Raw genomic sequence first — 64279 nt, forward strand, 5'->3', positions numbered from 1 at the left:
ACGATATGAGACAGATACTGCGCAATTTCCTTTCCCCAAAAACCAATTATTATTATTATTATCGCATCTGAACTCACCTGTGTCTTGTGTTTTGCGGTACTTTACTATGTTTTTTTTAATTTCTAACCTATTTTGCACAAACTTCTGTATTTGACCCCCCTTACACAATGCCTCTCCGGAGGTCTGTAAGGTATCTGTAAATGAATAAATATAAGAAAAGTGGACCATTACCTTCAACATTTACAGAACAGTAACTTACAGTTTTTCAATATTGAATATTATTATCCCGTGAAAGTTGGACATGAAAAGTTCTTGTTGTGGTTTTTTGAGGGAACATGAAGAAAATCCAGGCATATGCAAAATGAGCCATTTAATGGAACCTTCGAAAACATGGAGGCGTTGTTGGTAAAATTAAATACACGTACATGTATATAATCAACTCATTTTAAAACACACGAGCACTCATGTCTCATCTCTTCTCCGAGTTCGTGTCTTTTCGCGCTGTTTTAAAATAAATTTCCATGAACTCACTTTTTTATTGGTTATATAATAATGCTTGATAGCATCGCTGCTGGGCAGTTAAGAAACGACTTTTGTATCGGCAGCGTGATAGTAAATAAAGACTGGCGCGAACACTACTGGTGACTACTGTCTCCATGCTGTGTCCGATTCCTATCGCGGATCTCACGTCTTGCACCTTTCGTCGCCTGTGGTGCTTTTGTGGCGTCTGCATAATGGTGGTATTTCCCTGTGAATGAAGTAAAAAACAAAAAATAGGTCACCGGTGAGAAAAGTGGCGGACACATTTACCCTGATCGGCTAAACAAAAAAAAAAAAAACTCTTAGGACGGTTAATACTATGTAACGCTAGGTTAAGCAATGGCGGTTAAGGCGTTTAGTTTTAAGGATGTTCTGAGATAGAAAAGATACAGTGACTTCATATCGTACTGGTGTAGTGGTCATGTGATGCACCACCTGTACTGGCAGGCGGCTGTTCTAAAACGAGCCACCCGTAGGCTTATGCGATCCAGGTGGACCGTCATATAATGCGAGTGCGTTAACGACATCCACCCGGTTGTCATTAACGCAGGCACTGGTTACGCCGACGGCGAAGACGACGTGAAAGCCATGGACAAGCGCTTAACAGCTATCGCTATGAAAACACATTATGTGTTCAGGAAATTGTCGCCGCCTTGCACGCGTAATTTCGGACTTTGTCTTCGAAATTTCGAAGCGAATATCTCTGAACATTGGAGGCTAGCAGCATTCCGCCAAAAAGAACAAACTAAAATGCGAATTGTAAAGTTCCAATCCATACACTCTAAATAATTTTGTTAGTGAAAGGTATCTTTATTGATTTCGGGTAATTAAGAGAATGAATAGTTTAAATTTGCTCACACTTTTGTCTTGTCTGGTCGTATTCTTAAAGCAATCCACTGTCATCTACTGCTCATCTAAGAAATAAAGAAAACCAAAATTTGAAAACCGTAATGCACGTCTGACAGCCGGTCACATAATAACTGTAACCGGTTGCATCAGGAGGGGGGATCGAGGCCAACTGTGCTCAAGCCTCCTGTGTTTGCTAACTTTGCAGGAGAACTCCTATGTGGGGCATTACATGTGTGGTTCTACAGGAAGCACATACGTACCTGCTGTTGTGGTGTTCTCGTATTTAGTTGTGGTGTTCTCGTATTTATGCTTAAATATTGTGCCTGCAGTAGCATCAGGATCATATACATTATCTCTCACTGCAAAAGCGAAAGGAAAAAGAAGCAAACAAATGGTATCAGCTGCTGTTAGCAGATAATCCCACAGACATGCGAGGACATGCAAGCGCGTTTTGAGGAAGAACCCGGCCGCAACTTGAAAGAGACGAGATCGATAAACAGAGAAGTAGAAAGTAGAGACTCACCAAATATGGCCATCTGTAATAACAGATCTGCAAAGGGGGCAGCGCCGTAGGAGGGAGGAAAATTTAGATCGACTTTCTTAAGTGCAAAAGTGCTTAAGTTTATTGCCCAGAAAAGTGCCTTTAAGGGGACCAAGAACAAGTTCTAGGCCGATTAAAAACAAGCAAAAAGCGATGAGGTGATTGGAGCGTTGTGTGCTGACTGCGCCTTTGACGCTTAGCAGCGCCCGAGGGAATCTACTTCTCCTTTAGGATTCCGAAGATTCAAAAGCACTGATGCTAAATTGCCCTTAAGCCACTTTTGGATCAAGGAAAAGAAACATTCTAACGTTCGGCACGCTCGGCACATCATATACGATGCTTCTTGTATCGCACAGTTCCCGTCGATTTTGCATGTGATTTCGTACAGTTACCTCCGAAATTAACTGGAGATGCTGACATGTTTGTTTCGCCATTTGATTTTTTCAGGCCTTTAAATGATCTGTTTTCGGCGAAAGTGGTTTGCTTGCCGTTAGAGCAGGGTAATAAATCGATACGTCCCAACGACATTTTGTCATCACTGTCCCATCAGGAATACGAAAACGTGCCGTCTGAACGAATTGTATAGTGTTTGGAACATTGAAAACACTCACCTTGTAAATGTTCTCGCGCGCATTCTTGACGGCATTGGAAATGGTTAATACCTCGCCATTGTGGTTTGCATCCTTTAAGTGAGACCGCAGTGGTATAATACCAGCGATACCACAACAAGCACACAAAGAAACTTTTATAAACATTGTTAAAAGCCACCACAGAACTTATTTACGGCTTGCAATGTCAGTATGATGTCTGTTACGGTTTTATTTATGAAGTTGGGGCTTCACTGACTTGCCAAGAGTTGTCAAAAAGTGACTGAAGAGCTTGGAAGTAAAGGGACACTCCAACGTATACCTGTCACTGTATGAGAAGGCAGTTACATTTCCGAAGTTGCACCCTCACCTTGGCGGAACATGAGAATATAGATGAAGCCTAGGAGCATCACGCCGAACCCTGCCTTGAGAGTGCATGTCCTGTAGTCCCATCCCAGGTACTTGGTGTGCATGGCCCTGAATATGGAGAATGGTGCAAACTGGAACCGCTGTTCTGTTCGTAATAAGAGTATAAGAGAGAATGGCACACTGCAAGGGTCGTTAAAACTCAGCACCACCGTTTTGGAACCTGCGCGTACAGGAAGACTAGCGACACTGCCATAGGCGCGGTCTTTTTTGGTAACTGTTGCCAATCTGACGATTGAGGTCATTCTAGAGAACGCCGTGGAGCCCGATCAGCAAAAACCAAAAGTGTTTGCGTAGAAGAACTGAGGATTGGGCGAGTTGGTGGTGATCCATCGTATTAAAAACCAGCGCTAAAAAACACAAAGGACGAGACTAGACACTATGTCTAGTCTCGTCTTTTGTCTGTGTTCTTTAGCGCTGCTTTTTAAAACGATGAATGTTTGTGTGTTACCTTAATGACTGCTTCTGTATTCTAAAAAACTCACAGGCATCTCAAATTGGTTGAGCCAGCGCTGCACATCAAAATATTATGAACAGAAGAAAACACCTTGCAGTTCGTTGCCGTAATGGTGAAAATACGAGAGGAACACCTGAAGCTTTGTCTGCAGAGCAGAGGGAACCGACACATACTGGCCACTACCTTAATTGGCACTGCTACCATCCAGCGAACCACTAGGCTTACATCGTGTGAACTATTTTATCAGATGCGAACACCATCTGCGCGATGAAAAGCAAGAGAAGTAAGGAATAAGCTGCCGCGGTTGCCGAGCATGAGGGTAACGGCGGAGTTTTGTCGAGAGCCTATCCCATCGTCAAGACCGGATGACGCAGAAACCAGCGACTAATGAAATGAAAATGCTTGCATCGTGGCGCGATACGGGAGGGGAGTCAGCGAAGTTTTCTCACGTCTTGTGTGCAAGCAAAACATCTGCGCTCCCCATAAACCCACGTCAATGCTATAAATAAGCTATGCCCAAACATAAGGGCCAGGATGTGGTTTATAAAATCCACTGCGCCGTATGCCTCACCTCGTAGATGTTGCAGTCTTTGCCAAAAGTTATCTAGCAATGAATTCTCTTTCTTATCCCCGTACCAGATCGCTTATGGCACCCCCTTTCTGCTCAAATTATTTGCAAGGTAAGAGCAACCATTTTCCTCACCTTTCAAGACCTTTCTGTGTTTAGGGGTATAGTAAGGGCGCCAGTATAATTCTGAGACCAAAACCGCGTTGCTTCTTTACTTGTGGCATAGATAATAATACGGTGAAACGTGAATTGCCTATATTACGTGACCACATAGAAGAAGCTAGGTCTGCTGCCTGCACCGTGCTGAAGATTTTGTCAGGCTTGAAGAAGAGAGCTGGGTCGTGACGAAATTTTAGTCTTTTTAACAACTTTAGGTTAATTCAAGCCACCTCTTTGTTACAGTTCTATGAAGACGAAGAAGAGCGCAGATAAATTTTTAATTCTGGCAGCATAGAGTGCACATGCTATTCACACTCAAGAACCGTGATGAAAAATTCGCAGAAAAAGTTTTCGACATTTGTTCATCATTGAGAAACAAACACTCGTGGCCTTGAATGAATGTTCTTAGGCTTGGTAATCGGGGTTTTCAAGCGTTTTAGGCAAGCACTTTGCTTCCCTTGCATTGATGAGCTCAGAAATGCAGAAATACCTGGTGGATAGGGGAATTTCTACTTTAAAAACTTTAATGGACACTTAAGGTCCGCCATAAGGGTATGACGCGATAGCGCAGTGGGTTAGGCTTCTTATTCAGAGCAGTTTAACACCTTTGGGCGCATTTTTATTTTCTTCAATTGTTTCAATTAAATATTTGATAAGTTACACAATAAAACTTTATTTAGCATAATAAAGTATCGGATTTTCATTCTAAGCATTTTGACACCTTTGTAGGGCCCCTTTTTTAATTTTTCGTTTTTCATTTGTTTAACATCTAAATACAATAATTTCGTTAACTCCTCATCTCCTATCGCACAAAAATCGATCATCAATTACTGGAAGCACAAATTGCCATGATACGATAGTTTTTACGCAGGCCCCGATTATTTCCTACACGCGGTACCAACTACTACTTACTACGCCGACGGCTTTTGAACAGAACGAGCTGCGCCCGCTTGGCATAAAAAAACAGGATATCTGCCATTTATAAGTTTTCGTCTTATATGATGAGCTCATTTTGTTGCTTATACTACTTGTATGTATCCTCCCCCCCCCCCCCCCCCCCTCTGCTGTCTGTAATTATGCCTTAACGGCCCTGTAGAAGATGTAAAAGATAAAATAAAAACAGCAAAATAGCCATTCATGTAACTTATCGGTAACACTTTTCGTACCAAAAATTTTGGTTTTCTACGTACCGGGTTCAAAAGGGTGGTTTTCAATAAAAGTCACGTTCTAAACTCGGTTCTCGAAAAGTTCAAGACCACTAAGGATATGGCGTTCTAAACTGATGTTTTCACAAATTATCTATGCTCTCATGCACTTTTCTTTCAGTATTTTCTAAGAAGAAATATTGGCTAATTGATCGGAGTCCCTTTTTAGCAAAAATATTAAAAATGAGTATTTTTCCTCCCCCCGCCGCGGTGGCTCAGTGGTTAGGGCGCTCGACTACTGATCCGGAGTTCCCGGATTCGAACCCGACCGCGGCGGCTGCGTTTTTATGCAGGAAAAACGCTAAGGCGCCCGTGTGCTGTGCGATGTCAGTGCACGTTAAAGATCCCCAGGTGGTCGAAATTAATCCGGAGCCCTCCACTACGGCACCTCTTCCTTCCTTTCTGCTTTCACTCCCTCCTTTATCCCTTCCCTTACGGCGCGGTTCAGGTGTCCAACGATATATGAGACAGATACGGCGCCATTTCCTTTCCCCCAAAACCAATTATTATTATTATTATTTTCCTCTCGCACGCTGACCGCAGCAGGCCCAGTTTAGCCTGTCCCGTTTTGGTCCAGCGTCGCAGGGCTTATTCCCTAAACAGGACCACACGCTTATCTGTGCCTAAAGCGTGCCTAATGCACCTATTGAAGAAGGGCGCCCCCACCTGAGCCAGCGGTTCTTCTCGCTTAGTCCCACGTACGTCCCATCTGGCATCAGGAGGACCCTTCTCTTGGGCTTCAGTTCTTCTTCGGGACCGATCGGCCTCAACGAACGCTTGGAAGAAGCGACGCTCACACGACTGCCAGCCAGCGACAACACCGAGGCCGCGCTGTGGTCGCGTTCGTCTCCCAGGTCGGCGCGCCTTGCACCGTGGTGTGACCGGCGATGGCGGCTACTCCCCTTGCTCACTCCGGACATGTGGCGAGCGCTCCTGGACGTGCGGCTGCGTCGACTCGCGGTGCTCGCTACGGATCGGCGGCTGGGACTGGCCACAATGGCCCTGCCGTCGTGATGCGTAGGGGCAGGTGCCTGCGACAAGGCGTAATCTTGGTGATAAATCCGCCTCTGGTGACTTACAATAAATATACTGGGCGAAACAGACTAGCGTAGTGGAACCATTAAGACGTCGTGCAAACGAAAGCGCCAAAAGCAAATGTTTTTGTTGCGATAGTGGACGAATTACCTGACTACTATAAAACAACCTACAGAGACGCCAGAAGGGAACGGACGCAGCAGTGACTCTGATGTGGCGGCCGCGTTTCGATGCAGATGAAACGCAAAAGGCTCCCGTGTGCTGAGCGGATCAACACTGAGGACATCCTCGGTAGCGACCACTCCATACTGAACACTGTAATTTTCACTCGACTCTTGCGTCGCCCCCTTGCGCAAGAAAAACTTCCAGTCTGGAATGATTTCCGCCAGGCGCTCCCAGTAATTTCTCTGTTGGAGCAAAACTACTCAACTCGGGAACACGGACTCATGCAAACACTCCGTTCACACGAAAAGCACATCCAGCTTACGGAGGTGCATAAACACCTGATGCACCTCTGGGAAGCTCGCCGCAGCCTCACTAAACGATGGCGGCGGCAGAAACACAATCGTAAGCCCCGCGCTCGCATCTCTGACCTCACCCAGCAAGCTGCCGAGTATGCTGCCCAGCTGGCTGACAGTAACTGGGTAGATAGATACAATAGCGACGCAAGACAGATGTCGAGCCGCCACACTTGGGGGCTCTTTAGGAGTCTCATAGACCCTACACAAACACGCTCGGAAAGCCAGAAACACCTCACTCGCGCCATACACAATTTTGAAAGAAACACAGAGCAGCTAGCGAACGTCTTACGGTCACAATACCTCAGTCAGGATCAAGGTCCGCGTGGGCAGTATTATTCTTATGCAGGCAGCGATAATCCGGATCTGGATGAGCTATTCCACCTTCACGACCTTCGCGCGGCTCTTGCCAAAATGCGCAGGGAGACGGCGCCCGGTAGAGATAAGGTCACAGTCAAACTGTTGCCAAACCTCCCCGATCAGGCATACGAAACCCCACTTCAATATATCACCGCCATTTAGACCGGGGACACTTCGTTGCCACCCGATTGGAAGACATCACTGGTAACCTTTATCCCGTAGGCGGGGAAACCGGTAAACACTGACAACCTACTTCATGCGTAGGGAAACTACTGAAAATGGTGGTCCGTGACAGCCTCTCGGATTATCTCGAGAGCAAGAACACCTTTGCCAACACCATGGTCGGCTTCCGACCTCATACGTTCACACAAGACATACTTTAACAGCTTCATCCCGAGGTTCTCAACCCAGAGGACACCCTCACAATGACAAGGTAGTCCTAGCGCTCGAACTGAAGGGTGCGTTTGGCAATGTTAAACACGCCTGTCATATTAAAACATCTTAGCGAGATCAACTGCTGTCCCCGCACATTCACCTACATCAAACATTTCCTAACAGACCGCTCGGCCTATATACGCATATAAGAGACCGAGTACGGCCCGTTTGAGATGGGAACGCGGGGCACACCACAGGCGCAATATTGTCCCCGCTTCTTATTAATTGCCATGATGCACCTCCCGGCACAGCTGGCGGGTGTAGGCGGTGTTCAGCATGCACTGTACGCCGATGACATCCCCATCTGGGCTACTACGGGAAACATAGGAGAGATGGAGGAATGCCTGCAAGCAGCGGCGAGCCCTGTAGAACACTATGCTACGTACTGTGGCCTCCATTGCTCCCCGGCCAAGTCTAAATTTGGGCATATTCGACATTCTCCGAAATGCAAAATCTCCGTTCAGCTCTCTCTCGCTAGCGTCCCCATTCGTGGAGTGCAGGAGCTGCAAATACTCAGTCTCTTCATTAACCAGCATCGCAGGATATAAACGATCCCTGCCAAACTCCGCAAATTCGATGACCAGGTGGGCTGAATGGTTCGCTGAATGGTTGGTTGGGCGCAGCGCTTAATCTGTAGTCACGATACTTATTTTTGGTTCGTTATTAATAGTGAAGAAGACCAAAAATAAAGAGTACAGGCAGAAAGGACGTAGATGTCATAATAATATCAATTGGTTTTCGGGGAAAGGAAATGGCGCAGTATCTGTCTCATATATCGTTGGACACCTGAACCGCGCCGCGAGGAAAGGGATAAAGTAGGGAGTGAAAGAAGAAAGGTAGAAAGAGGTGCCGTAGTGGAGGGCTCCGAAATATTTTCGACTGCCTGGGGATCGTTAATGTGCACTGACATCGCGCATCACACGGGCGCCTTAGCGGGCTGCGTTTTTATTGAAGCAAAACGATAAGGCGCCCGTGTGCTTTGCGATGTCAGTGCACAAACAATAAATGTCATGACTACGGATTAAGCGCTGCGTCCAACATATCCTAGAACGCCTTAATGCGCTTTTGAATCTTCATGGAAGAAAAGCTGAATGTAGGGTTAATATAGAACCACGTGGGTCATTACAGCACAGATGGGGTCTGGGATGCGGGCCACATAATACAGGATTGGACAGCTAAGTATCAAGACAAAAGTTGCGCAACTTTGTCACATGCAGGATAATGCCAGCTTACGACAGGGGTGGGTGTGACAGAACGTAACGTTGTTTGTTTCGTTGGGAGGCATCACAAACAACAATACCGCGCTTTGTGCAATGCACGGAGCGTAATCCACACAACGAGCCCAATGCTTGAAGTTATACAGTACTTCACTTTGGCTTTCAGTGACAAGAGGTTTGTGGTCAATATTTGAAGTAGAAGGGGTTGCTCGCCAGAGGAAGAAACAAGAAACACAAGTTGAATTATCAACTGAATTGTCTTTACATCCTCTATCATCATGTTTATTGTACTGGCTACGGCGTTTTGCTGCTGAGCAGAAGGTGGTGGGATCGAATCTTCACTTCGGTGGCCGTGCTTCACTACAGATGAAATGCAGAAACATCCCATATCCTGTTCTTTGTCATTGAACATTAAGGAACCCGCGGTGGCCGAAATTAAACTTTAGCTCTCCACTGAAGCGTTCCTCAAATACCTAGCTCTGCTTTGAGACGGTGAACGCAACCTGCCGAATCATTGTTCTTTGTGCTGAAAAGGTAAACTAGAAATCGCGTCAAGTTACGAACTAAGCATGAATAAAATTTTAAACTAAATGTTGGTAAACAGGCGAGCTCATGCTGTTGGTGCAGATGGGTCAGTCTAGTACGCGATAAACTAGAGAAGCCTGGAAGGTAAGACTTGGGTCGGAGTTTGAAGCAGCTGTCTAATCGTTTACTCTTTAAACAGAACATTGTTTCAAGTATGGAGGTTCACAGTACTAGGCTCGCTGTTTCAACACAGTATTAGGTAGAGGCAAGCGCACCCCCATCCCCTAGTATAAATGAATGAGGAAAGCTCTACAATTCGTTATGTAGTTCCTGGTGCATCGGAACACTGATTTCGGTAGCGTTGACTCTAGAACACATTGTAATATCACGATAGAAAAAGTTTTGTTTTAAGAAGGTCTTCATGCTCGTTGACACAACTAGATCGATATAACATAACCCATCAATTACCCACCTTTTCCGACACCGATCGCTTTTGTGAGGCTCGACTGGCTCGACTAGATCGGCTGGCCCGACTGGCGTCAGGAGCTCCATCGACTGCTCCACCAGTCGAAGGCCTCTGTTTGCTGGCCGGCTCTTCTACTCTGCTCGCTGTTGGCTGCGCTAAATGCTTCGTGGAAGGCTGTCGCCTTATTTCGCCTTTGGGGTGTCCAAGAGCATGGGTAGTTGGTCTGTTGCGGGAATGCTCCTTGCCCGACTGGGAAGGCTGCGATTTAATTCACAATGCTTTTAACCATGAAAACTGTAAATGAATGAAAGAATAGATAACTTACGGCGTACCTTATGATTTTAGTGGCGTTATTCACATATATTGTGCAACGCACGGTCGCCAAAAGAAGGTAATTTTTTCCAATAGCGTACTGCCATAGTTCATTAAAAAGCAATCAGTACATCAATTAAGGGGCACGTCTTCAGTGCCGTGATGTCGGCGGCAGTGAAATCTAATTTACAGCAGATGGCTAAGCAGTGTTTTAATAGTAAATAAGTTTCAGAAGCGTAATTTTAAAGCCCAAGTGGAAAACGGAGCCGAAATGAGGTTTAATACAGGACCATTTTTACTGCGTTACCACAACCGATCTCCTCCGGGGGAAACCTGCTGTCTGAGGGCTCTCTAAGGTACCTCCTTCTGAGCACCCTCGTGTGGGCCCACAAAATGGCATACAGCAGTAAAATTAATCTAAAACGTACAAGCCTGCCCCCACCAGTCTTTCATGCACCTCTAGTCTCCACCCACACACCCACCAGCTATCTACCCACCTCAAGTCACCAGCCACCCGCGCTCCACTAGTCCCACCCAGTAGTGCCACCACTTGTGTCCACCAACCATCCCCTTAGATAAGGACAACATTTTCTAGACGCCTCCACCAACCAGAGATTTACGCCGAAAGAAACTTCAAAGACGTATTGGGAAGGTGATCAGTCTAAAAGCCAAATCCACAACCAATACGATCAGCACAGATGTGTCTTGCCACATCGCGTGATAGCCTGTGACGTTCATTTTTATATTCAGTTTTATCGCAACCTTTTTTAAATGCGTTCCGAGCACGGAGTGCATTCCTAAATATATGTCTTACGATGATGGCAGTTACCGGCTGTTTCCAGCGCATAGTTGTAATTCTGTGTAGATAATAAAATCAAAACCTGTTCATTGTCATGATTAAGAGGTGGTTAGGGAACGTGAATGAATATTAATGTGCTGTCTGAATACAACGATTATGTGGCTAATTTTCTGAACGATGAGACTGGCATCGCAGATTTGAGTTATTTATGAATTTAGTCCTGGCATTTAGACACTCTTGGCGAAATAAGCAGGTAGACCAGCCCTCTGGTGAAGCGGGGGTACTAAGTTGGGGGTACTAAGTCCGAGCCAGAGAAAAGGGTGAATTTTTTTTTACCTGCGCAGCAAACCGGTATAGCTTCCCCTTGTAGCCGTATGGCTTCTCTCAGGAGGCTGCTAGTGGCGGTTTTGCAGTGTGAGCTGTGATTACAAAACATCTGCTTATCAGCGGCTTGCCACGCACATAGACAAAATATAAAGATAACCTCAGTCAGAGCTGTCTGTGCGGGCACGGGCGCAGCCTGCGTCCCAGCACCAGGGCTGTAAGACCCTGCCGGCCCGACTGGATCCTGTGGCGGATCGACCGGACCCCGCATTGTAGCCTTGGAACCCGTTCGTGAAGCACGGCTCTTGCTGCGGGACTCGCTGAGGGTCGATGCCTGCTGCCGCCCAGATGCAGTGGACAGCCCGCCCACGCTGCTTTTGCTGCTCCTGCGGCCTGCCTTGGTGCTTTCAGGCTGGAAACGGAAAATCACGGGCAGATCAGCTTAGATTGCAGGTAATTTCTTGGGACAGAGCGACGGACTCTCAACGCAAAATGCGTCACTGAGCAACAAAAACACATTTAATACAACACTCTTTACAACGTGTTATCAGGGCAACATTCAAATACATGTTTTTTCTGAAGACGGGTCATCCGGTTCAATAGCCAAGCCCTCATCTGCTGCGTACTGCACTTTGGTGCAAGCAAAGGAAGCCAGATCGTAATGTCTGGCAATTTTAATGCAGAAAAGCTCTGAAGAATTATCGCGCCTCAGCCGGACGTTTGTTTGCGTTGAAACCGCGCACAGAGCTAGTGTATTGAGGTAACATTTGGCTCGTAAAAATTTTGACAACGATACTTATTTTAGTTGAGCTCCGCATGATGTAAAACCGTAATCGTGAACGTCGAGATTATTGAACCGAATGCCGGTAACGGCGGGTTTTCGACGATGGGCCATGGTGGCGCCATCTCTTGTCTGCAAAGGAGAACCCCAAGACGTGAAAGGCGCCGAGACGAGAGTTTCAAGGGACGTGGGTTCTTTACGACACCACCAGAACTCATTGGTGGCAACGCAGAACTGGCGACTTTCATTTCATCATTTTCGGCACAGGTGATTGCGAGTTTGACTCATGCGTGACTTAACCAGGTATGTATCGTTATCCAATTCAATACGGGACAAAAGTGGCAGCAACACCAAAGCTTTGTGCGCAGTCGGTTTTACCGCAATTGAGCCAGTGATTGAGGTGGGAATATTTTTAAAACCTGCCACAGTGATGCTGCAGAATACTGAATATACACGGGCACTCACAGACCAGATCAAGCGGGTGTAATACAAAGCCCGGGAAACGCGTTGCGATAAAGGGGAAACACAAAAAGCCCGAAGCCCTAGTGTGGTATATTCCGAAGCCGACTCGGGGTTACGCGCGTGAGTAGTCATTAGCGAAAGCGCAATGGCAATACGTGCTATAATGGGTGGATGGTAACCTGGACCGTAACGGTGATGAAAGCGATTAAATGAGGGATTACAAAGACCAGAGACGTGAAAAATTGCAATTTTTAAATTATGGGTTTTAGTGTCGCCAAGCAACACATCGTCTTTCAGAGACCATCAGTGGATGCTCTGGAATAATATAGATCACCTGGTGTACTTTAACGTACACCGACATCACACAGCAGAGGGTGCCCTTTGCGCTTCGGTTTCATCCAGGAGCTACCACCGCGGCCTGGATTAAACCAGGGTCCTAATCAGCGCCCTAACCGCCAAGCCACCGCGACGGGTAGGGACATGAAAAAAACAAGCAAACTTTTATCTTGCTCTCGTTGAGCTCCGCGGCTTAGGAAGAGTAGATAGTAAGCGTATTCAGTTACTATATTGTGTCATTTTCGACAATCTTGCAGAAAGGGGCTTCCCACACCGCATTTTTGCATTACAAGGCTTCAGCGAGCGAAGGCCTGCTGAAGCAGTATAGATCTTCTGATTATGTTCCCTCATTTAAACTGCGTTAATTAGGCAGGTGTTCTTTCTCGAAGATTTGGCATCTTAGCAACAGATCTGTGCACTTCTCATGTTCCTTCTACAAGAACTCTAGCTCTGAAGTACCAGAACAGCATAAGTATTGCGCGCATTGTGACCTATGTAGGTTGAAAAAGATACATCAAACAATTTAGCACAGCTAAGCGCGGCATATCGTGTAGTAGCACTAGTTACGGTGGGCACTTAAGGTCCTTACGTGCTAAAGGCAGTTGATCTATAGGCCTTTGCAAAAAAAGCAGTCTACAAACAGGAATTCACCCGGAGCCATTTACCATGAAGGTCTTCAACATGAAGCCATTTACATTGAAGGCCTTCACGTAGGTGTACTCTTCACCCTCACCTTCACCCATTTGAAGGCCTTTAAGGTAAACGCACCTGGTAGGCTGCCCAGAACCGGCTGGGCAGGCGGGCCGCCTACCGCAAAAGAGGCTTTATGAGCATACGTACAGTCTTTGTAAAAAAATATACAACCTAAGAGGCTTGCTTCCAAGCTGTTTTGGGGGGGTCTTTAACTAATTTGACAGACCTAAGCTTGGAGTAGTTGATGATTTAAATTCGTCCGGCCTTCGGGAGATTAGGGTCCTTGAGTACGCGTGAGATTGGGGTCCCTGAGTAAGAAGAGCCACACTGCAGGTCTCAGAAGCTGACTCCTTAGGCTGCATACATTTGACAAAGGCTGAACGTATGCCTTAAACCAGGAAATGCGCCTAGTTTTGTCACCGCAATAAATATTTGAAAGTATAATCTTCCGATACAAAGCACGATTGAGGGGCCCTCTAAATAAGGTTTAAGAAGAGTCGTTTGCGCCGAAAGAAAATTCACACTTACTGAAAAGGCGATCAATGCAAAACGGAAATGCAAAACCAATACTGATAACACAGATCCGTGGCATTACTATGCAAAAGCACCGAAGTTTGGGCCAGTTGGTATTGATCCATCTTGAGAACACGAAGCAGCGCGAAAAAACGGGGACAAAAAAGATACACATAGTAGCATTCGTTCTGTCGCATGTGTGTCTTTTTTGTCCCCGTTTTTTCGTGCTGCTTCGTGTTCTCAAGGTGTAGCATTACAACGGGCGATTGCCTCTGCTCTTCTTTTTACGACTATATTGGAATCTTTCAGCGTTTATGAAAACGCACAAACACACACAAACACAAAAGTAAAGATAACCTCCGTCTTAGCTGCCTGCGCGGGCACTGGCGCAGCCTGCGTCATAGCACCAGGACTGTAAGGTCCTGCCGGCCCGAGTGGATGCTGTAGTGCCTCGACCGGACCCCGCAATGCAGCCTTGGAATCCGTTCGTGAAGCACGGCTCTTGCTGCGGGACTCGCTGAGGGTCGATGCCTGCTGCCGCCCAGATGCAGTGGACAGCCCGCCTACGCTGCTTTTGCTGCTCTTGCGGACTGCCTTGGTGCTTTCAGGCTGGAAACGGAACATCACGCGGCAGGTCAGCTTAGAGCAGGGTAATTCTTTGGGACAGAGCGAGGGACTGTCAACGCAAAATGCCTCACTGAGCAGCAAAAAGTTCCTTAACACAACACTCTTTACAACATATTAACGGGACAACGCTCAAATGCAGGTTAAAAAATTTTAACTGAAACTTGTTTGAAATTGCTTTTTTTTTCTAGGGAAATGGAATGGCGCAGTATCTGTCTCACATACCGGCGGACACCTGAACCGCGCACTAAGTGAAGGGTTCAAGGAGGGACTAAAAGAAGAAAGGAAGAAAGAAGTGCCGTAGTGGAGGGCTCCGGAATAATTTCGACCACCTGGGGATCTTTAACGTGCACTGACATCGCACAGCACAATGGAGCGCCTTTGGGCTTTGCCTCCATCTAAACGCGGCTGCCGCGGTCTGGTTCGAACCTGGGAACTCTGGATCAGTAGCCGAGCGCTCTAACCACTGAGCCACCGCGGCGGGTCATTAAACATTTTTTTTAAGGCAGGAAGGGCTCAGCAACTCTCTCACATTATGAAGGACACCGCTTCGACGCTGTGGGGAAAGGGTGTAGGTAGAAGAAAGGAACACGGAAAAGAGGCGCCGCAGTGGTGGGCTGGGGAATAATTCCGAGCACCTGCGGATCTTTAATGTGCACTGCTATCGCACAGCTGAAGGAACTCGCCTGTGTTTAACCTGCATCAAAACAGTGGTTCGGCGCAGATACCTGGGGCCAGTGCACTCATGACGTTGAATGAGAAGGCCGGACAGGGCTTCACAGGGGCGGAAATCGCTATCGCACAAAAATGGTTAAATTGTCAGTAATATATGTGTTTTCATTTTTTTGCTTACAAAGTTGGAATGCTCCATGTCAGCCAAAACAGTATTCTTTGGCGACTGTCAGTTTACTCTGTACCAATGCGACTCGAAGAGCTGCAGTGGCTGAACAATTTAAGAAACCGGCGGTTCTTGGTAAAACTCAAGCTGCCTTGCTAATTCAACAAATATCAAAGACCATATTCTCTGTCCAGTGTCATTTTGGCCCTGACTGGACCTATCTAGACATTCGGAGCCAAGAAAGTCTGAAGTACAACTGGCCACACCCAGCAGGCTAAAGAAAAGTATTATGACAATGAAATGGACAGAACTACTAGAACAGTCATTGCACCAGTGATGCCAACCGCTTTGTAATCGTCACTGTTTTGGCAGTTCCGTGTTAACTATGAAGACACAGTAGTGGTGTTTTCAAATCAGCGAGCACTAGTACTGGCAAAATGAGCTTTCAGCGCCCGTGATGCAACGTAGTGGTCGAGAACCCATTGTGGAACCGACAGCTGGAAGGTTAGGCCGGCCCCTAGATTAGTCTACACAGTTCCCTATTCTTCGGTGCAAGATAGCAGGAAAAGATTTCTATGAGAGTAATACCTGATAACGATTTTGCTTCTCTGAAGCCATCTGTATTAAAACCTGGTTTCATGTCTCTAGCCCTAGTGAAAACTCCGCAGTGTTCCATATCCTTACGTTCTGCGTGGTAGAAGCGACCTTCAGGCTCAGTGGAGCCCTGGAATAGGGGCCCAACCTTGCTTAAGAAGAGGCCTCAAGTCGCCAGCGCAGTGAAGACTACGGAGGCCTCGAGACGCCAAGCCCTTGAAAGCACCCAAATGAAGTTTTTCTCTTCCTCTCTCTCTCTCTCTCCGTGCAGAATGACGTAGAGGGAAAAAATCAGTACTTTCACTGTATCTTACTCTAAGTGTACAGTATCCGGTCAAGTGAACAATGAAAATTCACTATATCTGACTTGCAGGAAGACTTTGGACCTCTGACGGGCGGTGAAAGCGGTCTCTGGCGAACTTACTCAAGTTGGAGTCGTAACGTTACGGTCTCGTCACTTCTTGAGGGGTGACTAAAACAGCTTAAACCAACAGCAAGGCTTCGGTACGGCGGTATGTCATCTACCCCATTTTCTCCACTCTTCTTTGACCAGATAAAGATTATAAGGGAAGCGAAATGAGAGGCTTTTATGACACAGACATGAAGGAAGCGAACAGTCAGCGAAACCTAGGCGTTTCTATATTCTTTTTCATTTGTGGTGCTGGTGAATAGAGATAAATAGAGTAGATATTTTGTCGCTGAAAAATAATTAAATAGAAAGTAAAAAAAAACAACCATATGCAGCTGGTGGGATCAGAACCCAAAACCTCGGAACTTCGCTTACGGTGATAGAGCACCTTTAAAAAAGTTTCGAAGTCTATTAAAAATCTGTAAAAAAATCCGAGATGAGCAATTCAAATAAAACCAACTGGATGGAGTTGGAAGCAGTGTGGTACGGTCTGCTGAGCTGTTTTGATTTTTCGAACTTAGCTCATTACTAACTACTAAATTGCTAACTCTAAGAATGTTCCTTAAAGAAAGGGGCGTAAATTTTAAAGTTGTAGTTCGTGTTTAAAGACACTAGACTGAAATTCTTGTATGCAAGTACAATTTACTTGCAGCTTTTTACCGACCGCTAGGATAGTCTATAGGTATAATCAGGTACAGTGAAAGTGCGCTTTTCTCTACTCAATCCCGCATCAATAAGTACTCTACGCCACTCTTACCACACGAAAAGTATGCTTACAAAATTATATGGGGTTCTGCAGGTGATAAAATTATGAAATCACGCTTCCGTATAGCTGGTCTCCGTGAAGAAAACCGTTGACAAATATTCGTCGAAACGAAATTTGTTTTTGCTACCGCGGCCACAATATATGGACACCATGCGCACATATAATGTCGCTAGTCCGACATTCTAGCTTTCGAATCCAAGGCGGGTGCTCAACCGCTAGATAAAGCACGTGCCCCAAACGGTCATAGCGTTGGTGCTAGAGCGTGTGCGCGTTTCAAGGGAGTATTGCAGGATTTTCATAATAAGTGGCGAATATATATATATATATATAGATGCAGCGGGTTGCTTTATGTTCATGAGACATTTAGTTTCAATTGCCTTGCAACTAAGTGATTTATTCTGCGATGTTTAGGAGGTCGCTTTATCAATTATGCCTTTGCTGCAGCCGAAAAGTATACGGGTAATTTATATGGAAAGTCGTGGCCATGTAGCGAGGCAGTCTATTAGAAAAGAAAGCTCAATGAAACGCTCCAAGTTCACCGACTGACTCGTCTGACGAGGACTATGACCTCGGCAGGAGCGTAAGGAGGAAGGTAGATATTCTCTATGTTTTTGCGCGTGGTTATCACAGCTTGTACAGTCTAGCAAGGCTGACGTAAACGCTTGAATGTTTCACTCTGCCGCCTACTCACCATAGTCGGAGCTGCTTCCTGATGCCTTGGCGCCAGACTTTGTGGGCTGCCCGAATCAGCCTGATTCGAAGGCAAGGAATGGAGTTTGCGAACCTCTGCATACGCTGGTCTTTCATGAGCGCTTTGTGGAGCAGTGAGTGGCCTTCGTGACTCGACCAGGGGAAGGTCTTGCGGAAATGGAACCACTGCAGTGCTGGCCTTCCAGTCGTCGCGGCCGACGGAGACACCAGTTCGAGAGAAACTCGAGAGCTCGGCATCATGTTGTTCTTAAGATTAGAAGGAACGGAACAGGACGAAAAGTTCGTAAGAGGAGGTAAGAAGTATGCGTAGGAAAAGCATGTTGCGAACAATTTCGAGGGACGTCATATGTTCGCCATCTTTACGTTCTTCATTGAAATGAATTATTAAGGCTTTGTTGTACTTAGCAGCCTGCTTGTACGACACACAAATAATTGTTCTAGGGCCTCAGGCTCACTCATACTGAAGTACCCAGAGTTCAAAGTAGAGTGAAGTCAAGTGAGCGGAATAATAACGTTGCTGTTATTCGTAAGAAGATAATCTGGACCGCGGCGCCTTACGAGAAAGAATCTTACTCAGCAATTCTACGCAAAATCATTTTTGAGCGGGCAACGGCTTATGAACACAATTTTTTAATATAACGTAAGATTTCAATGCAACAATCAATATATCCATAGATCACCCGACATCAGTTTTATATTTTATTCTAGTCACGTTTTTGCTATTGTCACCAGGGTTCCCGACTGGTTTTTAGTGGGTCTTAACCAGTTGGTCGATGCGATCGTTGGAAACACTTTAAAAGAAAGACTTCGCTACATATAAAAATAATGCACCATTGCCTTCAATATATTCATAACAGTGACTTAGAATTTTTCAATTTTCAAAATTTTTGCCCGAGAAAGGTGGACTTGTTCCTGCAGGGTGACCAGTAGGTGATCGGACAGCGGATTAATCATTTTCTTTTTAAGTTATTTCGATTTGCTCTATTACACCGGGCTACACAAGCGAACGCACAAAAAATGTTCACAATAATTTTTAGCCAGTTTTATTGTAGTCTTAGCCCGCTTAGCATTAAATCCGGTGATTGATATATTTAGCTAGCTACCAGCTATGTCGTCACAGTCGGATGCTACTAGAGTTTTTGGTAGTGGGCAGTTTGCGAAGTTCCGTGAAAATAGGGCGTTCATCGATAATTGAAAGGAGAGGAACAATATTCGCGAAAAAAATACGAAAGTTACATGGGCTGTAAAAGTAATGCTATATATGTGTCCTTGCTGTAATTTGTCTTCGTTATTTAATGACGCTGTACCAACTAGTCTACAGCCAAGCCTTCTAACCTTAATTGTGAAGCTGGCCCTAAAGTCTATGCACGATATTGACAGTAGGATTGGTCTAACTGTCACGCCATCTGCTGCAGTGGTGTGAAACATTCACTGCCCTCAATGAAAAGTAACACTGGTCCACCGATAGCTGTCTGCCCAGCTTTTACGTAGAGTTACAGTCTATTCACATCCTGAAAGTGGAGCCATGTAGTGCCTAGTTTTGATTTCCCATTTTTAAAACGACAGGAACAATTGCGACTCTCTTGAATGCCAGCCTAGCACAGTAATAGAATCATTCAAAACTGCTATGATTACCAAACAAAACCCCAAGACCCAATTTCTCGGCAGCCGCAACTGTTGGGTTTGTAAAGTTCAATAGCAAAACAAAATCTTTTAAAAGCACTGATCTTACGCTCCACGGATTCGGTCCTGCCGTTCTGTACTAAGCGTTTCTGCATCTAATTCTCTCCCCTGGCAAGTTACAGAAATGGCTGTTGATTTAGGACTGTATCTGTGGACCCTTCGGGGGATAGTTTTCACACGGATCTTACTTCCCCGCCGTGGCTGCTTGGAATCGACGCTGACGCTTTGCCTCTTTTCTCTGGATCCTTTGTGTGCTTTGCTAGCGTCCTGCTTGCTTTCAGGGTGACGGGCAGCTGCAGAAACGTTGGTTCTTCGCGCGGGATCTTTACGTTTAGCCTCGTCTTCAGCCTGGGGAAAAACGAACAAGGAAGACCTCCGTTTAGTGGAAAACCTTTGTAATAGCATTGAAAAGCGTGTACTACATAAAGCTCTGACTGAATTGAGTTCTTAATACAAAAATACAGAAAGCCCGAATTGCACGGGCGTGGTGTAGACTTGAGGTCGCAAGGCCTCCACTCGGCGCTACCAACCCAGTCATATGCGCTTGCCTGTGCGTTAGTGAAGAGCTTACGTAAAGCTCAAACGCTTAACATGTTTTTCTTGAAAGCCATGCAGAGACCACACTTTTGCAAAAAAAAAGCCCCAACGCGACTACATTACGGCGACGAATGGTAGGAAAATTAAGACATCAAAGGAAATAGAAAGTTAGCTGAAAAAACTGCTTACTCGCCGCGGCCCGAAGGCGGCTAACGTACTTTAACGTGCGAAGAGATTGAATATACGAATATTTCGCATCTTGCGTTGTTCGAAATGCGGTCGTTGCGGCTACGATCGAACAGACAACCTTGCACTAGTCAGCGGACTGCACAGACACTTAGCTACAGTGTAAAGTCTTATTGGCTTTTCTCTTAGCAAAAACGATAGAATAATTTTGAAGCTGAGGGTCGTATTTTATTCGTTAGCTCGACAGACTCGAAGACATTTACGTCATACATAACATGGTACTTCGCACCTGTATGGGTGATGACGAAGAATCGTCGTGAGACTCAGATTCGCTCGAATCGCTCCGCATAGTTGGCAACAATGCTCTCTCCTTCTCTGGAACACACGGAAGAAAAGCACAGAGCAGAAAGAAAACAGAATCATTTTGAACAGTTAGCCCGCACGACGTGGCACAGTATGAATAAGAGCACCCGATCCCTTGGAAGCTGCTATCTGACCTTGTCTGTACGAAGGTCATTAAAACTTTCGCACAAGTTTTAATCTTATGTGGGTTTTAAGTCCCAAAGCGACTCAGACTTTGAGGGACGCCGTAGGGTAGGGCTCCGGAAATTTCGATCACCTGGGGTTCCTTAACGTGTGCCGACACCTCGCAGTAAACGGGCCTCCAGAATGTCGCCTAAAAAATTGGACCGCCGAGGCCGGGATCGAACCCGCGTCTTTCGGGTCAGCAGCTGAGCCACTGCGGCGGCCATAAGTTTTGCTGTCGATGGAGCTATAACTGTAAATGTAAATCTAGTGGTTGATTCCGCTACGGCGCTGGATGGGCCACACAGAATAGGTGATTGATATAGACTCATTTTAATTCAAAGCGACCTATGCAACAAATTTTGAACGAACTGCTCGGAAGTCTAAAGGTCCAGCCATTTGTAATAAATAATTCTTAGACACGCCAACACCAAGGGCATATTTAGTTAGAAGGTTCTCAACATTATATACTCTCCGTAATTACCAAGGGTTGTGAAAGAGCGTAAGGCATAGGAAGTTTTTTATTTGAAGAATACAAAATGCTCCTACCCCCCTCAATAATTACTTCCAGTGGCTTTCTGACCAGGCATTTATTTTCAGGGCGATACAGTCGAAGCTGTGACGGCAAAATGCATTATGCGCTAAATGAGTGCCCCTTAGAGCGTCCTGTATTAGATGGGTTGACGTCAGAGGTCAAAGTCGTTTTCGGATGCCTAAGGTAACCTTGCCGCTCAAACCGCCTTTAAAGGATGCCGTTGTTAAATGAAGGTTCTATATAACGCATTCAGCACCTGTACAACTGCCTTCAGGTAATATGGTTAGTTTCAGTTTCACTACTTCTAGCAAGGAAGCAACTCACAGCTGTCACCCCCCAAATTACAAGTGCAATGCTCCTCACTGTGGAGGGTTATTTTTATCTCAATTCCAGGTCCTTTCAAAACTCTTATATCGGTAAAAAAAATTTAGTGCCAGCTGACAAGCGCCTGCCTTTTCCTTTTATTTCTCTGAACCCTAACCCGACAGATGATGATCGAGTGAACAAAGGAGCTGGAAGCCTCAGGGTGGTAGACAAAGTTTATATAAAAGCACTTGTATTCGTCTTGATAAAGCGCTTCTTCACTGGTGGAATTTAAAGCTGGCGTCACTACGAGGAAATAATTGCAGGGAGAAGAAAGAGAGAGGATGAAGTGGAAAAGGCTGTTAATGGATCCTTTGCTGCCAGCCTACAATGTCGTGTCCTTCCCAAGCGTAAACATTCAGCGTTTCGAACCCACGTTCGCGATCTCTCCTCCCTCCTCACCCCTGGATTCATTTCTTCTGAGCTGGGGTATTTCTTGAACAGCTTTGTAGGTCAACCAGTTAATCGTCTTTAGCAACCATCCTGCCTGGAGATTTTCAAGTTCAGCCTGCCCATCATATCACCCTTCACACTTCACTAATTTCTTCCCCTCACTAGGGCTTCCTGCTCTGAGTGAAGCTCTACTTAAACCCCGCTAATCATGAGCGCGTGGACCAGATGAAGGCACGTTTGCTTGTTGAAACGTTTTCTATCAACCGGAGGCTTCCTCCTTCCTTGTTCACTCTGTGTTTCAAGGATGCCCATCTGCCGGCCCTCTCTCTACCGGCAGGTGATGAAGATAGTGGCTCTCCAAAGCGCTGCCGTCGAGAAGACTTCCGGAATCTACAGCTCGGTGTTTGAAGTGGTGCCAACCGAGTCTAAAAAAAGGAGAGAGTCTTGACAAAGTACGAAAATTGTTTTCTCATTCTGTCATAACGAAATTTTTCTGTATCATCGTATTTTTTCTAGTATACTCGTTTTTTCTGTAGAACTTACCTGCAGTGAGTACAGGAAAATTCATTGACATTACCGATACCTCTGATGTTTCTAGAATAGTATGGCCAAAATAACAAAAAAATGTTGACACAAAAAATTTTCTTGCATTAATGACTGGGAGTGAACACGCGCAGTCGCAAGAATACTCTGTTTTTCTCTCGGCCATGAGCTGCTTTAAACGTTGAAGTAATACTTCAAGCAGCCACAGAGCCAACTTTGCACGTAGTGGCTCAAATGCGAACACGCTTGAAAAAAGTTTGAATATCCTGACCAATTGTGTAGAATGCACCGCTGCAGCCTCGGAGGCATACACTTAACAAGCGCATGTCATCCGTTGCAAGAACAGCTTTTCGTTAATTTTGAATCAACCAAACATAAGGCTTCCACGATAGTCAGCTGAAACTTCACCGCCTCGCGGGACGCGCAATATACGGCTGCTGAAATCTACAGCGTGTTTCCGCGTGTTTCTTGTTGATACATTCACTGCTTGCAGGTAGTGTGGCTTTGCGTTCTGCAGAGAACTGAATGCAGCACGGTATTAATTTAGCCACGTACAATATTAGCGGCTGTCTTTCCGAAGAAATCTGGCGCTCCATAATTTTTTATATTTTGTACTGCAAGTCGGTCACCTGAAGAACTCTGCAGGGCCGATTTCTACTCAAGCCGCCGTGGTGGCTGAGTGGTTATGGCGCTCGGCTGCCGGCCCGAAAGACCCGGGTTCGATCCCGGCCGCGGCGGTCGAATTTCGATGGAGGCGAAATTCTAGAGGCCCGTGTACTGTGCGAAGTCAGTGCACGATAAAGAACCCCAGGTGGTCGAAATTTCCGGAGCCCTTCACTACGGTGTCTCTCATAGCCTGAGTTGCTTTGGGACGTTAAATCCTATAAACCAAACCAAACCATTTCTACTCAAATTCAAAAAGGAACTAGTTTGTGAGCGTATATACGCACAAACACACATAGCTGATCAGGCAGATGACGCGGGTGTAATCTAGGCAACATAGAAAGCTTTTCATGCTGCACGCCTTCGATTTCATTGACAGTAAATTTCTGCTTCGCAAATTGTCTTACTATGGCATTCGCGGCATCGCCCTCAACTTAACTCAATCATACATAAGTCATAGAAGGCAGTTTGTGCATGTGAATGGCATATCATCTAACGTCATTCCTGTTGCTGTAGGTGTCCCGCAAGGAAGCATTTTGGGTCCTCTATTGTTTAACATTGTTGTTAACAATCTCACAAACATTCATCCCAATACCACATTCATTATGTATGCTGATGATAACACACTTCTCTTCTCCTCCAAATCTCCAGATGACCTAAGCCTACATGCTAACCACGTGCTTTCTATGTTACATATGTGGTCTATTGAAAACTGCCTGTTAATGCACACCGTTAAAACGCCGTGAAAACTAAAGCCTTACTCTTTCAACCGAAAAACATGAACACTGCGTTACCTAGTGATATACTACTAAATACTTTTAAAATCGAAGTTGTACGAATAATCAAATGCTTACGTGTACACTTTGATCATAATATGTCCATATAAATTTTCTCTCCCGTAAACTGTCTCAGGTGCTGTGTCTAGTCCATTCTGTCAGATGTCTTCCCTTTTCTGTAAAACTCTTAATATATAACGCACTTTTCCTCAGTCATCTTAATTACTGCTGTCGTGCATGAGGAACAACTTGCACAAACATTCACAGACTGCTTGTCATCCGGAAAAACATTTCTCCACGTCATATGCAATAAGCCTCACGACTTTTATTCTGCTCCCCTTCCCATGATCTCAGAATCCTTAATCATCGCCTGGTTTTATCCTACCATAAAGACACAAAGAATTAAATACGTAATCTTTGCTCTCTCGCTAATTTCACAAAACGCGCTGCCCTCTACACTACTCGAGCTCCGGAGAAATGGTGTGTCCCTCATCCGCGAAATAATTATGGTCAACAAATTTTAAGCTACAGGTTGCCGAAGTTACGAAATGACCTTACTCAATGTAACATCGACGTGCTCGTTTGTTCTTTACGAAACCTTCTTGAAATATTTTTGTACGCATGACTGTGTTTCTCTAATAAGCTGTGTACGAGTTTTTTTCTTTTTTGTTTTAATTTCTCTATTACTGTTTGAATTTTATCTTTCTGGGTTTCTCGTTTTGCCGTTGTCTTAACTCTATTCTATTATTAAGCCTTCTCTCCGCCCTGCTGCAGCCACTGTAACAGTAATTGAGGCCAGTCAAGTTACCCCTGAGCAGCTTTTTCCCCTTGAGTCCCCCACAATCATTGTGTCTCCTTGTTCGTGGAAATAAACTCAAACTCAAAACTCCAGCTCAATAATATAGACCACCTGGGGCATTTTAACTTACCCCGACATCGCACAGAAAAGGAGCGCCCTTTGGGTTTCGCTTTGATCGAAGCGCAGCCGCTGCGGCTGGGATTAAACCAAGGTTCTAGCTGGCAGCCCAGCCACTGACCCACGGCGGTGGGAAGAGAAATTAGAAATAAAAACAGACAATGTTTTCCTATGCAGCATAGATATTAAGTTTACTCAAGTCCATTACCTTACCCGACTCTGACCTGCAATGCACCAGAGCAGCATTTAGGTTGTATGCATTGTGATTAATTGGCTTGAAAATAATGCCATAACGCTTAAGCTGACGATAGGAAGTGCGGCTGAGGTGCGCTTTAAATCAAATTTAAGAGCATGGAAACCACAAAACGCGTAGTAAGGCGAAGCAGAAATTGCTTTTGCAGTAATTTCCTCCGACAGAAAGACAGCATTGAAAAAGACAAGAGAACTCAAAAGAAACTTCTATTGCTCATGATCGGAAAAACAGGCACTCACGAACCTGCTGACACAATTGCATGCTATAGCTTGTGATAAATATTTCATGGCGGCTTGGAAGAAAATTTGAGACAAAATGAGACTTGCCGTGCTATTTATATGCTTTATCACTAGACCTCCAAAACATAATTTCTGCGGTTGTAAGTTACTACAAATTCACAACGAGGTAAATCAGCAAGATTTATTTTGACTTGACATCAATGTGATCAGGGATTCGCGAATAATGTCGCCCATCCGTAGTACGAGTGAGGAGGCGAAGACCTCCAGATTTGTGAGGATATAAAAGCATCTGAGTGATCCTTAGCCATTTGCCAAATTATTCAGTCTTAACGGCAAAGATAAAAGTAGCATTGAAGGAAGGCAGAGTCTGCTCACCTTTCCAATTCCCTCGAAGACCCCTTCTTCTTCTGCGTTTGCCTCTGTTTTCTCTTCATCTGAGGAAAAACGCTCCATACGAAATAAAAGAAAACGGAACTAGTGGTTTGAGTATATTGAACTTTTCATTGTGAATAACATAAGCATATGAAGAAAAAAGCAACTGCGAAAATAGAATCAGTAATAAATTATCTGAGAAAGTATATGAATGCAATTTTTTCTTATATTGTGAATGTCAGTATAGCAATCAAGGTAACCGTAGATCTCCCCGTTGACAGGCGTGCATGTTTTTATGTTTGCGGATTTCATGAGCCAATTTGCCCAACGTCATGTCGTACTAATCACTTCAACCACAAGCACTACGGGTCCTGGGGCTTTTAATTCTGTTCCAGCCTGTTCTCGCGATATTTGACTCTCGATGGCGCTGGTGAATGGACGTACACGCAATTTCCAACACTGTGGCATACACTCGGCAATACGCACGCAGACGAACTGTCCAAATTTTTTAATCTAGGCATGTATGAGACCACCAGTACACTCATATAGGAGCGATACTTGTTGTCGTCGTCTTTAATGTCATCAGCCTTGTGAGATTGATTGCAGCACAAAAGCCACTTCCGTTCGTATTCGAATTCCGCCGTCCGGCGCCAGAGCTACCTTACTGATCCCAATGATTATTTTTAGTTCACAACGCATCCCACTCCTTGCAATCCCTAGCTGCGTATTCGTCTCATCGTCGACAGTGTCACCCTATGACTTCTTGGCTGCGGGTAACAAATTTTGTTGTTCTTGATTCAAACAAATGCCTGAAACGCCATCGCTTTCATTCACATCAGCTAGTATGTAATGAAATTGTTTCTGAATCCCCCCATTGTACCTTCCCTCTCATCTCTTTATGTGTGGACAGATTTTGATTGGTATGACAGGGTGTGTTGTCTTGGTTTTAATCTCGAGCCATTTTGTTAGCTTTAAAGTTTCAATTCCGTCGTTTAGGACTGAAAAATTCTTTAACTTCTTTGTGAGAAGCGCGGAAAAACCACATGAATCCTGACATGCCAAAGCTGCTGAATGGACGAGCGTCTTCCAACAATCAGAGGCAACCGATCAGGTCGGTGGCGATGCCAGAAATAAATACAAGGGCAGTAAGAGTTAGCATCTCCACCACTAAAGGCCCCACTAATTTTGAACCTGACTTACATTAAACGTAACACACCTGAAATGTCGACATTATTTTTTTAATGTGGCGGACATTTCCGAGAGCAAGCAAGGCCGTTCTTCGAGCTCTGGCCATGCCTCGCGTAACAACAGAAAGGGATAAGTACGCACTCCGAATTTTGTAAACAAAGCACATCAAAAAATTAACATTGCACAGCTTTCGGGAAACGCTACTACGGAAATCATTAATCTTGAGGAATAATCATAGATTTGTGTCCGCGTACAGTCTCCTCGGAGTTTTTTGAAGAGCATTCAAAAATTGCCGAATTTTAGAAACAGAGTGGAGTTAAAGTAATGATCTCATGAAATTATCACTTTATTGCTCTGCAATTGCATCAGGGGCATCAGACGCAATGTAGTGCTGGCAAAAAAATTGACTAGGTACTACTAGCACGCATACGTCTCCAAAACGACCACATTTGCGAACTGAGTCACAGTGCACAAGTCACTAAAGTTTCATTCCCACGATCACGTCGTGTACTGCGCTATATTATTCCTAAAATAGTTTTCACGAACAAATACACATTGCCCGGATAAAATAAGACGTATTGTGATTGGTATGTACTTAAACGTCTTTTAAGATAAAAAGACATGGAAAGATCAAAATTGAGTCCTTCCGCATGCCATGGACTGCAGCAATATGGGAGAACGCGAACCACGCTCGGCATGCGGGGAAACATTGAATGTGCGAATCCTAATTATTCCTTAAAAATAATAAGTCATAACTGATGCATTCACTGACCAAAACAAATATGAGATCAAACGCGTTTTTGTGAACAATGCATAATGTGGCATAGAAACAAATCAAAAAAAGAAATCGTCAGCACACCCTCCAGCACGAAACAATGTTAAATCTTCGTCTGGCTTCTACGGTTCCTACATATCTTCCACTTCGTCATGGTAAGGCCACAGGGCGAAAACAGCGCCTCCTGCTGCGCCGACTGAGAAGCCGCACAGCACATCAATCACGTGGTTGTGATGATATATCACCCGGTCCAGACACATGAACAGTGCGCAGGCGGCCAGGACGAGGCCCAGCGCAGCGGCTTGGAAAGGCTTGTGCAGGCTCCACAATTTGTAAACGCATTGGGCGAACAGGAACGCCGCCTCGTAACCCACAGCGGTTGCGTGACCGGAAGGAAAGGAGCTTCCGGACTTGCGACGGTAGGAACCCGAGCAGTGGTAGTCGACAACCACGCCTTCTGGTGACGTGCCGGGTTTGCCACCATCTTGGACTGCACGGTTGCGTGAAATGCCTTGCGGAATGCCAATGCCGAAGGTGTCCTTCGCAGCAGTGGTGGCCTTCGAGGTCTCCGAGCTACCACTCGATGTCAGCAGCCTCATGCTCGCCCTGGGGAATCTGTATGTTTTGCTGCAATTTGGTATAGGCAAGAAGGTGTTTGAGGGCATCGTGGTTATTTTCAGAAGTACAACAAAAACAAGTTCAAGAGTGCGTGTAGTTGTGCATGGGAGCGGTCTAAACATCACTCGCGAACTGCCTGACCTGAATAGATTGCAGTTCTTAGATATTAACTCGGACTTGACAGCAGGTCACTTGGTGGATATGATGCCACGCGCTTGAAAAGACTTGTAGCTGTTTGAAGCCGCTAATTCCAAGACTATAAATTGGAACAGTGGTATATTGTGCTTGGGGGATACTTAGGGAAAATTGGAGGGTACTCTGAAGCTCCCGCTTAAGAGAATTACGAGACAGATAATGGGTTAATGCCCACATATGAAGAATTGATATATCCCTTAGGGTCCTCACCCCCTTGAGATGAAGTGGTGCAGCGGTTAGGCTATGAACCACTGCCCTGCAAAGGCACGTGCTGCCACAGGAGGCACATGTGCGATCCAGGCTGTTCTTCCCAGCAATCTATAGCAACCTATCATTAATTCATCTGCCAGCTGCTGCGGTGCTTTTGTAACGATAGCTACACTACGGTAGCATTCCGAGCCTTCGCCGTGACGGCGCCATGGAGGTGGCGGCGCCGCCACGCTGTCAAATGGTTTGGCACGTGATGCGGAGCAGCTGCCGACGGCGTGGCGCCGTGGCTGATCACGTTATTCGTCAGGTGGGTGGTCACGTGATCAAGTTCCACTCGGCCAGCTGTAGCTATCGCGTCACTGCAGGTTTAACCAGCGCTAAACCACCACCAATATTTTGCTCACAATCTGGTGGTTAAGTTATGAGGGCGCCACAAGTTCTCGTGACCTGGCTGCCCCCCCCCCCCCCCCCCAGTACTTTCTAGGATGATTCTCTAAGAATTTTTGGGGGAGTTTTCGCCCGCGGTCAAAGACACCGACGACGATGGCGCCAGATTTTCTGCGATACGAGCTCTCTAACGTTTTTGCGTTCAAATCACATTTTCGCCTGGAGCATGACAGCCTCAACAACCAGATTGTAAGTTGAAAGCTGTTTTTCCTGTTTCAGTTGTGATCGCTATGGTGGACAAGCTCCTGCAGTTTGGTGGTTAGAACACCTGCGGAAGCTGGCAGTCGTGAAAAAATCAGACTTATGGTTGTCCTCTACATAGACAGGGTGTTCGACACTTAGAAGAATGCAGCCAATCGTAACTTCATGTCGGTGGCATCCTCTGTCTTTTCAAGCTGACCTCACTGAGCCCCCAAATGCTCTCCAGAGCAGGGAGCATGCGAGACTGCAGGAAACAAGGCGCCACTCAGACCGTCAGATGTTCGGTTCAGGTTGTGCATGAAATTCCTTTGACCTGTGGGGAAGATTATAACGTCCATACTGGCTGACGTATAGATAAATGACTAAGGGAGCATCAACTCTCAGTCAAGAAAGGAAAAGGGTGTAATTGACCCTTGAACTGCAGGGGATGTCCTTTGGGCACGCGCAATACCCCTGCCGACCTTTGTTGGCAATTACTATAATTTTGAGGCGAAGTCGACCTGAAGGCAGTGAGCTTGCGGAGGCGTTTTTCATAAGGACAAAAAAGATGACTGCATCATTGATACTTTCATCAAATTGCATCAAGAATAAAGCAGGCTTTTGGCATGTTCTTAACGATTGATTTCGTACACATGCGCTTTGTGAATGATTTGATCGAGATGAAGATATAAATATGTATTTTCTTGTGGATAAAATCAGTCGCCAGTCGCCGCCTGCCTTTGTGCTTTTCATGTATAGCTTTGTGTCGCAGTCTTTTGCTTAACTAGAAGAGGAACGTACAGATATTTTGAAAAATTTCCTGTCAGCTGGAGTTCTTTCTGGATTTTGTAAATGTAGCGTAGATGACCTTTGCCTAAACTATATATGAGATTTTGTTGTTTAATATGGTTGTAGAGTTTTGTTATACTTCTCAGAATTAATTCTGATCTATAGTGACGCTGTAAAGGAAGCACTTAAAAACTTTAAATCTCATCGCCAGAGGGCTATGACAACAAGTGTACACTGACGAAGAATATTTAGTACGCAGAATTTAATGCATTTGCTAACTGACATTCGTATGATGCCAGGTTTCACGAAGAGGAGCTTGAATACACAAACACAGGAACCTTTTACTTCATACAGTGAACGTTCTTATTAATATAGCTGCAAAAATATGCCGTTCGGAAGGACTAGTCGGGGGCACAGCTCTCAACTATAACACGATTTGATGACTGTAAGGATGCTTCTGCCTACTTTACTTCGTTCTGCATCAATCTTCATTTCAGGTTCTTCGTGAAATAAAACAAGAAAAAGTAAAACACCGCCACCAGTTAGTTTGATTGTCTTGACATTTCTCTTATGCCCCCTAAGTAGTGCTGGTCTTCTTTCACCTTCGCCCATTCTAAACACTGATAAACGTTATACTCTCGACGTTGTCAGCAGTATTGGAGGGTGCTCGAGCAGGCTCTAAGTTTTGTAAATTATGAAGATTGGCAGGAAGTTTATGAACAATAATTTTTTTTTATATCAGTGTTAGGCATTTCATTAATCGAAAAACAAAAGGATCATAACAAGGGGGGCCACACAGCAATGCCTGCGAACGAGGCATTCAAGTCTAGTGTAGGCAGCGTGATGTCGAAACAGCTTGGCGTTCGACGACCTACCTCTGAGATGACCAGTTCCCAGTTTCTGAGGCCCGATCAGTGATGGTTCCAACAGTGCCTTGGTCTTCTCTCATGGAACTCTTTTTAGACGGTGGAGGAGTAGTAGCGTTGTCTAGCGAAATCCTTGAGGCGCTTACGGTGGTGGAGGCGGTCTGTAGTGACACTGCGACATCTGCAATTAGTCATCGGTATGTGGGATGAACATACGTCCATTATGAAATGAGCCTGTGTGGAAACATAGCTGAAACATACGCTTTACTTTATTTGAATTTACTTTCTCTGTAAGCTAAGTTGGCTATGCATTCTAAAAGAAGCAAGGAAGTTTTTGTGTGGATCATTGCGTGAATAGTCTAACGCAGACCCGTTTTTTCTCACTTCTCTCCCTGAACATGGCGCTTTCCTGTTGAGTATGCGAACTATTCTAGAACTGGTGGATTGTTGAACACAATTTGGTTTGCTTACATCTTGGTACTCATAAAAAAAAATTGGATCTGATAGCGCTTTCAAGGTTCCGCCCCCTCTTATCGCTTTCTCTGATTCTCTCCACCTATGACTCACTCCAGATGGCCGCCTTGCCAAGATTCTTCTAAAAGCCGAGTTGCGCACACATAAAAGACAGACTCAGCATGTACACAGGAAGACAGAAAAAGCGCGAACTATCAACAATTTCCACGATTCCTTTCATTGGTGGAGCCGCTTTTTGGTGGGGAGCGTGGTTATTGCAAGCGAAGTTTGCTATGATTTAATGAGAGATTGTGTTGAATATTTGTTGATATTAAAGATAAAAACAGTACCTGGCTTCATCCCTGTGCATTATGTTCTGATCCACCGAAGGTTCGTCTGGAGAGCTCGTCTGTCGTACAGAGCCTAGATCTACTTCGAGGTCGGTTTAGCTTGTATGAAACAAATAGCCCCACATGATTGCTGACTAATATGAGTACACTGATAGAAAATTACTTTCATGATGTTGCGTGGGGATGAGAGAGGTGCTGTGAATGCATTCATACATCGCCTCCCTACTTGTTCGCAACGACGTTGCGATACAAGTGGCAGGCGACATTTAGTGTTATAAACTTCCCAAACACTCGTGGGCCAATCATAAAGCTCCTTGAGACGCCGCTTCGCATTCGGTGCATTTATTCCAGCCTGTAGAATTCGTGTAAAGGGGCAAACTATGTGTGGTGGACCGTAATGCGTCGGTTCTTCATTGCTGCAATTCACATGGATCCACGCAGGAAAAATTGATGCGGCAGTTTCGCAGTGGCTGGTGACATTTACGTTTCTACATATTTGTGTGCAGGATATGTCAAGAGGTGCGAACCGTTGCGGGCCCATTGCATATCACAACCACGTAGAGTGCAATAGAGCTAACAGCCTTGTAGCATTGAAGCGTCCAATTTAATTGTTAGGATAATTAGAGCGCCGCGTATCACGAAATATGCATTCTAAATTGATGAATCTAACGTATGGAAAACCCGACGGAATGACGAAGAAGGATACCACATGCATAGTTGCTATCTTTGTAATCCTTCCGTTTTAACAGCACTGCGCGTGTGTTTGTGTTTTTCTGTGCGTATATACGTGAGCGTGTGCTCGTGTTTTGTGAATGTGAGTGCGAAAGTTTGTGTGTACACTCAGGTCCTCTGCTTCTTTTTTTTCTTCGCCTTGTTGATTACAGTGCAAATATAAAAAATTTCTCACAAGGCAGTTACGCTGCTCAATGAATTCAGTGTGTGGTGACATACCTTTGTGTGATTTTGTTTTGATTACTAACTGCAATAACACTTTCTGCGATTTGGCATCGACCAATGTCTCACTCTGCAAAAGGCAATGAAACATTGAGGTGGCCTCTAAGACGTCTCTACAAAGGAACTCTGAAACAAAAACCGGCTCATGTTTCCTTAATTCAGGTCGCGTTTATGACAATATGTGCACCCGTTGGTAATCTCAGTGTGCTAGGTATTATTTACACTGTGCTTTTAACTAGATTTGCTAGTAGCATGTGATAAAATTAGTGTCTTAGTCACGAGTTTCAGAAAACAGTGTAATAAGCTATCGTACGCATGCTAATGTATTTTGCTGTCTTGAATTTACTAATGTGCTTTGTTTTTCTGCTTATAACGAAAGCGTGATCCCTTAATCATGATCGCCTCGATAATATGAATTGTTTTACACGGTTTTATGGATCAGGATCATGTTGAAGAAACTGCTTCAGCTCTGAGAAAGCGCACCTGCATATCGTGCAATGATTTTCTTTTAACGCACAGAGAAAAATTATTGTCATTTGAAACAGCATAATTCAGTGCAGTATGCACTTTATTTCCGCAGTTTACATTCTTGCCTGATCACAGCGCTTATAGGAAGCCATGCTAGCCAGGAATGTAGCCGTGCTGAAGCACGTACGAAAGAGCCACTCGGACATCTTGATGGTTGAAGTCTCATTTGCTTCCAAAACATACGTGAATGAAGGCGGAAACCTTCGATGTGATGATTGCTCTTGTTGCATGCAGAGAATCCGGTGATGCCTGCAGTTGATTTAAAGCATTCGTGGTGCTTGCCGACCGCTGCTTGCGCAAGGGAATCGCCGAACAGAACCGCTCCCCTTCTCACTACAAGCGCCTCTTAGCGGTTCCCTGGTACTATAAAAGCAATGGACGCCGTATTCTTAGGCTATTGTTTCAGTGATTGTATGCAGCAAGAACAGCTCATTCTTGCTTCACGGGGAGCATTTCCAGGGTGAGAAATCTGCCGTTGTTAGCAAGAAGAGCTCTCGTGAAGGCAAAATAGAGTGTAGTTGTATGTAGCGGATAAACACGGCCAAAGTTAGTGCAAATATTAAGTAGATGTGCTAAATTTGTGTACATTTTACACTCTAAGATGATGGCAGCGTCTCACTCGACTGAGTGTATCGCGGGAACCGGTGGTTAAAAATACATACACCCTGCCCATGAGAAAAAAAGCATAAAATATCAAGAACTTAGGCAAAAATTTAGTGCGAGTTCCCCGGTTTGAGCTATAGCTTTTTTTTGAGGGTGCATCATAACTGGGTTTCCCACCGGAGCAATGATTTGAAAAGTGATGTAGTCATCAAACCTATAGAAGGATTACGTGTGACTATTTTGCTGATAACTCTCATACCTTGGTATTGGTTGCAACGATACTTGGAACAGAGCGGTTGGTGAACCTCAGCAACACGACGCACTAAGGGCTAAATATCACCGCGAATAATTCAGAGAAAGTTTCATTAATTTTTGTTTCAGATGAACAATTAGCATCGAGCAAACTACTAACGCGGGATGGACAAAGTGTAAAAAGAAAACAGCTACGCCCGACCAGGCCCGAGGCATTGCTAGGCGGACTCGAACTTGCATTGGGGAAAACCTTCGGATGCACCATGCGAGCTTTGACAAAACCCCGTGTTCAGCGAGTGCATGATATCGAAAAAATTCAAGTAGTCGGATCAAAGAGAACGCTTTTAAAACGATACCATCACAGCTGAATTGCTTAATCGTTTTGTCTATTCTGTTTTATATACTCGTCAAACATTTTGGAAACTTTGTGTTTATAAACAGCGCGGGAGTTCTCAAGCGAGCGCGAAATTTCACGCGCAACTTGTAGATCTCTTCCGTATGATAGAATAGTTTTGAGCTAGAGTATGATTTCCCCGTAATGGTAATTTGGTAGATAACGCTCATTGCTGCGACCTTTTGCGCACGTGTGTTCGGTTACACATTTTGTTTTGCCAGCGCTGCTATAGGGGCCAAAAAACCAACGTTGTCATAATCTTTAGGCAAAGGGCGCTTACCATTACCCTCTCCGGAGAACCTGGGAGGCAGTAGCTGCTCGTTCGCACTGCGAGACACGTAATCAAGGGCTGCGGATGCCTCCAATGGTTTAGCCTTTGAACAGACCAAAACCTCCTTGCCGTCCGGCATGTACACCGCAGGCTGACACGACTCGATGAAGTGTGGCCTCTTCACATTCGTCAGCAGTTGAAGGGTGAATACCGCATTGCCTGCGCAGACATAGGCGAAACGGAGCTTTCCTCGTGGCTTGCGCTTACTACAACAGTTCAGACTTGAGCAACCTAAAAGAACGGAATAAAAACCCCGAACAAATATGCATACAAAACCAATCTAAACGACATAATGTGCGAGTGCCCTAAGGGCTAATCCACTCAGGGCATCCTACTAAGAACCTAAACCCCGAGGGAGACAGCGTTGCTGAGGTCGGATCCGAAGACACAATTCCGGAAAGGAAGTTGGGCCGTAGAGGTCGCCTGGAAGCACGAAGTTCCCCCACTTTACGCACTTCAATCTAACCCTTCACCCTCCCTGTCTTTATCAGAGTCGGGGTTTATCGCTATCATACGCTCCTGATTTCAGATGACTGCCATCTTTCAGCAGCGTTCTAGGTGAAAAAGTTCTCAGACCCTACGTTTTACCTGTCTGAGCATCACGTTTGTGGTTAGTTCACAGTCTAGAAAAAAAGGCAATCTTCTCCACTCCTAAAACAACTGGTATAGTGTTCTTTTTAAGAGAAAGATCCAAATTGCGAATCAGCAATGTGGAAGTCGAAATAAATGGTATCTTTGATTAATGCGGCGAGTTGGGCGTGTTGGTACATAGTTTTCTAGAAAAGCAGCGCTGAACAGACAAGGACAGAGACGAGGCGACGAGCAGCGCCCGTCCTTGTCGCCTCGTCTCTGTCCTTGTCTGTTCAGCGCTGCTTTTCTAGAAAAGGTATCTTTGATATTTATCGTAGCTTTTCATGTCTACAATAATATTTGCGTGTCGTGTGCTAGAGAGAATTTTTCTTAGGACTAAAGTGTTTTGTACCCGGCGAGAAAGTCAAACATATTGAGTGTGCGGGAGAGCATCATCAGGTGTTTATATTTCCGTAACGCGCTCCTTAAAACCTTACTGACAACTTCCGGCTTTTTTAACATTTTGAGTTTATAATCATATCAAATGATTAAAGTCCTCTCGCTTCGTTACCAAAAAAAGAGTTTTTAAAAATACTGAACAGAATTTTTTGAAAACAACAGAAACCTTGAAATCAATACCGAAACTCGGTTGCGGTCACACTTTGACGTCACGGTAACTTCCCCAAAACCTATCGTGTTTTAGTCGATTGGCTAAAGTGGCGACTGTAGGCGACAGCTTGGGTCATTAATTTTTTGAAGCGACTAAAAACAAGCAGGAAATTTTATGGTTCAGATTTTGCAGAGTGAATATCAACGAGCTTGCCAAACTGTGACGTCATACATGCATGGTTGCCCTTTGAAATCACCCCTATCGACGTAAAATCATAAACTCTTTGTGCCCCAAAAAGACGTCGCCCTGCAGCGAGACTGGGAATAAAATGACCAAGCAACCACAGAGAACTTACACTGAAAGTTTCAGTTAAATCTGTGGAGGCACAAAAACGACGGAGTTGTCCTATAAGCCAACTTTCCGTTCCCTTAAGAATGCGGACAATGCAACTTCGTTACAAATTCGCGGCTGCGATGTGAGAAATGCAACGCCACAACCGCTATAAAGGAGTGAGGGAGGGGAGCAACTCTTCGCTTTCCCATACTACCGATGATTAAGACTCCGACGTAAAATCGACGCAGATGGCGGGCTGCCCAGTAGCTCGCTTCCACCATGATAGCGTCGGGACTCTGGAACTCGACGGCCAAGACTAGCGCGGTTCCAGACGCGATCATCATTGGCAAGAACTCCGTCGTCGGCAGCTGGTCTAGTACAAAGGGTTCTTGGAGCGTGGGATCATCGCAGCGGAAAGGAGTCCAGGGTGGCTTTGCATTTCCTCCTGAAGAAGCGACCCAAAAATAGATCACGAGTATTACCAAGCGGATGGTCCATAAGCCCTCTGAAGTAATACTGCAGGAAAGACAAGAAAGTAGGCGTTAAGAAGAATAAAAAAATCAGCATGACTTTAATGTCATCCACACAATGTGGTATAAGTGAAGGTCTCTTCTGGAAAAAGGAGGCGCTCTCTGGTTTTAAAGTCCTCTGATGAAAGTCAGAATCCGGCACTGATGAGGTAACGGTAAGGAGTTTTGCCAAGTTTGCAAACCATTTCCTGTAACTCAACATAAACCATCGCTTGGCCTTCGTCATTATACATCGGAAATTGAAAAAAAATTGACGACTATTTAAATCCCGAAATGTCTTCATCAATAAGGAAGGGGAAACTTTCCGCCAATCTGCATGTCCTCATTTACGTAGCTCTTATTCTTCAAACAGATGTTCAGTCGCTTGGAATCTACTAGGAACTTAAGCCCATAAAAATTTGGTTCCTCTGAGGACTGCTCCGCATTCATCAACCTCATTAAGCTTTGGTCAAGAAAATTCGCAACCAGCACTGTTAAATTTTTTCATCCACCTTACCATCAAGAAAGACTTCGAACCTGCGTCTCGTTCGGCAATATTTTCCGCCCTCGGCGACCCGTAATTAAATATACAACATCAAGGGTATTTAAAAAAATGTAAAATAACAGCACTCCGACTTTCTATTGTGACGGGCTTACTGACAACATCCGTCTCCCTTTGCAAAGCGGCATGAATGACGGGGATTTCCTATGCCCTTTATGTTTTTAAAGCTTGCATCGACCCGCTCCTCAGTGATCTTTATGACCTGAATATCGAAAACCGCATTGACGACGCCTCCCTATCAGCAACAGTCTTCGCCTGACGATCTGTTACATCTGTCACACTATCTAGAGGGACTCCGTAGTATTATCCATGAAAGCTGATACTACTTAGGAAATGAGAGCCTAAACATGAATCCGCTCCAATTTCTGTACTTTGCTTGACCTAACCAATGAGACACACGTGCACTGCCATGGTTCTGAGCTAAACTTAGAAGGTACAGAGGGCCATGGCAGTTCTAAGAATATTAGGAACAACGCTAAGTTTGCGCACATATTTAAACTGATCAGCACCCTGGCAGTGCTGCTAACCGCATGGCGGACTTGGACGGGCCACGCTCATCATAAACCCACTACCACTTCGCGGTCATAACAAATTTAGCTTCTCGTGTGTTTCCTGAACCTGCTGCTCACGAGAAGTTTGCTCAACACAGAACTGATTGCTTATGAGCAATATGGCTTTTCGTCTCCCTCTATTCCAACTTTCCAGCTGGCCCCACAAAAGAAATGCTACTAGCTAGTCCAGAAGAATGTCATTCTGAAGTATTTCAACATCATTGGGGAAAACTAAAAAGTGTGGTGGTTCTATTTGACACCGATTGAAGCATATTTCTTATTCAAGGAAGCCCATTCTTCACAGGCTAGCACAAAGCAAGCACAGGCTCACAGGCTAGCACGCGGATGGCGAATTTAAAATGGCATGACACTGAATGCATTAGACGCGACCTGTTTTTATCCGTATGTAATTGGCCTTACTCCGGCCGTTTCCTGCCATCCAGGTACGAACGGTACTGAAATTCCTAGGGCGAAAGCCTTAGGAATTACCTAAGGCGTATTGTGGGAGAGGGGAAGTAGTGCCGTTGTGTTTTGCATGTTCCTAAATAATTTATGATTTCATTTTTAAGACACAGACGGGAATACGCGCATTTTGAATGCACTGCTCCAGATATCACGTCTCTAAAAGTTCTTCACTGTCAGCAGTTTACGTTAAGCAGTTCACGGTTAGGCAATAGCCGCGACTTTTGATGCCATTTCAGTAACGTAGAGTAGTTTATAAACTAGCACATGCCTGCGATGAAGAGGAGTGTGCTGGCAACGGTGGAGCAGAGAACCAAGGCGTACACTGCTCCTCTGGAGGAATAATCTGGAAGCAAGGTTGCGAAGAATAGCTTCATCGCTTCATACGGGCTGTCAATAGCAGTAAATGCTTCCCCATGTGAAGGCAGCTTTCTTTCTTTTACGTGGCTGGTCGACCTGTCGGAATGTGCGCTGTGCCATGTGGAAGCTCCTGTGCCAGAGCTCTGCGTACGGTGGCTTCTCTGCAGGAAAAAAAATGAAGCCGGCAGAAACAGGCAGAAGAGTTAACCCTGTCATAATAAAACCGCCCACCGTGGCATACTAGTGAGACATTGCTCCATATGAAGCATGTGCAGCTTTCTTTAGCAAAAAAAAAAATTGAAAAATGCAAAGTTGTAAGACGCTGTTATGAAAATATTGAAGGTAATTTCTATTCCTCTGATGTGCAGCAAAATATTTCTTTTTCACTGTTTCCATCGATCCCACGAACAGATAGGAATGCCGTAGAAAAGTAATAGGGAACGCTTTTGACGATAGCAGAAACGTGAATAGAAAAAAATACGACTGCCGTTGGGCGATCTGCGGATATACTGATTGTTACAGTGAAATCTTGCATTATATGAAAAAATTCCGTTCATAAAAGGTTTCCCGCTCAAAAATGCTTTTGTCCGGAATTGCAGGGTATGATTTAATGACATGTCGTTGTCCCAAAGCAAAAAAAATATACTAGCAAGTGGTAATTTACTGAGGCACACACTTTGAGGGGCAGCATTAATGCCGCTATAATAGGAAATGATTGATTTATTAGACAACGGTCATTAAGGTAAACCACAGCGCGTCTTTTTCTTAACTATTATTAACATGGAAGCGTGAATATCAAGTGCGCCGGTTGGTCCAGAAATTCCGACAGTAGTGCCCGACTTCTTCAGCAAGACGAAAGTGAGCCCACAAAGACCTCCAATTTCCTCATTTGATAACCCCGCTCATACCAAATATGAGCTCCGCTCATATCTGGTAGTCAAGGCTTAGGATTTAACTAAAACGTCTCCTGTTGTCGCTACTTTCTCAAAATCGACAAAATGCTCCTTTTCCTAGAGTTCAGATAACAGGCAACTATCGTGCCACGGGCAGCAGGACGATACAAGAAGCCAAAGAATCTCGCACTCAAGAAGTTCGACGAAGATAGAATGAGTTATATCTCTCTTGCGTGAGCCGGTAGCTGCAAGTATTCACGCGAAATGTTCAATGTGTGCTGCTTATGAAGCCGGCATTCAGGTATGCTACTTTACTGTCTTGCTCACTGGGTGCGCTTGGTATACAATTTGGCAGATGTACTTAGATACCGATCGAAACAACTACGAATTTCTTTAGGCAATGGCGTTTGCTTGTGGCGTTCAATGAAAGAGGTGTAGCAGGAGGTCAGCTTTCTGCTCTAATCGTACTTACACCAAGCGACTTCATCCTTATACAGGCACCTCGATGGTTTCTTCTTCTTTTGACCGTGCTGTTCTTCATCTACGTCTTTTCTGACATCGTATACTTAGACTTGTGTGCCCACGGAGTAGTCGCAAATTGCGCTTGTAGTTTGGGCCACATTTTTTTCAGAGGAGTTTCAGTAGTTAGTCCTTTTAGCAGAAACTTTCACAGGAACGTTTCATATCTTCCAGACGGCTTAATGCTCTATATTTAGAGATGAGTTTACTTTAATTCTAGCTGCTGACGTTGTCTTAATGACTTCAGCAATTCTGTTTATCACCCAAGGTGCATAAAGAAGTGTTTGATGTAGGTTTCAGGAACTCGGTGCCTGGAACGTGAAAGAAATTGGCCTGCACGCTGGGCCGTCAGCAGTTTGCTCTATTTTGCTTCATGTCGACCTCACGGACTACATGTCACGTGACGTGTACCGGAGAGAGCGTCTTTTGTTCGGAAATGTCTCGCCCAATTAGATGTATTATGCAAAAGGCCCATAATTAGGATGTTTGTGCTGCCCTGTGATAGCGATAGCGTTGAAGGCCCCATGCACCGAAAATCGGGTGTTCGTGTAGTCGGCGCCAGCGTTGTGAGCGAAATCATCGCGGGCATGCCGGTGGCGGGTGGTCCCCAGAGAGCAACCTAGGAAGCAGGTGGGCTGCCTGGGTCACGTGACCTTGAGCAGTCATCTTAACCTGCCAACCCAATAGTAAGCAAACTGGCCACCGTAGCAGGCGGTAGCTAAATTGACGGTCGGTCGCACGGGAAGGCCAACCTGGATCGCACACGGCCCACAACTGGAAGCACCTGCCAACCCAGGGTAGTGGCGCATCGCTTAACTGCTGCACCACTGCTCCAAGAGGGGTATGAGCACTCCCAGGATCTATGAATGTAGAGAATGTCCTTCTGAATATAGAGAAATTAACCTATCACGCTATCGCGTCATGTCATACAGCTAAGACGGAGCTTAAGCGTTCCCCCCGCCCCACCTTCTAGGCTTTTCCCTACTTTGTCAGTATCTATTGTTATTCCTTTGATAATGCACAGTATTCCACGAATCAGGCCTCATGCAGAGATATTGTGGCGCAGGCACTGGATATTTTCTTCCCTTTACACGCGCGAGCTCATCAATCCGTGCTGTTTGCCGCATCCTTCGTTCGCACATTGTCAACCAGCCCATATTCGCATTATCAAAATATGAGCTCACTTATGAGCACTAAACAGGAATAGGAACAAAGCATAGCCAAGCCTAAACCATAATTACGCTGGGTCGCCTTGAGAACGCAGGTACTGCCCCGAAAAACATTAACCGTGAATGTGCCTTGGAGATCGTCAGGTTTCCGGCCGTATTCTGGACATGAAAGGAATTACAGCTGGCGTCAAGAAAAGGGAGAATATTTAGAATACTGTCATCAACAAATCGACAAGCATTGAGCTCTTCACTGGGATGGTGATTGCATTGGAAATGCTCCTGTCATAAAGTGCATAGAAAACAAAAACCACTTCTTAGCCTGTCGCAACAGATACAAGCTGGCTTCGCAACATGCTTAGTTTGAAAATATTTAGGACCGCCAGTAACGGACCCCAATTACAGCTTTTTATGCAACAGTTAGGTTCCTGCCATTTCCTGCGAAAAAATGAGTCTATCATGGCCAGATAATCTAGAGAAGCACTTCTAGTTTGTGCGACTGTCAAAACGTTCTGCGTGGCGCTTAACATAAAATTTTCCGGGGGAATCATGAAAGATGGATGCGCTGGATTGAATCCGTGCGACGATGAGAACTCTTTTGTGCGAGCAGAGGAGATCCTTATAATTCTGATTCTCCCTCGCATAGAAAACGCAAGCCATCAGTGCGTATATCTTTGCGCGAATTTTTATGGCAGGCTTTTGTTTTCTTTGTAGTAAAGAGAGAATTTCCCATTCAGTAATGCAGTAATCACAATTGCCCGCCGAAGGAAGCCGCTAGTGGCCGATGTCGAGAAAAGATTGGCAAGTAACGCGATAGAGTCCTCCTCCACGAGGAACGAGCGGAGAGCAGGCACGATCTGCCATACTGTCAAGGAACCATAACAATAACAGAAATCAAATATGCTGGTGTGGACCTACCCGCGCGGTGGCTCAGTGGTTAGGGCGCTCGACTACTGATCCGGAGTTCCCGGGTTCGAACCCGACAGCGGTGGCCGCGTTTCCATGGAGGCGAAACGCTAAGGCGCCCGTGTGCTGTGCGATCTTAGTGCATGTTAAAGATCCCCAGGTGGTCAAAATTAGTCCGGAGCCCTCCACTACAGCACCTCTTCATCCTTTCTTCTTTCACTCACTTCTTTATCCCTTCCCTTAAGGCTCTGTTCTGGTGCCCAACGATATATGAGACAGATACTGCGCCATTTCCTTCCCCCAAGACCAATTAATATTATTATGGTGTGAACCAAGACTGTGTTACAATTTTTTTGGGAGTGTCAGAGCATGTATTTGACAGATCAGTGCTCGTGCTGAGATCTTGTGGCGCAGACTCTGGATCTCTGGAGCTTCTTAAATGTACGCCTTCATCTATCCGTGCTGTTTTCTACACCCTACGTTCACACACTCTCGACCAGCACTTGTTCCCACTATCAAAATATGAGCTCAGTGATGAGTACTAAACAGGAGCAGTGACAAAGCATAGCCTAGCCGAAACCTACAATTTGCGCTCTCTCGAACGATGGAGTGCGATTGCGCGGCAGGCGCCCGGGGCATTGTAGATTCGTGCAATCTGCTGCTGAAGTCCGGAAGATAAGAAAAAATAAGGCAGCCATGGTAACGGAAATTATCAGATTGTGTATAGCAGAGGAGACTTCAGAATTAGTTGACAGCGAGTGGGTAGTTCAACATGACCAAAGATAAAGTGACACAGACGAGATAGATTTCTTAGTCATTATGTTGTGAAAACTAATTTCTGCGATGTGAAGGAGCTGCTGCGCAGTTCCTTATCCATTTCTGACCGCCAGACTCATTAACTGACCATCTCCTCATTCAAAAATGCTCCTTTCCTCAGAAATATTGAGGGCTCATGCAATGTGTCAGCCAGGTCATTTTGTAACTGGGCCATGAAAGTCTAGGTGTAAAGGTATAGCTCATGAAGGGCGACGTGCCAGGTTACCGCGTCCTGTGCTGTTGGTGCTAGTGACACCTCTGCTGCATGTACGAATCATCTGCCCTATTACAATGCCCTATTACAATGCCGTATTTGTCTGCAGTGTGTGTTAAAATATTTGAGGACGCCCTAGGCTGTGCTGCATTCCAACGCATTTCGCAAAAAACATGTTAAAATTTGCGGAATCTGCAGGAGATGTCTTAGTGTGGCTTTAGCAGCGAACACGTAGTGAATGCCGCCATGTGCATAAGTAGCTATGTAGCTAGAAACACCAATATTAAAAAATCTGCAGCCCTTTTGGTAAGAGTAAATGCGCATAAATGCAAATAATCAAACTTGACAGCACCGCTGCTGGGAAGCAAAGACAACGTTTATGTGGAAACTGATTGTAATAGGGATGCGCGCGAATACTATGTACGACATCCGTCCCGAAGCCGACTCTCCTGGCTATTTCGGACATCTTTTCTTGCAGCTGTTGTCGTCCGTGTTGCTGTTCTGTCGCCTGTAACAGTAGAGTAAGTGCCTGTGAATAAAGTGAAGAAGAAAGAGTATTACGTTAAGAACCGTAACGGGGACATAATCGGATATTTGGCAAAAAAGAATGCACAATATGTGCTCAGATGAATGTCCATGCTTTGCACGTGCAATTATGCGCAAGGCGTTAGAACTTTTGAGGGAATATCTGGAAACACAGCGAGCTTGGATAATTGCACAAAATGTGCAACCTAGGAATAACGACACCTCCGTTTCGTATAAAATCGAACTATTTCAAGTGGTGAATAAAAAATTTTGGATAATTTGGAAAAGTAATCATATAAACAATGTGAGAAAAAACAGCTTTCGTGAAGCGTTGTTGAAAATCATGAAAGCCAAATTGTAAACATATTTTAGCAGGTCAATATGTTGGCGTATTAGTAACCGTCACCGCTGACATAAGAAGCACCAAAACGAACTGTGCTAGAAACTCTTTTTCAGCTAACTTCTCCATTGATGCCCATTTTTGGTCTTTACTGCTTCTGCGCACGCTGTACATTACATGGCTGGCTTCACAGGAAACACTCACCTGTCGCTGTAGTGTTGTCGTACTTCTGCTTATGCTTTGCATTGGTAGTAGCTTCATAGTTGTAAACATTACTTTTGACTGCATAAATGGAAGGAAAGGTAGCAATGGAACAAAACCGGTGTGGGTTGCTGCTACTAAATAATCGTAGACATAGAACAAGCTCCGTCCAATGTAAGCTGAAGTTCAGACAGCAGCGTTCGTACAAGCCTTATATATTGAGAAAAGAAACTCTTGCGAAACAACTTTAGAGGATAAAAAGTAACATAACTTAAAAGGGAGAGAGCATTAAATACAGAAAAGAGTGTGGTAACTTACAAAACTTGGCTACTTGCAATATTAGATCTGAAAACAAAGTAAGCCCGTATGAGGAAGAAAGTTAATATCTGTTGTAGTGAGAAGAGCGATTAAGCTTCGCTGTGTAGCATTAGTTCCTTTAAGAGGCTGTACAACCAGTTGCCCGGCTGTGAAAAAAGCACAGAGCCAGAGCACATACGAGGGTTTTTTCCGCTGACTGTGGTTTTTACCCTTTGGACCGTGCGAGTTGCTCTGGTCTTCGATAAGGCATGCCATGTTTCAAAAATCACAGGAAATAAATTGCGCTTATGTCACTTTAGACCCGATGCAAAGGAAACTTGTGTTTTTCACTCGCTCTGCACATCATATACGACGCATGATATATTAAACAGCTTATGTGTATTTTGCGCATGGTTACAAGCGCGAGCATAGAATTAAGTATGAGTTCCCACACTGCGCGGTCAGCGTCCAATTTTCCCAACATCTGAGCGATCGCTGTAGTCATGTCATTAGCAGTTCAAAACAATTGAACTCTACATAATGTGGCAGCTACTCAAGTTTAAGCAGTCCGAGTTGGTAATATCGATGAATGCTGAAACTGGTGGAGTGAACAAAATCAGGGTGCATAAAACTATACTTATGTTCGATGTACAAGGCTGTGTGACGCTCTTCGAAGAAAAAAAAAAACTACTGCACAAAAAAGCCGTTTCCGCTGCACTCAAATCAAAAGCTAAAGACTGCCTCTGCAGGAATGTTACCCTGAATAGATTGAGAGGGGTTTTTAGCTCCACTGGATTGCTCTTTTGAACCGGCGCTCTCAAAATGACCTAAAATCACAAAGATCGCACACAATATTGGTTGATTAGCTTTCGGTATAAAGGCGAAATCGCAAAAGTATTTCATTAGCTTGCTGACCATGGACATTTCGTTAAGTGTGCAGAGCTGCGTTAAGTACTTCCTCGTTAAGTTACGTTTGTGGAAGCTGTCTGTCATCAAGAAAAGGCGACCCGCGTAGATCTGGATACACCCAGGCCTACGTGGGCCGCGTAAGAGTGATATCTCAGCGTCAACATAACGGCTCTAGACGGTGATTGCGATCCTATTTATTCAGTCGTAAGCAAGTAAGTCTATCATAGACAAAATGCAAGATTAGATGTGTTTAGTTTGAGAAAAAAAATAAGCAGCTTTTTAAAACTTATGACTTGTTTATGAAGATTGTACTTCTAGGGACGCAAAAACACCGAGGGCGTCAAACAAGTACATTCTCTCAAATAATTTTTTCGGATTTGCTCTTGACTCCAGCGCTGGCCGCCGCACAACAACGCACGCCAGCTACATTATGCCTGTAACAATGATGATAAACACATTGGTATCGCTTCACGATAGCGAGTCGCTCTTATCAGGAACAAACACAGCGAGTGTGATCTTCTAAGCATAAGGCTTTCAAGATTGTCATTTACAGTAGTTTCATGAGGGTCCCTGTTAAACCAACCATAAAGCTTGCAGGAAACAATTCTGTATTAGGTCTAAAGACGATGTGCGTAGAGGTGTTGAAGACAACTCCATCCAAACAGTGTTTTCAGTAATATTTGAATCTCTGACTGTTGCTAGGTTTCTAAAGCTTTTAAGGCCAGCAAAAACACATTTACGGCTGAGTAAATTGATTTTATGCACTTTGCACGACTGCATTCAAACTGGTAACTTCTGCATCAAAAATGACTAATTGGTGCCGTTTTGAAGTAAATTCTTATTTAGCACAGAATCCAGAAACCGCGCCCGAAGTGCGGTGTATAAGCACGAGCGTTACTTCCAAATTTTGTTTTTGGGTTCTTGTAGCTTATGAAAGCTCCATTTTCGGCGAGAGCTATCTTTTGGTCAGAGTGCTGTAATTAATTAATAGAAGCCAAATGCAATTTAACATCAGTGTCTCTCAAGAGAATGAAGAGACATGTCCCGTCAGCCAATATCAGCTCTCTTAAAAAATTCACTCGCTCTTCTTGTGTCTGTATTTTCACGCATTTTTAGCGGTAGCAATGGCAATGGAAATGGTTAGCCCAACCTAGAGACCACAGTTAACACGTCCAGGATTCTTAGATGTCCAATTTAATCGCGAGGCAACTGAGAATTATTGTGAGATACTGTTAAAAAATATCGCTTTAATGTTTTTCGCACAGAGCAATTATGGGTGCCATAGGAAGCCATAAGCAATAACGTTGATAACAAAAAATTAAAAAGCCGCCGCGGTGGCTCTGTGGTTATGACACTCGGCTGCTGACCCGGAAGACGTGGGCTGGATCCCGGCAGCGGCGGTTGAATTTCGATGAAGGCGGTATTCTAGAGGCCCAGCTACTGCGCGGTGTCAGTGCACGTTAAAGAACCCCAGGTGGTCGAAATTTCTGAAGCCCTTCTCTACGGCGTTCATCATAGCCTGATTCGCTTTGGGGCGTTAAACGCCCATGAACCTAAACAAAATACTAAAAGCCTCCAAGGGGGATACCTGGATATATATTAACTGATATATTTTATACTTACGATTTATGAAAATAGAAAATTCGTTCAGAAACAACTCCGTGTTGCGAAATGCGCTTCTCGAGAATATTTGGATATAGACATTGTGCAAGACTGTACTGAGGTAATACCGGCTATACCTTCTCTAATCACAATTAAAAGCGACTACAGTGCTCGACTGCGGCTTGCAAAGTAAGTATTGATGACTATATGATTTTATTCGTAAAGACGTGGCTGCACTGAGTTACCAAGAATTGCCAGAATGTGACACCATATGTTGCTAGTAAGGGGAAATTGCAGAGAATGGCTGTCACTGAATGACCAGCAAGTTACACTGAAAAGTGGCTGCCTCACCTTGGCGGAACACGAGGACATAGAAGAACAATAGGAGCATCATGGCCAACCCTGACTTGAGCACGCAAGTCCGGAATCGCCAGCCCAGGTACTCCTTGTGCATGGCCCTGGGAATGGGCAATTTTCAACACAGGAACAGGTGTTGTGAATGTAATAAGAGTAGAGAATACTGGAGCGCTATCCAAAGATGTTTAAATGAAATAACTTTTTAGGACAAGCACCTAAAAGCACACAAGTGGAGCTGCCATGTGCGCTGCCCTCTCAATCACTGTAGCCAACCTGATGATGAAAATCATTGAGGAGAAAACTGCCGTCTCTTCAGCAAAAAAATAAAATAAAACTATTGTTGAAATATCTGAATGAATTGTTCCGAATTCTCAATAAATCAAATATGGCTAACTTGCTTGCGCATCTCAATGCAGTCGTGTGAGCGATCCGCTTGAGAGTAGAATGAGAGAAGGAAAACATCTTGCTGTTCCTTGACATCTCGGAAAAAAGACAAAAACACGTCCAGTTTCGCGTTCACAAGAAACTGACACATACAGGCCGCCGCCTGAATTTAAGCTCTTGACTCTCCGAGCTTGAGAAAAATGGCTACAACCGGAGCTTCATTCAGCCAATGTCCCGTCGTGAAGTCCGCGTGACGCCGAAAGCAGTTACCAACGAATAGAACTCACGTATAGCCGGCCTCACACTTTACACGAATGGCGGAAAGCGTCGCTTGGGCTGCCGCCAGCGCCACGAATAATGCTATGCCTACGTTTACAGCGACTGATGATAGCTGATGCGAAGATTGCCTAGACTGCTTTCTCGCCTGTGCCTGATCAACGCGTAGACAACGTGCTCGTTAATTGGCGTTTCTCCACGTTTTGCTCGTTGATTCGATAGGTGCCGTAGTGGAGGGCTCCGAAATAATTTCGATCACCTGGGGATCTTTAACGTGCACTCACATCGCACAGCACACGGGCGCCTTGGCGTTTTTATGGACGCCAAGGCGCCTGTGTGCTGTGCGATGTCAGTGCACGTTAAAGATCCCCAGGTGGTCGAAATTATTCCGGAGCCCTCCACTACGGCACCTATCTCTTCCTTTCTTCTTTCACTCCCTCATTTATCCCTTCCCTTGCGGCGCGGTTCAGGTGTCCAACGATATATGAGACAGATTCTGCGCCATTTCCTTTCCCCCAAAAAACCAATTATTATTAAACCAATTATCGTTTATTCGACCTACACATCCGGGCAGCGTGTTGCAGTTTTCTCATTGCCGGAACCCAAAATTTAGCGCTAATCTTCCTCGGCTCACGCGCCTTGCGTGTTTTTTGCAGTGTGGTTCGCTCCCAAGTTCACTCATCTATGCCGAAACTTCACGCAGCGCACCACGCTGCTCACAACAGTTATTTTCTTAGGTCGGCAGTGTTCGGACCAAAACTCGCAAGGCGCGCGAGGTGAGGCATTAGTGCTCAATTTCGGGCTCCCGCAATATGAAGACTTCAACGCGTGCTGCGAGGCGTCTGACGCCTCATGTGCACTCAAAAAAGCGAAGAATTGTGCCCATAATGGGCGCGCTGTCTACGAGGTGATCACGCACAAGCGAGAAAACAGTCAAAGTGAGCGGCGCACAAGCTGTAATCATCTTCCCTAAACATAACGAGAGCATAATCTCTCACACGATGACTATCGCTTAGCGGCGTTTGCAGCAGTCCAAGCCACACGTTCCCTCATTTGTGTTTAGTCTGGTGGCATCCGTACGGTGACCACTGTGTAACGCGAGAATCAACAACTCTTGAGGTGCTTTCAGTTCAGGATTTAATAGGTTTAAGAATTTTACAGCGACATATTTGTATATGTAGATATAGAATACCTTTATTTTTCACAAGGGGTCGGTTTGTTAGCCGTGTTGTGGAACACCTATGGCACATCTGCACATCTAATCTCTTCAATCTTAAACAAATGAATGAATTCTTGGAGCTTGGATCTTGGTGTCTTAGTGCATTGTAAGTTGCTTTGCAAGAGCTGGTTCTTTTTTACACGAGTATTGATTGAAAACCTCTGCAAGGCTGACTGTGGTTCTTATTCGTTCAATAATCTCTAGCAGTATATGATCCTTATTGCGAATTGTAATACACTTAGTTTTGCACATTTTACGCGGAGCTTGTTGTTTGCTTCCAAGAAGTGTGTTATGATAGCGCGTTTTGCGTTTACGAAGTAAGGCAAGAGTTTTATTTCTATGTACTTCATACATGACTCGATAGTGCTTATTGTGTTCGAACTGGTTGCGCTTTCTCAACTACTTATGTTTTTCCTTTATAGCGGCCAACACCTTAGTTGTTAGCTGAGGATATAATGGCTCAGAATAGCAAGATTTTGCATAAATAATTGATTTTTCAGAGCAAGGTGTAATAGCATTTAATAGGTGTTCGAACTCTTTAATAATGTTCGCATTGTTCTCAACAATTATTGGCAGCCTGTGTAAACGCGAAGTTAACAGGTCAGTATCGACAGTTGTTTGCACGTGTTTCTTATTTTTTTGAAGGGGTTGTATGGCGCTAGAAAGAAAACTGGAAGATGACCAGAAATATCTGCACCAATAACACCAGAGATAGCCAGTGATGTATCGAAATTGCATGAGGTATGAAGTACTAACATCACGGTACATGAGGTAACTTGAGTTACTTGTGTCATTTGATTAAAGAGTCCGTAAGGCAGTATCAAGTTCAGGTACGTATTGCGCTATCATTTAAGATGTCAATATCTTTGTCCCACATTTAATAGCAGTATTATTCATAGCAGCAGTATGATCTAGGGCAGGTTCAAATGCATCTAGAAAAAGACTAATATGCAAACGTGTGGAAAGGTATAGAACACATGCAATTACTTTGAACCTATATCGCGGACTATGAAATCATACGCTTCAGGAGCTTGGGATCTTAATTTCGTTCAATGGTGAAAGGAAATATTCTTGTGTGTGCACAAAGCAGCTCCTCCGCCAGGCCTCTTGGTTTGTCGGTACAGATAAACCGGATAAAAATTCGGCATAATAATGAATTCATTAGGTTTTGAACATATTTCTGACAACGCGATTATGTCATACGCGAAGCTATGGTTAGCTATTAAAATTAGTAGAGAGTCATCATTTTAGTTAAGGTTCTAATATTGCTGCGTAGTATCTTCAAATTAAATGCACCTGGAAATGTTGTGTAAGGTGGGATACACTGTCCAATTCTGGTGATATTTTACCATGGCAGAGGCCACCAAATTGTCCAATTTCAAATATTTCTGGCAAGTGACTTGAATTACAGGCAAGGTGTCAGTTCTCCAGACAAGAATTTTTTCATTTCAAACCGAAGAAAATTTTTACTCTTTTTCCTTCATTACTACATGGTCCTTCCAAGCAAGATATTCAACTCAAAACTTAAGTGCTCAATCATAAAATAAGATTATCATCTTCAATTTGCAAGCAAGCTGCAGAAAAATTCTTTTTTTGCAAGTTGAAGTAGGTTGTCACGGACTTTGCGCAATGAAAATGTAGCAATTATCCCTATGCAGCACCGCGATGAAAAATCCGGTGGAAAGTTTTGGACCTTGTGTGCTCTTTCAGGAAAACGCATTAAGAGCCAAACTGCCTTTGACAAAGGGAGACTTTACAACTGTCATTCGATGTTTTAATTTACTTAGAGTGAACGCTTTCGTTTCTATGGCTTGGAGAATTGAAAACTTAAATAACATCTAGTGGATACCTCTATTCGCTCTTTAAAAGAGAATAAAAATAGCTGCTAGCATTAAGAGTTTTGTACCGCACTGTGTTTTTTTTAAATATAAAGCCTAGTTTGGGATAGAAGTCCTCTTATGAATTTAGTTGAAGAAGTTTGGCGAGTACTAGAGATATGACCTAAAAAAAGTTTGCAGAAAAGATACGCTCTCAAAGATATTTCAGAAGTTAGCAAGACTAAGAGTTGGGTAATTGACTTGGGCCCCTTTAAGGCGAAAACACAAAACTCAAGAACTCAAATCAAATCAAATCATATTTTATATTCCAGCAAGTGTCTGGATCGTCACCCGGGCTAAAAGTTGTACGAACGGCTTGACGAAGGCCCAGGAAACCTGCAATCATACCAGTTCTTTTCCGCAGCCATATTAATGCATCCCTCAATTTTAGCCAACACGTTCCCACCGACGCAGCTGTGCTCATTGACCGAATTTGACCATACGCCCACCTGTGGCCAGGTGCTGGAGAACGCAAAGCTTCAAGAAGGGCACTCGCACCTGATCCAGCGGTTCTTCTCCTTGAGCCCCACATACGTCCCGTCTGGCATCATCAGGACCTTTCCCTTGGGCTTGATTTCTTTTTCAGGAACTATCGTCTTCAAAGAAGGCTTGGAAGACGCTGCGCTCACACGACTGTCTCTGGGCATCGATACAGCAGTGGCGAAGCTGTGGTCGCGTTCGCCTCCCACATCGGCGGGCTAAGGAAAACGCAGAGGCACGGCTGTTAGGACGGTAGAAAGATGTAAGATAAGACGGTAGTAAGATGCCAGAAGGAGCGGACAGACACAGAACTCACTGATTTGTTTGTAGAACCCGCATGCTCTCTTCCTTTCTGGTCTACGTCGCTATTAATTGAGAACGAAAAACGAATATCGCGAACTGCGATTCAGCGGAGCGCTTGTGCCCATCATGTGTGGCCTTAGTTCGCTGTTGAATCTTTATCGAAGAAATGCAGCATGTACGGTTAAAACAGAGCCACTGGGATCATTAGGCTACAGCTCGGGTCTGCGGGATGCAGCCCACGCGTAATAAAGCAATGCACATCAGACTTCTAGCTAATGAGCCGAATGCTCCTCGATTTCGTCACATGCATAACGGTGTCAGGTTAAGACGAGGAGGGAGGGGGACCGAAAAGAAATTCTACCAATGGCGGGCATTTTGATTAAAAGATCGCGTTTTGGGGCATGCTGGGAGTGTAATGCACATGAAGTGGAATGCATATTTTTATGGTTACTTCACTTAGTATTAGGTAACAAGGAGTTCATGGACGATATAAGGACTTAAGTAATAGCTCGCGAGGGGAAGGAAGAAGAAACAAAAGCTGAGCATATACCTCTATTTAACTTCACACCTTGTCTGACGCTGTTTATAACTCGGTTTGACTTCTTTCCTTCTGTCATGATCTTTCGTGTAGTGGCCATACCGTTAGGCTGCTGATTACAAGGACGGGAGATGAAATCTTGGCAACGACGGCCGTATTTTTTCAAGTTTCAATGCATAAGACCCTCTGTTCTGTTAACTATTAGATCACGGTAAACAACCCCAAGAAATTATTCAAGAATCAGCCACTACAGTGTTAACTGAAATCTCTTGTGCTTCTTCGAGATGGTAAACCTATCACACAATGCCATAATTTCTTGCTCTGGGGAGGTAAACGTAGTGTTCTGGTCAACTATTCAAGTGAGCGTGCGTAAGGTCTTGAAGAAAATAAATTTACTGACGTGACCTGATGCAGCTCGGGGCCGGAAGGTAAGTCTGATAAGCAGCTTGTGTACAACAACCGTGAATATGTCGCATGAGCCGTTTGAGTTGCTGTCGAAATGTTCGCTAAAATGAGTGCAAAACGGGCATTGCGGCTTCAACAACAAATAAGTCAAGGCATTTGCACGTCCCAAGCCACAGTCCGAACGAATCAGGCAAGCAGTGCACATCGATGCGAAGTTACTCGCGCATCGTCAATCTGTCATAGTCACCAGTGTTTTGCACGTAGTCGGTAGGACGCACGTAACTTTTTCTTGTAAGAGGGTCTTCTTATTTTTCTACACTACTAGCTCAGTATAGGTTAGAGAATAAATAACCCACCTTTTCTGAGACCGAGCGCTTCGGTGAAGCTCGACCGGTTTGGCTTGCTTGGTTGGCGTCAGGCACTGCTTCGACTGCTGCACCAGTAAAGGCCTTTTCGCTTTTCTCTGCCCCGTCAACCTTGCTCGTTGTTGGCTGCGCTAATTGCGCGGTGGAAGGTTTTCGCGTGATTTCGCCTTCGGGATTTTCGAGAGACTGGTTGCCTGGTATGCCGCACGAGGGAGCCTTGTCGGACGTGGAAGGCTGCAGTTGAATTAGGGAAGCGTTAAACTTTGACCAAAAAATACACGGCTCTCTCTGTATCATTCCAAGGAACGGGTCTAAGGAATATAAGCCACGGCTGTCATTCTAGTTTCGCTATTCGCAATTTGTTGGCGCAGCACATGGTCGCCGGAAAACAGCATTTTTGGCAAATCTCACTTTCCACTGAAGTGCTTCCGTTAACGCTTCCGCTATAGTTGACAGCCATTAAAGAGGATTCAGTGGAGTAATATTGCGGCAGGTTTTCAGTGACGTGGTGTCAGTGGCAGCGAAAATCTGGTTCACATCAGACCACTAAGCGAATGATGAGTAAGTAAATATCAAATGTTTAATTGCTGAGCCGAAGTGAAAAGTAGAGCGAACATGAGGGTCCAGACAAGAACAGTGTTATTTCGTTAGGATTATAGTCCTCTTTTGACTTGCTGCTTGTCTGTGTGAAGACTTCACTTCCATTGAAGCCTTCGGGACCGGAAGGCGCCTTTTCAGAAGGCACCCTAAATATGGCACGCACTCTCCCTCCAGAAGCTCGAGTCGGAAGAAAATTGAACAATGCAGTGGGAACGCGACAAATGTAGAATCTAAATGCGCAACCAATACTGTTAAAACAGCTTTGCCTGCACATATCGCGGGATCTCCTGGGCTCCTCATTGTATGTATGTATCTGATCCAACCATTTTCAGATTTCAGATTTATTTCAACAACACTTGGTTGCCGAGGAGGCGAACAAAAAGGCAATCAAAAGTTGCCTGACGAAGCGTCCGCCCCCTTTACACTCTACAACTGAGCAGTGGGCAGGTTTAACCAAAGAAAAACAGATCATAACACCAAAGAGACATTGCATATAACATTATACACGAAAACATAAAAAAAAACAGCACATATTCATTTAAGGTACACAATTAAGAAATGCTGTAAAAAGTATATTCGCGAGTCAACATTGTTACACAAAATTGCACATAAAATACAAATATCGGTGTGTCTGATTATAACAAAAGGAAAGAAGAGCTTAACTATGCCGGCCAAAGTAAGGTTTTCTTTTCTAATAAAAACATCGATTTTTCTTTTTTTTAATATAGGGCAGATATGTGCAGAAAAAGTAAGCCATTGCTATGTCACAAAAAGAAATGGGTTAACTTTTTGCTAAATGCTTTCGTGGAACGACTGTTGTGAATGGTTTCTATAATACCCGGGTACTTATTTAGAAGATCAGCGATTCGATATTTAGCGTTTGTGTACCGTAGTTCGTACGCACTAGTTCTTTTCTACAGGTCATATGCCGAAGGTTATGGTCGTGGTCTCTAAAGAAGAAAGTTTGCGAGAACCCAGCCGGGTCCATTTTTATTTGATCATAAATTTTCAAAGCTACTCTTTTGTTCATGATATTCGTGATAGTTAATATCTGATGTTTTTTCGAAAAGTGGGGCTGAGGGGGCTCTATATGGAGAGTTTTCTATTAATCGTATGACTCGTTTTTGTAGTATAAGCAGGTTTTCCATGTTTGCTTTTGTCGTAGTTCCCCATACAAGAATACAATATTGCAAACGAGAAAAAACTAGACTATAATACAACTGCTTTTTTAACCACATTGGTAGTAAGTTCTTTACTTTGAAGATAATTCCGATTGATCTGGAAATAACTGTTCGTTTTTTTTCTATGTGCAGAGACCAGCTCAAATTTTCTTGAAAAATAACCCCCAGAAATTTGTGAGAGTTTACTCGTTCTAGGTGTTCCCCACGAAATTGTCTAATAGGTTCTCTTTTGATGGCTTTATTTCTGGGACGGAAAATAATGTACTTTGTTTTATTAGTGTTCAAGGATAATTGATTAATGTTAAGCCATTGTGATAGGTTGTTTAGCCAGCTGTTTGTTTGCCTCGGTTCTAGGCGGTAAATGCATTGCGGAATAAACCACCACAAATAATGAACGTACCGGGAGCAGTTTCTAGCACCTGTGTTGCACAATGTTTTACGTGGTGAATTCGCGGAATATATTTTTTTTCCGCTTTTCAGCCGTCGTTTAAGGGGCGTGAATGATTATTACTGTGTTCTTTGAATATAACCATCATCGGGAGGACGCAAAGGAACCTTTAACGATTAGACTAAAATCGCTAATTCAGTTTACTACTTTATTCGGGCATGCTATTTAGACAACGTTGGACAATTTAGTAGGTATGCCGACTCCCTGATGAATTAGGGCTAAGATGTTCGAGGGAGGAACATGACTAATGTTTTCTTCCACTGCGCAGCGACGCTGAATAGCTTCCCCTTATAGCCGTTTGGCTTCGCAAAACTAGTGTATAATGACAGTTTGAGAGCGTAAATTGTTGTGCGTTTGCAGACGTGTAGGCTCATACAACGTTTTGCAGCTTCAGGTGTTTTCCTAGGTGCAGGTGGGTGCGCGGAATGAACTTCGTCCCTGGAGTACTTAAAGGGGCACTTGCAGTTGGTCGCTACTCCGCACATTTAAATCGAGGTGCGCCCGAAAGGAAACCAAGCGGAGACGCCAAATGCCTAGCCTCAAGGCACCCACACAAATAGAAGCTCACTTGGCCGCCTGCAGTATGCGTTTCTCTTGCTTCCAATATTCTAGTTGTCTTTTTTCCGTGTTCCGCGCGAACAAAAGTGCGCTATGGTTTCAAAACATAACGTACATGCTTCATACCAATCAGACGCGTAACCTTCATTCACGTTTCTCAGCCTCAGAGATCCGTGGTTTTCCTTGAGGTTAGAAGCTGGTATTACATCGACCAAAGCCGAGTTCAATTTCTCCTCAGTGTCTTTTTTAACATAAATGGCGGCATGCCACTTATAGAAAGAGGTATTACCTTTGTAAGTTCTGGTTGTGCAGCCACTGGCGCAACCTCAGGCAAAGCAGCAGGTCTGGCAGATGCTGCAGGCCCAGGCAAGTCTTGTGGTGGTTCGGCTGTGCCTGAAATTGTCGTTTTGAAGCTCATTCGTGAAACACGGCTCTTCCTGCGGGCAGCATTGAGCAACGATGCCTGATGCCGCCCAGATGCCGTGGACACCACGCCTACGCTGCTTTTGCTGCTCTTGCGGACTGCCTTGGCGCTTTCAGGCTGGAAAGACAGCAGCACCAGGAGCATTAGCGAACACAAAACAAATTTTCTTTTCGAAGAAATTGGGTGATTACAAATGGAAAACCTGGCAGCCAGTACAATGAATGTGTTTACCAAGGACACTCTTTTGCACATTTTGGTGAGACAGCACGCAAATACATGTTTCCAGCTAAAGGTAATTAACGTGCACTGACATCGCGTAGCACGCGGGAGTTTTTTTAGTTTAGGTTTTATCGAAACTCGCTTCCGCCGAGTTTTTTCTGAGGATAGCGCCCCTAGGTAGCTGCCTCTTGACGCTTCGTGCACAAACTAACGGTGTGGCTGTCGCAATAGTGTTTAAAATGCGGGTTGTTTTGGGCATTTCACTTCAATGAGCGTGTAATTATTACAATTCATTCATTGATGATCAAGGGAACATATTCTTATTAAAGCCTCTGCTGAGGCTGAAGCGGATACCGATCTTTAAGGGCCCCTCATGGACATATATTGAGGGAGTCTTAGAAAAACCAAAGGCCATTACGACGCTCGACGAGGTGGACTTACAATAGCTGAAGAAATGTAGCCTCCGTCGCAAACATCGGAACGAGTTCTGATATGTCTATCTCTTTGGGCGTCGTTCTCACAGAGCATGCACACTAGTAAGAGGGGAGCAAATATTTGGCTGTTTCATTCTTCGACAAACACACCTTTGTCGGAGCTGCTTCTTGAGGCTTCGGCGGCAGATCTTGTGGGCTGCTGCCTGAATCAGTCTGATGCGAGGGTACTGAAGGCAGTTCTCTGAACTCTGCACCGGCTGGTTTGTCATGAGCCGTTTGTGGAGCAGTGACTGTTCTTCGTGACTCGACCAAGGGAAAGGGTTGCGGCATCGGAGCCACAGTGGTACTGGCCTTCCAGTCGTCGCGGCCAACGGACGCTGCAGTTTGAGAGAAGGTCAAGAGAAAATAAGAACGAAGAGAAAGTGAGGAAAACGTAATAAGTGGGGATACGAAGTAAGCACAGCTGACGTGTGCTGTGCACAATTCCGGGGGTTTTCTTCTGCATGAAAGTGAAACCTTAGAATGTTTTTTGCTGCATTTAGCAGCATGTTTGTGTAATGTACAACTGATTGTTCTAGATGCTGACAACTTGCTCATACTTGAGTACTAAGACTTTAAAGCAACCCGAAGTGAAGTGAGTGCTGAAATAGCTTTGGCGGGACATCGTAAGGAGATCATTTATGAAGTAACGGTGTTCAGGAAATGAAATTTCTGCACGGTTTACAGTAAGCGGTCCACACAGCGACTCAAAAATTTTCCGTTTCATATTATTTAGCTGGGCGCTAAGAATTCAGTGTGCTGTACGAGTTATCGTATTTAATAAAAAATACCTTCATTTTTTTTGCCGCCTTTTGTTACATGGCGCCATAATACAAAATCCGTGGACTAACTTTCTTAGCTAGGTATCAGCTATGTCGTGACTGTTGGCTGCTTGTTGCTTTGCTATGAAAACCATGAAGTTCTGTGAAAATAGTGCGTTCACGATTTACTCCGATGACAACTGCAATATTTGCGAAGGCAAGACGACGCTGACGCGAGCAGGTAAGTAATACCTCTCGCCTTGTAATTCCACAGCGCGATCTTTAAACAGCCATATGCCAGCTATCACGGAGCCAAGCAATACAATTTATTTTGTGTCGCCCTTTGAAATCAATCTACAAGCAGCAGCACTAAGGTTGGTATAAATCCAAAGGGAAAGTCTCAGTCACATCATCTGCTGGATGTGAAATGACCGATTTGCTGATATCAAAGAAAAGTATCATTGCTTCAATGATAGCTGTCTGGCAGGCTCACAGTTGGGCCACAAACTGTTCCATTCCTGAAGTAGCGCCATTTAGTGCAAGAATTTTTATTCGCAGTTTTGTGACAGGTAAGAATAATAGCAGCTCTCTCACAAAGCAGGATAGTGCGGCAACGGATTCAAGTAGAATTACAACTACTAGAAACCACGCCCTGGGACCCAACCACTCGGCGTCCACAGCTTTTAGGTCTCTATACTTCTCAAGCTAATCAAATTTTTGTAGAATGCTTGATCGGACGCATGTTACGCGGTTACGGTGATCTCATTGTGTATTGTGGGTTTCAGTGTTTGGTTTTCTCTCTCGGTAAGCTACAGACATGGAGGCTGGTTTGGTTCTGCGGTCACCATTGGACATGACTTTCATGCAAAGCTTACTTTTAGCACGAGGCGGCTTGGAGTCGACGGTAACACTGTGCCTCTTTTCGCTGGATCCCTTGAGTGCTTTGCCAGCCTCCTCCTTGCCTTCAGGCTGGCGGGCAACAGCAGAGATCTTGCTTTTCTCTAGGGCATCTTTACGCGCAGGCTCACCTTCAGGCTGCAAAGAAAAAAAATTCAATGCAAGTCAATGTTTAGGGGACTCTCTCAAGCTGGAATAAACTTTTAACAACGGATCAAATTATTCATTGTCATCCGCCCAAGCGCAATAATACGGCTACAAAAGGAAGCTGTGCAGCTTCCACAGAAACTTCGTAGTTAAAGAAAAATTCGTCCTGCTACGCGATTCGAACCCGGAACCACAGGGCAAGAGCGAATTAATCAGCAACTCGAAGTGGCAACAGTGTTAGTCAAAAGTTTTGGGGAATCTCCCATAGTGGAGCAAATTTGTGATGAGGAAGGAAAATACTCATTGGCATGGACCCAAGCGCATTATCTGGATGGATGCTGATGAGTGGATGCCAATGATCTTCGCTTTATAGGAAACAGTTATAATGAGAATGCGAATCATGTATTTTAAGAAGCTACAAGTGTTTTGTGTACCTATTAAAAAGGGTCGCAGAGTTTCTTCACTAGTACCAACCCGTCGAGTTGCCTGTACTTTCTTTTCGATCAGTGCAGAGCTTACGACAAGCTTAACACTGAACAATATTTTCTTTAGAGCACATTCATTCCACAAAATCGCTGTCAACGCGAGTGCAACAACGGCGCTTAAATGCAGACACAAATACGGCACAAAATATAAACTTAGCTGCAGAAATAGCAGCTACTCACCGCGGAATGCAAGGGACTATGGTTCGTTAACATGAACAAAAGTCTGAGTACAGAAGAGGTTTGGATCTGCCTTGTACCCAAACGTGGCCGTCACGGCTAGGCTCCAACATACGACATCGCACTATGCAGCAAAATTCCATCGGCAGCTCGCTACATCGGAAACTCGCATCGTATTTCCTATTCGCAAAAAATAATAAATAATCCTATTCGCTAAAATAATAGGATAATGCTGAAGACGAGAATCTTATTTTGATAACGAATTAATTCACAAGTTTGATGACATTCACATAATATGTAACATTCCAATACTCACCTTTCTGGGCGGCGCCGAAGGATTGTCTTGAGGCCCCGGTTTGCCCGAATTCTTCCGCATGGTCGATAACGACGCTTTCTGTTTCTCTGGAACACACGTAAGGAAAGAATAGGATGGAATTAAAACAAGCGTAGTTATTCAGAATTCAGTTTAAAAAGAGGGCACCTATGCCCATTGATTGCTAATATTTGATCCTGTCTGCATGACCGTCAGTAAATCCTTAACATAACTTTTCTCCTCATTGGAAACCTACTTGCATATGAAGTATTGCGTGTTTTATACGTTAACGCACAGGATAGAATACAAGTGACCGGCTAAGATAAGGAATCATAAATTTTAATTCAAAGGAACCAATTTAACAAAATTTTCGGAAAGTGTACAGAACTGTGAAAGTAGAGGCAGCCCTCTTCTGCAAACAATTCTTACTCACCCCACCTCTATGCGCATATTTGATTGAAAGGCCTGTTAGGGTGCTTCCATACCCGCGTCGCTTTTAAAGCCTAATCTAAAATAAGGCTTCGGTACAAGGCAACGATAATTAACAAATTTTTGCCTCAAATATAAAAAACTGCTGCTTTCTAAAAATTATTTTGGTGGCGGTTCCCCCCCCCCCCCCCCTCCCATTCCCTGTCTCATGCAAGGCCGCTCTGCGAGCTGCTCAACCAGCATGCAAACATGGAGAGTGGACAGAGCCCTCCATGAATCCCAAGCCCGTGGACTCTTGGAGAAGTAAGGCCTTCAGTTATTTTGTTAAAATAAGTCTGTTCCTCCTTCTCCTCCTCCCTGCCTAACGAGGAGAAGGCACAGCCGTAGGCTGCCAGGCCACCCGCGCTGAGCAAGCGACCGTAGTGAGCTCCTCGATGTATTTAGTGCGGTTGCCCTGCTAGGCGCATTCTAGGATGTGGGGTATATATTGCCTTTGTGAGGAGATTAGCGCCTAGGGCGTCTGTTTCTAAGCCATGCACTGGTGCTTCTGTAATATTTGTGGAAGGCTTAGCCATTGGAGGGGGCAGGATCAGAAATATTCTGACCTTCTGGAGAGTTTGAATGTTTGGGATGCATATAAGCCACACTGTGTGGTTCCGAAGCACATCTACTGGGCTACAAAGTTCTTACAAATGGTGTACGTCCTTGAAGCCTGCTCTGTGGCAGGCGGCCCACCTGCCCATCGGGTTGTGGGCAACCTGCCTACACCTGTTGTGGGAACCTGCCAGGTTTACACGTGGCAGATTCGCCTGGGTAAAGGCAGCGCCTCCTAGAAAGCACCGGTAAAGTCCTAGGTGAAGAGTGCACATGGGTGACAGCTTTCAATGTAAATGCCTTCAGATAAAGGCTTTTAGGTAAAATTCGTTTAGCACGTAGCGACATTAAATGCCCAGGGTATCTAGTGCTAGCGCAAGGTATTCCGTGATCATTTATGCTAAACCATGTGCTGTTTTCTTGTTCCCAGTGGGTAGAGTATTGCAAGTTGAATGCTCCAATGATAAGCCTCCACAGTAATTGGGTTAAATTGCGCAGCTTACTTGGGCGGACAAGATCTGAGTATGAAAACGAACAGTGTGTAGTCGTGTGCTTCTTATTCAGACATACGCTACTTGCAGGCACATCGTCTGTGGGTTCGGGAGAAAACAGAATGAAGAACTCGCACTAAATCCAGCCAATTGTATATTAACGCCTGTCTTACCCTAAGTCGTTGGCGAAACAAAGGCTGAAATTTAATGCGATATGCATCAAATAGTTAAGTGCATCGCAGATCTCTGTCATGAGCAGTCGACTCAACCTTACTTCTGGCTGACATTGGCTGCGATAAGCGGCCAATGGTGAGGTCTGGTATCCAACCACCCAATGGCCGGGTCGCTTCCCACACACGCCTGAAAGTCGCGGGTAGAACTGTGTGACCACTGACATTGGGCCAAATGGGTGCGATATGAACAATGGAAAATGGACATCTCACAGAATATGGCCCCTGATGTGCTACCTACAGGCTTGATGAAAACAGCGAGAAAGCAAAATCTGCCTTGGGAACGTGCTACGAAATCGACTGAAAATCAATCTCTGCGATTTAAATTGGCGGGATGCCGCCGCGGTGACTCGGTGGTTATCGCTCTCGGCTGCTCACGCGAAAGATGCTGGTTCGACTCCGTCCGCGGCGGTTGCATTTCGATGGAGATGAAATGATAGAGGCCCATGTGGTGGACGATGTTAGTGCGCGTTAAATAACCCAATGTGGTGAAAATTTGCCGGAGCCACTCACTACGGCATCCGACATAGCCTGAGTAACTTTGGGACGCTAAAGCCCATAAAACCAAAGTTATTTTGGCCTGTCGGCAGTGCAGTGAGGGGTTTCATCTTTACATCGCCCTTTTGTGCAGCATGCTTGAAGCGACATCTTCCGCCTTAGTGTATGAAAGCGTCTGAGATTCACTGTCATTCGCCCAGTTGTTGGGCCTTAATGGGCAACGTCATAGTACCCCTAAGGTAGGGAGAGGCTTCTCACCTTGCTAATGCTCTCGAAGACCCCTTTTTCTTCTTCTTCCTCTAAAAACATGGCGTCTTCTTCTTCTTATGCTTCCTCTTATAGCGTGCCACGTACCCACATTGGGGGATTGGTCAATGTGTAGTGCCATAAACAAGGAAATTTCTATAGGAGGTAAACAAAAATCTTCAGCACCAAGCGTGAATTTGGAAAAACATGTATTCATAAAAAAACGATTGTAGAATACTCAAAGTAAGATAACAGACAGCATTCTGGTGAAAAAAGAAGAGCTCGAAGAATATTGGACCCGCTGCCTCTTCGTCAGATGCAATCATACCATAACGTTGATAAGGTGCGTCCGTATAATTAAAATATTTGGAAAGACGCAACATACGCAATCAGTGAAAATGAAAAGGTAGGTAAAAGATCTTTAGCCAGTGATTTTTACCTAAAAATGGGAATAATGTTTGTTTACAATTTTGTTTTTCAAATTGTACCGGAAATTGCAAAGAAAATGACACAAACACGTACAGGAATTGTGAGAGAAGTTGAAAAAATGTGAAATCTAATTTTATCACTTTCCGTTCTTAAGGCGGCTCGATCGCTCCCATAGTTACTGTATTCTATTCTGTTCTATTCTATGCGACAGAGGGAATTTGGTAGGATGTCATAAATCATGAATAGGGGCATACAAGCATCTCTCAAGTGAATATTATCTTAGTGATGTTCGGAAATATGAAGCGTTACAGTGCCTGTAACGCGGCACAAACGCGCTCTAGGAAAGTGGTTTATATTTGGGCCTGAGAGAAATCATCCGGTTTTCACGACATTTACCACCTGCTGCCACCTATTATGTGCAAGTATTTTAGAGAAAAAAAAAAGTCCCAGGTCTAGGCCACTCCGCCGCGGTGGGTATGTGCCAGCATTGTTTGAGGGCTACCTACCTAACTTACGCCAGAGTCGCGTTCGGATCTGCGTGTTTATCGGCACGGCTTGGTACCCGTTGTGCCGGTGGAAATGTTTGGGAATTTTACAGGTTGTGCAGCGAGTTGGTTCCATAGAGTGGCTGCTTTGCATTTTAGATTCGGCCAGAACTTGCGCGGCCAAGGTACTTGTGTGAGTGACGTGAGCGGCATAAGTACTGATGGCGCATGAATGTAAGGTACACCATCGCTTTTGCACCCTTCTCTCTGATAAGGATAAAAGCTATGTTTTCTGGACTCATGAATCTTTTACGGGCGAGTTGAGCAGTCGGACTGTACAAGTCCAGGAAGGCGTTATGATTGCATCTTGTAGGAATGGAGTCTGGCAAAAGTAACCATACAAGGCAGTTTCCTTCTCGGTCTATTTGAGCCCTTAGGAACTCCTCATGTCAAGTGGTCTAGAAAGGTATCGGCAAGG

At 44.7% G+C, this 64279-nt stretch overlaps 3 protein-coding genes and 1 long non-coding RNA gene across 4 annotated transcripts; all 4 read right to left on the reverse strand.

The window, feature by feature from the left end:
• Nucleotides 1–635: 635 nt before the first annotated feature.
• Nucleotides 636–22846, reverse strand: LOC144108205 (uncharacterized). Its single transcript, XM_077641483.1, has 13 exons — nucleotides 22816–22846; nucleotides 20746–20831; nucleotides 19922–20081; nucleotides 18031–18296; nucleotides 14449–14717; nucleotides 13568–13709; nucleotides 11484–11735; nucleotides 9895–10146; nucleotides 5999–6363; nucleotides 2888–2994; nucleotides 1913–1939; nucleotides 1650–1748; nucleotides 636–748 (listed from the first exon to the last, which is right to left on the reverse strand). The coding sequence occupies exons 1-13, from the start codon at nucleotides 22844–22846 to the stop codon at nucleotides 636–638; spliced, it is 2169 nt and encodes a 722-aa protein (XP_077497609.1).
• Nucleotides 22847–28121: 5275 nt separating this feature from the next.
• LOC144107946 (uncharacterized) lies at nucleotides 28122–35321 on the reverse strand. The gene is made up of 3 exons (XM_077641187.1): nucleotides 35117–35321; nucleotides 31312–31483; nucleotides 28122–28624 (listed from the first exon to the last, which is right to left on the reverse strand). The coding sequence occupies exons 1-3, from the start codon at nucleotides 35244–35246 to the stop codon at nucleotides 28129–28131; spliced, it is 798 nt and encodes a 265-aa protein (XP_077497313.1). The 5' UTR covers nucleotides 35247–35321; the 3' UTR covers nucleotides 28122–28128.
• Nucleotides 35322–44079: 8758 nt separating this feature from the next.
• Nucleotides 44080–45051, reverse strand: LOC144107525 (uncharacterized). The gene is made up of 3 exons (XR_013309295.1): nucleotides 45023–45051; nucleotides 44708–44785; nucleotides 44080–44167 (listed from the first exon to the last, which is right to left on the reverse strand). It is a non-coding gene; the product is annotated as an uncharacterized LOC144107525 (long non-coding RNA).
• A 2768-nt stretch (nucleotides 45052–47819) lies between these two features.
• LOC144108206 (uncharacterized) lies at nucleotides 47820–60462 on the reverse strand. The gene is made up of 7 exons (XM_077641485.1): nucleotides 60403–60462; nucleotides 59256–59415; nucleotides 57731–57957; nucleotides 56793–57044; nucleotides 53708–53950; nucleotides 52124–52323; nucleotides 47820–47970 (listed from the first exon to the last, which is right to left on the reverse strand). The coding sequence occupies exons 1-7, from the start codon at nucleotides 60460–60462 to the stop codon at nucleotides 47820–47822; spliced, it is 1293 nt and encodes a 430-aa protein (XP_077497611.1).
• Between the last annotated feature and the right edge of the window lie 3817 nt (nucleotides 60463–64279).

This window comes from Amblyomma americanum, chromosome 10 (genome assembly GCF_052857255.1).
Source record: "Amblyomma americanum isolate KBUSLIRL-KWMA chromosome 10, ASM5285725v1, whole genome shotgun sequence".
Taxonomy (NCBI): domain Eukaryota; kingdom Metazoa; phylum Arthropoda; class Arachnida; order Ixodida; family Ixodidae; genus Amblyomma; species Amblyomma americanum.

What these genes read in the sequence shown, in the direction of transcription:
- LOC144108205 (XM_077641483.1), bottom strand. Translation starts at nt 22,846, where the DNA reads ATGTCAATGAATTTTCCTGTACTCACTGCAG. An exon ending in CAAGCAGCCACGGCGGGGAA is followed by an intron (nt 18,297 to 19,921) that starts GTAAGATCCGTG and finishes TCTAATCTTAAG; the next exon opens with AACAACATGATGCCGAGCTC. An exon ending in CACAGACAGCTCTGACTGAG is followed by an intron (nt 10,147 to 11,483) that starts GTTATCTTTATA and finishes ATTAAATCGCAG; the next exon opens with CCTTCCCAGTCGGGCAAGGA.
- LOC144107946 (XM_077641187.1), bottom strand. Translation starts at nt 35,246, where the DNA reads ATGCCGGACGGCAAGGAGGTTTTGGTCTGTTCAAAGGCTAAACCATTG. An exon ending in GTTCTCCGGAGAGGGTAATG is followed by an intron (nt 31,484 to 35,116) that starts GTAAGCGCCCTT and finishes GACTAATTGCAG; the next exon opens with ATGTCGCAGTGTCACTACAG. An exon ending in GGGAACTGGTCATCTCAGAG is followed by an intron (nt 28,625 to 31,311) that starts GTAGGTCGTCGA and finishes ACCAAATTGCAG; the next exon opens with CAAAACATACAGATTCCCCA.
- LOC144108206 (XM_077641485.1), bottom strand. Translation starts at nt 60,462, where the DNA reads ATGCGGAAGAATTCGGGCAAACCGGGGCCTCAAGACAATCCTTCGGCG. An exon ending in CTTCGGCGCCGCCCAGAAAG is followed by an intron (nt 59,416 to 60,402) that starts GTGAGTATTGGA and finishes TTTTCTTTGCAG; the next exon opens with CCTGAAGGTGAGCCTGCGCG. An exon ending in AAGAAGCAGCTCCGACAAAG is followed by an intron (nt 57,045 to 57,730) that starts GTGTGTTTGTCG and finishes CTGTCTTTCCAG; the next exon opens with CCTGAAAGCGCCAAGGCAGT.